General features: G+C 33.9%; 1 protein-coding gene and 1 pseudogene across 1 annotated transcript; one reads left to right on the top strand and one right to left on the bottom strand.

Annotated features, from left to right (window-relative positions):
- Positions 1-4493: 4493 nt before the first annotated feature.
- LOC100260102 (aminopeptidase P2-like) lies at positions 4494-5746 on the bottom strand (annotated as a pseudogene).
- A 23504-nt stretch (positions 5747-29250) lies between these two features.
- On the top strand, positions 29251-59650 carry LOC100241269 (uncharacterized). The gene is made up of 7 exons (XM_059735123.1): positions 29251-29437; positions 29580-29793; positions 30420-30914; positions 30997-31179; positions 42191-42307; positions 58321-58736; positions 58839-59650. Exons 2-7 carry the CDS (start codon positions 29724-29726, stop codon positions 59439-59441), a joined length of 1884 nt encoding a protein of 627 aa, XP_059591106.1. The 5' UTR covers positions 29251-29437; positions 29580-29723; the 3' UTR covers positions 59442-59650.
- Positions 59651-72089: the final 12439 nt, after the last annotated feature.

The raw sequence follows: 72089 nt of genomic DNA, 5'->3' as shown, positions 1-72089 counted from the left end.
ATCACCAAAGCAAGTCAAGTCTGAGGAGAGCTATGAGGAATCTTGGGCAAAGTTGAGAAGTCATTTGCCAAGAGTAAATCCGGATTGCAAGGAGAAAAAGTAAAGAGAATCTGCCATAAAGCATATTCTTGATGACAGTCGTAGCAGCCACTTTTGGAGCACTTTCTGAAGTCCAAATGATGCATGCTATATACCATTTCAAAGCTCAGGAAGTCAACAATCCAATGCTTCAAACGGTGTGCAATTCGGAGTTGAAACGAAAAAGTTGCAGCCATTACAAGCCAATCACTTCGAGCTGAAGGAAGCATTTTGCAAAGTGTTGCGAAATCACCCTTTTGTTGCGAAGTGATTTCGCAGCATTTTTGTACAGTAAGGTGTTTGTCCTTCTGACGATGCACGATTTATGCCGCGAGAAGGAAGCTAGGAACCTCAAGGTAGAAGCCAACTTCGCAGCCCTGTGAAGATAGCTTGGTGTTGCGAAATAATTTCGCAGCCCTCTTGAGTGTCTGCGAAATCTCGCAGACACCATTTTTCTCCTGCGAAATGGTTCCTGAAGCCTCCCGATATTTGCTACCGACATTGGGAGATATTTTCCATTAGATTTTTGTTGTCTAAATCCCAAAATACTCCTTGTAAACCACCAATTACATGATTCCTTAGTTTTTAAGTTAGTAAAAAGACTAAATATCTATGTAATAATTAGTTTTATATTATGTTCATATATATACCTCTCGAGAGCCTGTTCTCAGAGAGGAGTTCCTTCTGAAAAAGTTTGGGTAAGCAAGTAAAGTCTCTTTTCTTTCTACTGCCTTACCTTCTCACTTTGTATTTTTTACTTATTACTAAGTTATGAACTCTCTGAGGAGTTTTCCCCAGAGAATGAGTAACTAAACCTCTAATTCCTTGGAGCTAAGGTTGCCGGGGGAGGTTCCAAGTGCAAGAATGCAAAGCTTTGTGGTTTTAGCTAGTAATGAAGAGGAAGTGAAATCCTTCAATGATTTCTATGTTTTTAGTTAACTTAAAACACCTTGGAGTCACCTGGGCCAACACTTGGTAAGGCAAGTGATTTCCAACCATGGAAATGCACTAGTTTACCCCTTGCGAGCCTCTGGGAGGTGACTTCAAGGTAGGATTTTCTAGAATAGCCAACACTTGGTAAGCTTTTGGACTCCTAGGAGACATCCATTAGTTATCTCTTGCGAGCTTTTGACGGGTAATCCAAGGTTAAAGATCACCTTGAATGGTTAAGGCTTAGTGAGAGGCTTAAACCATTGCAAGTTGCATCAGTGAGAGAATTAAAGTGAAATCTAATTGAAGGAGTCTCTGTACATCACCGGTTAGAGAATTGACTATATGTTGAATCTCTAATGCGAGGAAATGAACCATCTAACCAAAGCCGTGTCTTTTGCATGAGGAACCACCCTAGTGAACCTAAATCTCTAAGGAATGCTTTTCTTCCTAAATTATTCCAAACTTCTGTTATGTTAGTTAGTTTAAGTCTAAACCTTTACCAATCAAAGTTTGTGTGTTACTTCTTAAGCTAACCTTGAAATGAAACAAGGCCAATTCACTTGGAATTGGTATCATTGATTGCTTGTTAATCATTCCCAGTGAACGATCCTAAAGCCACTATACTATAGTAGCTTTGTCTTTGCTACCCTAGTATATGGTGTTATAGGTTATAAATTTTGTTGATTACTCCCTCAATCAGGAGCACTAGCTGGATGCAAATCAGCTGAGACACCAATTGGGCATGAATCAATTGGCACAATGGATGAGGAAAGTAGGCTTTGATTGTAGGAGACCTTTGGTATGACTAATAAGTTGACCTCGATGATGATAACTGATAGTGTTAACATCTCCAAGCCTCCCTAATGATCCTACAAGCTTCTTTCCTTTAATGTCTAAGGAAGGAATAGTGTTTGTCTATAACACTCTAGCAATACCCTCCTGAACACTAAAAATGAATTGAACCAAATTTAAGAAGTCTTGAAATGGAATACCTACAAGACATCTGGCAAACCTCGGCTGAAGGTTCCAAAGAAGCACATCAATCTAATCTTACTCCTTAAGTCAATCTATCATACCAACCACCTTAGCCCTCCAATGACTAATAAATGAAGAAACAGATTCATTTAGCTTCTACTTAGTAGCCTCTAACTCTCTCCTAGAAACATCAATATTAGCACTAAAGACAACAACTTTTGCTTTTGTCATAGGGATGTTTAAGTAACACTCTCGACATCTTGCTTAGTAAAAAAAATAAAAAAATCAATATTGACACTAAAGGCAAACTGTGTCAAAAACTTATAGGCCACATCCTCCTAAGTGCAGAGTCTCGAAGGCTTAATTAATGCCAACCACCTATATGCTGCTCAACTAAGTGACATGGGGAAGAGAGCAACCAACTACATATCATCTAATTTGTGTGCTCTCATGACTATACTATAGAGCCTCAAATGAATCTTTGACCAACCCACTCCATTCTATCACTCAATGTTTGACATACGGAATTTGGCGAGTAAGCTTGATTGGAGCCAAAATATGTGCTCTAATGGCACATATTCTATATGATTTATACACCAAAGGACATTCAAATCACCCAACTTGACCTAAATCAATACTAAGGCCCTAGCCATGAGTTTAATTTGTACTTTGGAGACTTATCTTAGGTTCAAGGGAAGAAAAGGGTGCAAGTTGAATCATTTTAAATTTTAAAAGACTAAGAAAGGGTTAAATGAGAAAATAAGTGAGTCAAGACTCATGGACCATGAGGAAAGGCAAGACAAGAATATCATGAGTTTGGAAGATGATAAATGACTTGTGGACCCGCATATTTCATGTGTGTCCCCACTCGATCGGTGAGACTCGCTTTTTATTTGTGAAAAAATAATTTTTGGAAAAAGTTGGAGTCGCCACTTATTTTATTTTTATTTTAAAGGGAAAATAAAACAAGAAAGAAAAACCCTAAAATGTGACTCCATAATTTTTGGAAAAAGCATGTCTTTGAAAAACCCAAGTCTAAGTCCGGGGATCAGGTTTACTATTGGGAAGGTACCTTTAAAAGGTAGCACCCCTCTAAGCCCTCTGAAGGTCTCTACTGACAAAGTTAAGGGAAGTGTGGCCATTAATAAGTTAATTATGGATACCTAAGTAGGCTAGGTGATTTCAAATATTGCATGCCTAATAAGAAAACCAACCATAAGAGAGGGTCGAAGTGCAAACCTGAACGGCTTCTCAAGCGCTATCATAAAACATAGGAGATTAGTTTGGAAATATGACGCATTACATGTATTTTATCAAAGATGATCAAACAAGCATCAACACAATCAAATGTGGCATCAAACATGGTCATGGCTCATGATAACGTACACATTCATAGAATTTCAGAGTTGTAGGGTGGGAAGAGCGTACCTGATTTAGCGAGCATCCACACGTCTATGGGAAACAAGGATATCTCAACAATAAATATAAAGCGAATTCAAGTATTTCATCGAGAAGAATAAAAAATCAATCAGATATCAAGCAAACAATATTGAAGATAATATCATGAATGTCGGGCCCCCACCAAAGCCCTAATTAATTTCGCATGAGTTGATTCCATAAATTCCATGATTTGGAATTATGAAGTTTTATTCATGCTTGAGAAAATCGAGAAAACCATGAAAAATAAAAGAAAATAGTGAAAATGCATGCCCGAAGGAAAGTGGCAGCAAAAGATTATTGAAATCTAAATTTTATGCCTAGAAATCCCTAAGGATGGAATTTGAAGAAAATTGAAGTTGTTTTAATGAAAAAAAAAAGATTTTGAAATCCAAATTTAAAATGTATAAGATCACAAAAAGAAGAAAAAGAAACATTGGGAGTATGATGTGTGGCAAGGTGGCCGAGAGGGAGTGGAGCCTCAAAATTCGGGATAGAAGGACCCAATTCGTCGGCAGGATATTCAGTGGTCAAAAGCATTTCCATGTATAAGGTAACTTGGTTCGTGAGCTCAAATGGATTCTCCCCAACATTGATCAAACACGGAACATAAAATTCAAAATCCCCAATTTCTTTGTATTGACAGATTTCCTGCATTCTGTGTTAATTTCCCACCACCAAGATTTGATTCAATGGTTCTACTAGAATATGTACCCTTGTCGTTGCCATCACCAAGCAGACTCCTCATTGTTATTTTTCATCCATGATCTGACCGAATCTGTAAATGAATGATTTCCTTCACTTTGCGAAATTCCTTCACGCTGTCGCTGCTCTGTTCCTGCTGCATCCATGAGTCCTTGTTGGATGTTTCTATTCCGACTATTCTTTCCAATCTCTATAGCCAATGGTGCAATCCACTGGTCGTCAGATATTCCGTTTGAAGCTGGGGATTTTTCTTGTTCAAACCATCAGACTTGAAAACTGGATCACTTAAAAATGCTAGCTAGGTGCCGAGCCATTCCTCCATCTATCATGTTTTTTTTTTTTTTGCCTTTTTTATATAGCAATAAAAAAATGCTCTTCGAGGGATTACACTCCAGGTTCGAAAATGAAGATAATGTTTTAACGAGTTTAGTGATTACTCGCATGTGCCTTTCAGTAGAACAGCTGCATAGAACGGAATTTGAAGAAGTTTATCTGCAACATCTACCTCTGTCAATAGCACACCCTTAAGGATTTCTTCTTCCAGCCAGGACTAAAACTGTGCAAGAGCAGCTGCATCCCTTAGATGAGAATTGCGCATCCCTTCTAATTCAGCCTGATTTTTCACAGCCTTCGCCAGCAAAATAGGTGAAATCTTATAAACTCCAGTGGGCACCCCAGATTGACTATTGGCGACTCCATAGGCCTCAGACTTATTTTTCCTCTTATTATCAAGGCTCCCAGAATACTGGTCACAAGCAGCCTCGTAGGTGTTGACAATAGTAGCATTAACAGAAGACGTATCCAACCAGAGGTGTGCCCCTTTTGCTGCCAAATTCTTTATTTCAGCTAGAATGGATTCATATGGTCTCAACTCTATGCCTGCATTCTTCAAGTGATCCATCACTTCTGGGCTAACTTTAGAATCATCAATAAATAATTTTGCCCCATCAATCTCCACAATTAAGTATGCATACATAACAGGTGAGTTTGGAACATCATTTCCTCTCAAGTTTAACAGCCAAGAAACTTCATCAAGCATAGAAACAACAATAGCAGAACAACCAGCATCAATGAGTTCAGACCTCAAGGAAGACAATTTTGATGAGACATCTAAACCAGCATACGTCAGCTCATGCACTCTAATTGGTTTTCTTAGAGGCTCCGACCTTGATTCTTTCCATATTTCATCCACAAGATTTAAATCATATAGGTAAACCAATTCATGATTCTTCTTAGCAATGGCCTCTTTCAATTCCTCTGCAGCATCAGAAGAAAAAAGAAAAGGATCAATGCCAATTCTACAACCAGGATCCAAGACATCATTAAGCCATTCACTGGTTGTAGGAACTCCATAGTTACCAGCCCGCATAAGAATCCAATTAGAGCTTAACTGCTTCTCTGCCTGGAGAAAATAACGCCCATCTGTCCAAAGAGCTGCTTTATCCTTTGTGACAACAGCAATACCAGCACTGCCAGTAAACCCTGATATGTAGGCCCTCCTCATATAACGTTCAGCAATGAACTCACTCTAGAAGCCAAAATAGAAGTGCTTCAGAATTAAATATCCAGTTGACTCACCGACGACAAGTACTATGTGGTAAATGGAACCAAAGAACATGAATCCAGATAAACCTCCAAGTGGAACTGGAGGCTTAATTTGTTCCCTGGTGGGCGTCCTGGGAAGGGATAATATACGCATCAATTCCAATTCCGGGCTTCGAGAACAGCTCACACAGAGAACGAAGCTTCTCATCCTGCTCGGAATCGGCAGATTTCTTCCGAAACTGAGAAGAGGGTTTTGCGGTAATGGAAGCGCAGTTTCGAACAAGGAAAATAGGGCGGTTCTAGGATTTTGGGCAGAAACTGTGGGGACTCTTGAATTTGTAGAAAATGGGAAGCGAGTGAGAGAGGAAATGGAGACAACGGGGATGCATCTGAGAAGAACGAGGAGAGAAAACCGTTGAGAGGGTGAGAGGAGACATCAGTGATGATGCTGTTCATTGCTGGAAAGCTGGTCTTTTCAGTAGAGGCTATCATACTGTGGGCCACTGCCCGAATTCTTTTCAGCAAAAGCAGTTGCTTTCAAGACAGAAGTTGTTGCCAAAATCATCAAGATCCCCTCTGGGCTTCATGCATTTATTGCTAAGAAATTCGACTCTTCTGGCACAGTCAAGTGTCACATGTGCTTCAGCTGTAGTTCGAAGGCCAGTTTTCTTCTTAATATCCGAAGTCACCCATTCTGTAGTAAACCCTTCTCCATGAAATTTCTTTCTCTGACCGAAGAACACAGATATTAACAAAACATCATTGAGATCAAACAGAAAACATCATTTGCAGAGCACGTAAAACTTCAAGCTCTTCCCTTCTACACTTAGAGCCATTAGAAGAGAAATCAGAAGCAAAAAAAAGTGTACAGAGTTCCATACGCTCTGAAGTTAGAAGAGAACTAAGTTCAGGGAAATAGACAACCTGTTTAGTAACAAGCTTTCAAGCAATAATCTGCCCTAATGACTGATCAAGTGTAGAGAAGTAATTACATTAAGCCGCGCATTCTATGAAACAACGTTTCTTTCTGACATACTCTCAAACAATTGCCTCGCAATACCCATACATCCAAATTTTGAGTACACGTCAACCAAAGTCGTCTTCACAAACACATTACCTTCAAAACCACCCCGAGCCCAAAAGAATAGTGCACTGATTTCGCAATCTGGATCAAGCCTGGAAAAACTGCCTTCCGACAAGAGAATCTCCTCTGGTTTTGTATTCTCTGATTTTTGCCACTAATTTTCCTGCGCTTCCTTCCTCTTTTCACCAAAACGATCCCCACCCCTTTTTTTTCTTTCTTTTCTTTTCAATGTTGCTTTCTCCCACGCTCCCCAATATACTCTCAGTGTAAATACCCTAGAATAATCGAATTCCAAGGAGCCACATCTCTAATCCCCATATGAACTCACAAATTTACGTTATGGTAACCAAACTTAGCAAGTGCAATAAACAGCTGACATACCCTTCGGACAATCTTCTCTAGATCCCATATTGTGATAGCAGTTCCAGAATTTTGAAGCGTTTGACCTCTTTACTGAAACTCATGACTATATGCCCATGCTTTAGAGTCACCCCCATATGAAAAGCTGATGGCCGTGTGATGGGTAGGAAGAAAAGGCAAAACAGATATGGTAGAGAGTAGAGGAAACAATGGGAAAACAGACATGGGAGATTAAAAGAAAATAAAACCACATCTCCTGATTTTTCAATAGGCTCAGGTTAGTGGGAACAGGCATGGAGTTATATGCTTCCGAAGACATTAATGACATCCGAAATCAAAACAAGGCAAACAGGCAAGTAACCAATCTCAACAAAGCAAATTGTGGCCCTTTTCGTCCATACCAAAAATCAACAAAACAATTAAATTTTCAAGAATCGAACACACGGAAAAATCAAATATAGGTAAGAATTCCAAAAGCAACGGGGTGCATACCTGGATAGCTTTGGTTGCAATGGCTTGACTTATGGCTATCTTTTCTCTTCTTTCTGAAGACAATTCCCAAGTAAAAATCCTCTTTTTGCTTGTTCTTTCTTCCTCCTTCTCCCTTTCTAGACTCCAATACGTGCTTCCCGCCAAAAAAAATCTCCTCCCACAAAAAAAAAAAAGCTCTTTTTCTCCTCTCCTTTCTTCCTCTCTCACGTATCTATATATATCACCTCCCAAATCCTAAATCTGTTCCCGAAAGGAAAATCCCCTATTTTCTCTCCTTTTTTCTCCTTATCCTTTTTTAAATCTTCCAATTCAAAAGCAATCTTCCCAATTTCAAATTCCTCTCCAAAACCTTCCAAGGAGAGTCCCACCTTCCTTAAACTCCAATAGTAAGTTTCCTTGCAAAAGCATGAAATTTTAGAAGTTAAACAATTGCATGAATAGATAAATAAGTAAATAAATTAGAAAATGGTAAAAATAATAAATAAATAAATAAGTTAAGGAAAATAATATAAAGAGGAAGATAACCAATAAAAAGTGACTGATAATCATAAAACTAAAACTAAAAATAAAAATAATAATAAAAATAATAAAAATAAAATAAAATAAAATAAAAATAAACAAATTAACAAAAAATGGGCCCACGAGCCATGCAAACATGCAAGTTATATAAGTCACGCTAAAAAAAAAGTCTTAATAGACCCAGTATACCTAAACGGGCCTAAGGTGAGACTAAGTGGGCCTAAGGTGGTGCCTAATGGGCCAAGTGTATCTAAAAGCTATCCTAAAAAAAGCAAGAAAAACCTAAATCTAAATCAAAACTGCCAAGGGTCACAATAAGGGATCAAATAATCCCTCAACCAAAGTCTCCGAGGTGACTCAAAAAAAAGGTAAGTGGTATGAGTAGCTATGGGCCACCAAAGAACTATTGTGGAGCATTGAAAACGAATTTTAAAGACATGTGCTAAAGGGACAAAATTGAGGGCCTACATGACCATTATGGAGTAAGAAAGAAGGCAAGAAAACATAGGAAATGAGGCATGAAGCAAGATTCAGCTACATGGAAATTTAGAACTAAAAAATCTAATGGTAATATATACTTTAACTTTGAGAACAAATTTGGAGCACTTCTTGAAGTCCTTTTTATATATAAAATATATTGTTTCTTGGGAGGTTACGAGTCCAACGCTTCAAACAGTGTGCAAATCGGAGTTGAAATGAAGAAGTTATGGCTATTTGAAAACAACTGCACAAAGTTTAAGGGTCATTTCAAATGATTTCGAAATTTAACTTATGAATTCGAAATCCACATCGAAATGACACCAATTTCAAATTCACCCACTGCCACTTTGATGTTTCACCTCCTTTACCTCGGGAATAGCATTTAGGGCACTCCATCCGCCCTAAATGGACCCCACGTGACTAGAAATCACTATTTTATTATTTTTTTAATCATTTTTAGGTAATTATTTTTGCAATAAGGGGCCAATGAGAGTGTTTCACATGTTAGGTAATTGATGATATTATATAAACTCTCTTAGTTCTAGGTTTTAGGGATCTTGGAATTTTTTTTTTTTTTTTGGAGAGTTTGACATTGAAGGTGGAAGAAGACGAGAACTTTGGTTTGTTTTCTTTCTTTTCTTTATTAAATATATTGTTTTAGGTTCTTTTGATTCAAATTATGGATTTTTACCAAATTATGGATTGTGAATATGACATCACCCCCGTGGAGGAGATTTCATGAATAAAAACCTTGATGAAACATTTCAATTCCTTGATTATGTTGTTGAGGTATCTAGAAGTTAGGAAGAACCAATCGTCAAGGAAACATCTAGAGATAGAACAATGAATAGGGCAAGAGCTAATGGAGTGTATACCTTACCAGAGAGTTTAGATGTCCAAGTCAAGTTTGTAACCATTATGAGAAGGTTGGATGATTTGGAAGCTAAGGGAGGTTAAGAGGTACAAAGAGTCAATGAGGGAATAACTCAACCGTTCTTGATATGTAAGTCTATGGAACATGGTGTGCAATCTTGTTCCACTCTACTTGTAGTGCAAAACATGTTTTCAAAGCAAGCCAATTCCTTAAGGACATACAAGCAATATTTAAGCAATTCTTCATATTCCAACACTTATAATCCGAGTTGGAGGAATTATCCAAATCCATCATGGAGATGAGGTAACAATGGCCAATTTCAGCAGCAAGGAAATCGATTTTAGGGTAATCAAACTAATGGGTAGCAAGGTTTTCAACCACAAGGTATGCCATCCCAAAATTTTCAACAGCAACCCCAGACCTCATCATTTAACTCAAGCCTAGAAGATACGATGAGAGAGTTTATATAAAAGCAAGACAAGCGTAATGAGGATCAAAATAAGATAAATGCTCAAACATCTTAAGAACTAGAAGATATTCAAACGCCAACTTGCTGCAGGCTTACCTCAAGAGAAAAGAAAGTTCACAACTCAACCATAGAAAAATCTAAGATGAGTAAATGAAGTTCCTGAAGTGCAAAAGGAAGATTGCAATGCATTTATCACACTTAGAAATGGGAAAGAATATGAAAGGCCCAAGTTAGCAATAAGTGAAGATATTCCTGCTAGAAATGAACCAACCGCGGAGAAAAATGCTAGAAGTGAGAAAGAGTGAAAAATATCAGAAATTCATTGTGAGCAAAGATGAAAAGAGTGTTTCAATCATTTCTCTTTCCCTTCATCAATGCGCAGACACAAAGTGGGGGATAAGACTTTGGAGATTTTGGAAGTTTTGAAGCAAGTGAAGTTCAACATTCCATTCCTTGATATGATCAAGCAAGTGCTTTCTTATGTAAAGTTCCTTAATGACTTATGCACTATGAAGATAAGGATTAAATTAAGCAAGAAAGCATTCCTCACCGAGCAAGTCAATGCCATCATTGAGAATAAGGCAATGGTGAAGTACAAAGATCCAGGATGTTTTACCATCTCAGTCCAGATTAGAGACTTATTCATGGAAAGGGCTTTGTTAGATTTGGGAGCTAGTGTAAACTTGCTTCCATATTCAATCTATAAGAAATTGGGATTATTGGGAGAGCTTAAGGCTACTACCATTACACTCTCTTTAGCAGACTGTTCAATTTAAGTACTCAAAGGAGTAGTCGAAGATGTCTTGGTGCAAGTTGAAAAGTTCTACTACCCATTGGACTTTGTGGTGTTAGATACAGAACCGTTGAAAAAATGTGTGAATTCTGTTCCAATTATTCTTGGGAGACCCTTCCTTGCAACAACCAATGCTCTCATTAACTATTGGAATGGATTGATGTAATTATCTTTTGGGAACATGACAGTGGAAATGAATGTCTTCAATTTATGCAAGCAACTAATGGACCATGATGATGCGGAGGATGAGGAAGCATGCCTTATAGAGGCCTTGGTGCAAGAAAACACAGAAAAGTTCATGGAAGAAAATATAGATGATTTTTTCTCTACAATCATTAAGGAAGAACGTGTTGAAGTTGTTACAAAGTGGAAAAAAAAATACCATTCAGTCTTTGAACAGTGTTGAAAATAATGAAGAAATAAAAAATGGGAAGGTTGTGATCAACAAACCAGAGTTAAAGCCCCTACCACATGGTTTAAAGTATGTTTATTTAGAGGAAAATGAAGAAAAACCTTTGGTCATTTCAACTACATTAACTGAAGAGCAAGAAATCAAAATTTTAAAAGTGCTTAAAGAGAAGAAAAGAGTGATTGGTTGGTTTATTTTAGATTTGAAAGGGATAAATCCCATGATTTGCATGCATCATATTTATTTGGAAGAGAATGCAAAACCAATAAGGCAACCACAAAGAAGGCCAAATCCCCTAATGCAAGATGGGGCCAGAAATGAGGTATTGAAGCTTTTAGATGCAAGTATTATATATCCTATCTCCGATAGTAGTTTGGCGAGCCCTACTCAAGTAGTACGCAAGAAAAGTGGGATAACTGTAGTGAAGAATGATGAAGGAGAGCTCATTTCTACAAGGTTGACTACAGGTTGGCAAGTATGCATTTATTTTAGGAAGTTGAATGCAGTCACCAAGAAATATCATTTCCCATTACCTTTATTAGATCAGGTTTTGGAGAAAGTAGTTGGTCATTTTTGGAGAAGCTAGTTGGTCATGACTATTATTGCTTATTGGATGGTTATTCGGGCTACTTTCAAATTGCCATTGCATTGGAGGATCAGGAGAAAACCACATTCACATGCCCATTTGGTATCTATGCTTATAAGTGTATGCCTTTTGGTCTTTGTAATGTGCCGACCACCTTTCAAAGGTGTATGCTCAATATCTTCAATGAAATGGTAGAGAGAATCATGGAAGCTTTCATGGATGATTTGATAGTTTATGGGAAGACCTTTGACAATTGTCTCTTAAATTTGAAAAAAGTTTTGAAAAGGTGCATTGAGAAGGACTTGGTCCTAAATTGGGAGAAGTGTCACTTCATGTCAACCTCAGGGATAGTACTTGGTCATATCATCTCTAGAGAAGGCATTCAGGTAGATCCAACTAAAATTGAGCTCATCTCAAAGCTACCTTCCCCCAATACTGATAATGGGGTGAGATAATTTTTGGGGCATGTAGATTTTTATAGAAGGTTCATACACGACTTCTAAAAAATCTCTCAACCTCTTTGTGCTTTATTACTTAAGGATGCAGAATTCATATGGAGTAAAGCATGCCAAGAAGCTTTTGAGAGGCTAAAGTCACTACTCACTACCGCACCAATTATGAGACCTCCCAATTGGTCTCTTCCATTTAAGTTAATGTGTGATGCCAGTGATTATGTAGTGGGAGTCGTACTAGGTCAAATGGAGGATGGAAAACCATATGTGGTGTACTATGCTAGTAAGACCCTTAATGATGCTCAGAAGAACTACACAACTACTATAAAAGAGCTCTTTGTAGTGGTGTTCGCAATTGATAAATTTAGGAACTACCTTTTGGGAACTTCAATAGTAATTTTTACTAATCATTCGGCCTTGAAATATCTACTTAACAAAAAGGACGTCAAAACAAGACTTATTATATGGATCCTTCTTCTTCAAGAATTTAACATTCAAATAAAGGATAAGCAAGGGGTAGAGAATGTGGTTACTGATCATCTCTCCCGAGTTAAAGTAGAGTCACATTTCGAGGAAGCATAGATTAATGATGAGTTTCTTGATGATGCACTTTGTGTAGTGGAGAGGTTGCCTTGGTTCGCAAATATAGTCAACTACTTGGCAACAAGAGAGCTTTTCTCAAAATGGAACATGGAGATGAAAAAGTATTTTCTTTCATGAGCAAAACACTATACTTGAGATGATCCATATTTGTATAAGTTTTGCCCAAATCAAATTATTCAGAGATGTGTTTCAAAGGATGAACAACAAAACATATTATGAATGTGCCATGAGGGAGCTTGTGGAGGTCATTTTGCTCCAATGAAGACTTTAGCAAACATTCTACAAAGTTGATTCTATTGGCCAACTATATTCAAGGATTGTAACACTCACTATAGAAGTTGTCCACAATGTCAACAATTGGGGAAAATCAACACAAGGTATCAAATGCCACAAAATTATATTTGTGTTGTTGAGGTATTTGATTGTTGGGGTCTTAAGTTTATGGGACCATTCCCTCTTTCTTTTGGTAATCTCTATATTTTGGTGAGAATGGGTTATGTTTCTAAATGGGTAGAAGCAGTGGCATGCAAGAGCAATGATTATAAATTGGTACTCAAATTTTTAAAGGAGAATATTTTCTCTAGGTTTGACATTTTGAGAGAAATCATTAATGATGGAGGTTCACACTTTTGTAACAAGCCCTTTTCCACTCTTTTGCAGAAATATGGAGTGAGGCATAAAGTGTCCACCCCATATCACTCTCAAACGTTGGGCAAATTGAGCTAGCAAATCGAGAGATTAAGAGAATCCTCACCAAAGTAGTCAATACTACAAGAAAAGATTGGTCTACCAAGTTGAGTGATGTACTTCAGGCATATATGACAACCTATAAGACTGGATTTGGCATGTCACCGAATCAGATTGTTTATGGTAAATCATGTCATTTGCCTATAGAGCTTGAACATCGTGCATATTGGGCTATAAAGAAGATGAACTTTGATTTGGATCAAACTGGAGCTAAAAGGAAATATGATCTTAATGAACTTGAGGCATATCAAAATTAGAGTTATGAATATTTACGTAATGCAAGGGAAAAAACACAAAATCTACCATGACAAACTTATTTTATGAATGGAGTTCAAGCAAGGTGAAAAGGTGTTGTTGTACGACTCCAAGCTTCACATTTTTCCAGGAAAGCTTAGGTCAAGGTGGAATAGCCCTTATGTGGTAAAGGAAGTCTTCCCTTATGGCACTGTGACTATTCAAAATCTGAAGACTGGTAATGAATTCAAAGTTAATGATCAACGCTTAAAGCATTTCATTGAAAGATTTGTGACACAAGAGGAGAATCTCCATTTTTATTTATGGGAATGTTTAAAAGGGTTGAAGTATTTTTTGAAAATCTAGTAGGTAAAAAATAAATTTAGGTAAAACTTTTATTTATTTAATTTCTCTTTTATTTTGTTTTAGTTTATTTTATTATTTATTTTCCTTTGTTTAGTTTTGCATTTCCAATTAGTCATTAGCAATATGGTTAGCATTTTTTTTAGTTGTTTTTAACTTACTAATGAGTTTATGAGTTGTAGCAACTTAGCTTGCAAACATCCGAGTGATATAGGTAAATGTGAACTTCAAGGGAGTGAAATGGTAAGCCTCACATGTGTTCAAGGTGACAAAGCTTTTATAGGTATGTTGATCTATATTTAAGACAACAGGTCACCCAAAAATTTACTTGTGAGGATCATTGGTGAACTTTGAAAACAAAGGATGAAATACAAAACTGAGTAGCCCTTGGGAGAGAAATCCTAAATTTTTATGATAAAAGGTTAAAGGTATAGTGGATGAATTCAAAATTCCTTTTCTTTTTTTTTTGAATTTGAAATCTCAAATGGAGATGACACTTTTGGAGACCAGTAATGGGTGATTTCAATATTATGATCCTTTCGAATTCAAAATTTTTGTCTTGGAATTGCAATTTTAAATCTATAGAAAGTGTGTTCGAATTGATATTAATTTTGAAATAACTAGTAAATGTCGAAATAGGTGTTTTGAACTCACAAACAATGAGTTCGAAATACAATGAATTTTGAATTTCGAAATAAAAGTTGGAATCAATAGTGAGCCATTTCAAAATGGAGCTATTTTCAAAATCATTAGTGGAATTTTTAAACGGGTTTTTTTACACTGTATTGAGGCTACATTTAGCAAATTCAAAATGGTGGGCTTTTCAAAATTGAAACTTTTGCTTTAGAATTGAGATTTTTTAACTTTAGAAGGTGAATTCAAAATTTGCCCAATTTAGAAATGATTTTTTTTTTTCATTTCTAAATGAGGTGTTTGAAATGTTTTTGTTTTATATAGTGAGCCATTTCGAAATAAGGTAGTTTTCGAATCCAATGGTTACATTTTAAAATGGGCATTTTTTTTACCATTAATTAATGAATATAAAATAAGGTTATTTTCGAATTCAATAGTTAAATTTCGAAATGACTTTTCTTAACCAAAAATCCAATTCAAAATACTTAATTTCTATTTTGAGCTCACTTTGAAATCACCCAAACTCCTTTACAAATAGTCATTTCCACTTCTAGACCATTTCATCTCATTTTCCCCTTATTTCCTCTTCCCTTGTTCATCGTCCTAACTTCCATTGAAGGCGATTTTAGGGTTTCATTGTGGGTTTGTCACTTTCCAGGTACGTATTACACTCATACTCATTTCTTGTTTATTTTTTATGGATTTTCCTTGATCTTTATGGTTTCTTTGTGTAGTGTTGCTCTATATAAAATGCAGTGTTACCCAACTCTCATTAACATTGTTTAGGGTTTCTATTGTTTCAGTTGGATAGATAAATAAAAAATAATAAATGTAATGAAAAAAAAATTATAGAGAGCGCTGCCCCCCGGCTCCCACGAGCTCAACGGGGAGCTCAACCCCCGAAAACCCGAGCGTAGCACAATAAGATTGATTTTGGTTACACACGATTCGTTTATTTTGCTTGGAAATTCAGGGTGTTAGAATTTTTGGTTTATACTTAGAGAAAAATTTTAAAATTTTTTCTACATGATTTTTAGGGCTTGTTGATCATCTTAGAATACTTTGAGAGCAAAGTTCTTATTTTTCCATGAGTTTTGCATAATTGTTGCCTAATTTATGTTTTATAAGCTCTAGAACATTTTAAACTCTCTAATAGATTTTTCTGTTTGTTCTACACATTCTCCTAAGCTAACCAATCACTTTGATTTCCTTGTCAGATGATATTTGAACTTAGGTATTATTTAAATTATATCTAAGGCTTCAAATACTCATGTTTTCATCATTGTTGGACACCTTGAATGTTCTCCCGCAATTTAGGAATGGTTTACCACCTTTTCACATGAATCCATAAATTTCATGAGCATCCAATTTTATTTTATTTTTGGATTGTTTTCTTAATCCTTAATTTTTGTTTTTGTTTTTATTTCCCTTTTTTAAGTTTAGTTTATTTTTTGCCATTTATTTTAGATAAAAGAAAAGTTGTTATTCAAAGTGACAATGAGACTAAGCATTCCCCAAGGTAAAAGCATGCCTAACCTCTCGTCCAAAGTCAAAGTGGTGTAATGATTAGTGAGTCTATCGAGAGGCATATCACTTGTCAAGCCAAGCATGTAAAGGCCAGGACGAAGGCTCGTTTTGACCGCCCAACCACTAAGAGAACTAAAGCCATGCATGTAAAGGCTAGGACAAAGGCTCGTTTTGATCACTCAACCACTGCTAAGACCACCAGGCCTACTACCACTCTTCCACATCCATGGCCAGCTCCCCCTACTCTGAGCCCAACACGTCCTCCATCTCTAAGAGTTTGTGATGATGCCCCTAGGGTGAACCTATCTCAATGGGAGTTTGGTCAAGAGTTCTCTTATGACATAAAGGCATTTAGTACTTATGAGCCCACTACATAGTCCATGTATCTCCTCGACCGATATTATTTTCTCACATTGATGGATCCTCTCCCATATTTTTATACTGCTAGTGTATGAGAGTTATTCTCTACTCTCGAGGATTGGAAAGGGGGTACCGAGAGCTCCATTTTTCTACCAGAGGATAAGCTGATATTATTTCCACTGAGACCATTGTTGCAGCCTTTGGTTTACCATCATCGACTCCTCCTGAAGCCCGATTTGCACCTTAGTCACGACCATCTTTTTCGAGGATTACACGTATACTAGCACCTCGGGGTACTTGTTGTGGACACTCTATAAAGCGTTCTGGTTTAGTCTTATGGGAGTGTTATCACATGTACGTAGGCGAGTGGTGGAGTCCACCTCAACTCATCATGGATACCATCATTTTTTTTTTCAGAAGGTCAAGGAGAAACAGATAGCTTCAGCTCAAAGATATCTCATTCCTTTGCCTCGGTTGCTCTCATATTACTTGCTCCATCGTGGACACTAGTTACTTGAGTCTTATCATCACATGGCTTCTCACACTTATGTTATCAATCAGTGGGCTCGAACAATTCATTCAGGGACACAGTTGACTACCCATGGCATTAGGTGAAAGATAGCTTTGCATGTTGCTCCACTTCCATCTAATACAGAGAGCTCGCTCCCACTTATTCCTATTTTTTACACGAGCTTACCAATGCTTCCACCACCTCTTTCATGTGCCCCAAAGCCTTCTATTCATATTTCTACACCAACAGTACCAATCTTCGATCTTCCTAAACCTTCATATCCTTAGGTTGCTGATGCTACCTCAAGTACCTTATCAATCATGGCTCGTCTAGACACACTTTAGGAGTTATTTGTGTTTGTGGAGTCCTGCATTGATGCTCACCTAAGTAAGATGGAGACTCAGATGGATGACCTCACTTTTTCTGTACAACAACTCACTTCTTTGGTTATTCCATCTAAACAGAGGGGAGATTTGGTTATACCAACTGATACCAACTTAGAGGTTGATGGCAGTACAGAGGTGATTAGTTCTAGCTCAAACACTAGAGCACTGACAGTAGCCCATGAGACCATGCCTATTTTACAAACATCAGGTGATGTCGCAACTAAGATTTTTACCTCAACTATTGATATTCCAAATTCTGTAGGACAGGTCGATGGTGAGATCTTCATTTCTGCTACTGACACTAGTGTGGACATCATTATTAGGGATGACCCCCCATATGGTACAGGCTGCTGGCAAGGCCATTACACCTATTATGGAGATCACTAATCAGGCTACTACACCTATATTGGAGGATATTGACCAAGTAGCCACCCCTATGTTGGAGGAAATAGATGGAGTTGTCGATCCTATCATTGGTGCTTGATGTTCATTTCTATATATACCTTATTCAATATGGTTGTATACACTATCTTATTTTTGGAGCATATTGATACACTTATTCTCTCTTTTAGATTCTCACCATTTATATTTTTCTCTATGCATACTTTTGCCACTAATCTTGTTGCTTTTGTGCAAGACTAGTTTATATGAAGTCCTCATAACAAAATTCTCACTCGATGATCTTGAGGTAACATCTCACTTTTCCTTTATTTTGACCCAATATCCTAGACATTGGGGGCAATGTGTAATTTAGGTTGAGGGGGGAAGCTCTACTAACCCTAATTTTTTTCAAAATTTTGCATGTTATCTTTGGTTAGTTAATGAGATTCTTGATTTGCCTTGGTAACTCATGGTTTATTTTGCATGAGAATGCTTTAAGTAGTATTATTTCTTTAGAATTTTAGAAAAAAATATAGTCAGAGCAAGAGTATTAGTTCACTTACCTTATCTTTATATACCTTTACATGCAAAAATAGTTAGGTTGAATCCTTGGAATACCTTCCATTTTTCTTTTTAATGGTTATTTTCTATTTAAGACTCAAAGCACACACAAAGCACATATACCCTTATGGTATCTTGATTAAGATAATTTCTTTAGCTTAAAAGGAGTTGTTCTTAAGCAATAAAATGAGGAAATAAAAAAAAAAAAAACAAATTGATGAATTTTTTTTTTTGAAAATAACTGATTTAAGCTTGAGTAATTATTTGAGGGGGTAATGGCCTTATGTCTTCAAACCCTGGTGCCTGAAAACCGACTGGTTAGGAGTCATCGGTATCTTGCTCGTAACATAAGCTAAACTCAGTTTTGAAAAAAATAAATAAATAAATAAATAAGTGTTTGGGAAATTCAACATTGTTCTACCTTGAGCTAGGGTGATTCTTGAAAGGTAAGTGGCCTATAAAGGTTCTCAATACCTGGTACCTTGGGTGAAAACTTGGGAGTTGCCGATGGATCCCTATTAAGCCATATAGAAGGAGATTTCCTAAACTAAGAAAGAAAAATCAAAATAAATTTTCCTCCCTCTTTAACTTAAAGAATGATGAAGTTTGAGTTTAAGAAAAGTCTTAAGAAAAATACTATGAGGGGACACCAAAATTAAGCACATGAGGTTTAGGTGGAAAGAACCAATCATGGGAAAATCAAGAGACACTAAGGGGAATGTTAAACATGGATGCACATTTAAGTATATGAAGATAAGGTGAGAAAACTAAGAAATTGCATATCTTGTTTCATTTTGCTTAATTCTAGGAAATTTGACTACTTGGGTATCTTTTGTGTGAAACATGCTACGTTGAGTCAATATGGTTTCATGAATCTCATTACATATTTTTAACTTTTTTCTTTACTCTTTTCATTTGCTAGGGATTAGCAAAGTTTAGTTGAGGGGGATGATTGGAACCAAAATGTGTGCTCTAATGGCACATATTCGATATGATTTGTGCACCAAAGGACATTCAAAGCACCCTACTTGACCTAAATCAATGCTAAGGCTCTAGCCATGAGTTTAATTTGTACTTTGGAGACTTATCTCAAGTTCAAGGGAAGAAAAGGGTGCCAGTTGAATTACTTTAGATTTTGAAAGATTAAGAAAGGGTTAAATGAGGAAATAAGTGAGTCGGGACTCATGGATCATGAGGAAAGGCAAGATGAGGATATCATGAGTTTAGAAGATGAGAAATGACCATAATGGAGTAAGAAAAGGGGCAAGAAAACATAGGAAATGAGGCATGAAGCAAGATTCAGTTGCATGGAAATTTAGAACTCAAAATCTAATAGTAATATATAGTTTGACTTTGAGGACAAATTTGGAGCATTTCTCAGAGTCCATTTTATACATACACATATTTTTCAAAGCTTGGGAGGTCAAGAGTCCAACACTTCAAACAATGTGCAAATCAAAGCTAAAATGAAGAAGTTATGGCCATTTGAAAACAAATGCACAAAGCTTAAGGGTCATTTCAAAATGATTTCGAAATTCAACTTATGAATTTGAAATCCACATCGAAATGACACCAATTTCAAATTCACCCACTGCCACTTTGATGTTTCACCTCCTCTACCTAGGGAATTGCATCTAAGGCACTCCATCAACCTTAAATGGACCCCACACGACTAGAAATCACCATTTTATTATTATTTTTAATTATTTTTAGGTAATTATTTTTGTAATAAGTGGCCAATGAGAGTGTGCCACAGATTAGGTAATTGATGTTATTATCTAAACTCTCTTACTTCTAGGCTTTAGAGATCTTGGATTTATTTTTTTTCCAGAAAGTTTGACATTGAAGGTGGAAGAAGACGGGAACTTTGGTTTGATTTCTTTTTCTTCCTTATTAAACATATTGTTTTATGCTCTTTTGATTCAAATTATGGATTTTTACCCTATTATGGATTGTGAATGTGACATCACCCCCATGAGAGGTTAAGAGCCAACTTGGGGCTTAAAGCATGAAAACCTAATGGTTAGGAAACCTATAGGGACAATGGGTAAAATTATTATAACAATGAGATTAATTATTGGTTGGGTGAAAATTTATCATTTTTTTATCCTATTCTTGTGAGTTAGTTTAGGGAATGATACGGTAGGTTATTACCCAATACTAGTGATTCTTGGTAAATTTTCATCATTAGTTATCCTCGTCTTCTCTATCGTTATTTACCCCAAAACAAAGCTATAAGGAGTAGGAAGGGTTAAAAAGCCAAATCTTAAACTAGTAATCAATATCATTCATTTGATGGTTTTAGGAATTTGTTTTAAAAAGGAAAAATTAAGTTTCGGATGCAATTTTGTGTTATAGAACTCAACTTGATCATGAGCGGCCAAGGATCCCAAAACCCTAAGATCATATTACTTAAAAGACCCTTGTTTTCTCTAATTTCTATTTCTATACCCTATGTTGGATTGTGGAAAACCCCAAACTTGAATCAATCGAATTTAAAATAAATATCCATTTTTTTATTAATTTATTTTCTTTTACTTAGTTTGACATTATTCTCATAGTGTTTTTCACTTTAGGATTTAAACGAAAGCAATTCATTTATTTTAGTATTGACAATTTCCATAAGCTAGTCCATGAGGACGATACCCGGAGTACTACAAAAGTCGTAGTGTGGACTCGTATTTTTCACATGCGCTCCCACTCAATCAACGAGACTCGCTTTTATTGGTGAAAAAAATTAATTTTGGAAAAGTCGAAGTCACCACTTATTTTATTTTATTTTAAAAAGGAAAATAAAATAAGAAACAAAACCCTAAAGAAGTGACTCCATAGTTTTTGGAAAAGCATACCTTTGAAAAACCTGAGTCTAGGTTCGGGGATCAGGTTACCTATTGGGAAGATACCTCTAAGAGGTAGCACCCATCTAAGCCCTAAAAAGGTCTCTACTAGCTAAGTTGAGGGGATTGGGAAAATTAATTGGTTGATTGAGGGTACCTAGGTTGACTAAGGTGATTTTAAAAAATAGCATGCTAAACAAAAGAACCAATCACAAATTTTTTAAAGAAGATTTAGGGTGCATACCTAGATTGCTTCTTAAGCACTATCACAAGACATCAAAGTTAGTTGAAATAGCATATCATCTAGCATGCGGTTTATAAAAAATAATTGAACAATGAAACAATATAGCAAGACACCCATGCACTATCAAACATAGGTGCGGTTCATAGTGACAAGCATGTTCACAAAATTTAGAAGGTAGGTGATAGGGGGCATACCTGGATAGCATAGATAACTTGTAAAGTGCTTCTGCAAGACATGAAGGGTTAGATAATAAATAATAAAATAAATATGTTTGGGAAATACTACCTAAGGCTATCAATTCAAATTTGGTTTTACCTAAATTCAAACCAATGTTCAAACAAGAATGTGGAAAAAAAATAAAAATAAAAAATATTTTTTATAATTTATAAAGGGTTTGCAAATGATATTGAAGTGTTGCTTTCTAATAAGTTTGAATGGGTAAAATGATGGATTTCAAATATAAGATACCAAAATGTAAAACATGCAAAAGGTTGAAGGTATGTATCAAGTATATTTTACTCACTACTTTTTAAAAAGGTGGTTACCCTTTTTCTTAAGAGGTATATCAGTTTATAGGATATATAAGAGCATTTTTGGGTTACTACCTTTATAGTTAGGATCATTAAAAGATATTTGCTAACACAAATATCAAATTTTTTTATGAAAACTATATGATAAGGAATAAGATAAAGAATGATATAGATTGAAGGATAAATTAGAAGATAGTCCCACATTGCATAGGATTCTTAGGATCTAGAGGGCTAAAGGCATACCGTTTCTATGATTTCTAGTACACCAACGCCTCATCGTAATGGAAGTTTATATATCATAGATTATGATGAAGCATTGAGCAGTGTTTATGCTCACTTAAGGTAATGAGCTATAAAGAGGTAGTTGGAATCTTTGTATTCTAAAATAGTTTGGGTTCCTATAGAAGCACCTAAAGGGATAAAACTCATAGGTGTAAGTTGGTCCATAAGAGGAACATAGAAGTAGATGGAAAGCTTGAGTTTTATGTGGCTAAGACTATAGCTAAAGGTTATAGTTTGAGACTTTGTTTCAACTATGGAAAACCTTTTCAACAGTGATCATACTCAAATCTATTAGATTACGCTTATCTATTGCAGTGTGTCTCGTTTATGAGATATAACAACCAAACATTTTCATAACAATGGGCCTTGTGTGTATATGAAAGCACAGGAAAGTGTAGTAATGCTCTAAGATCTTATAGGTGGATGATAATCTACTCATTGGATATGATGTAAGGATATTGTCATCTGTCAAGATCTAGTTGTTTACTCAGTTCTAGATAAAAATTTAGAGGAATGCACAATATATTCTTAGGGTTAAGGTCTTTTAGTATTGTAGGAATAGGAAAAATTATGCCATGTCATCTACATTGATGAGCATTTGGTTAAGTATATGATGTAAAACTCCAAGAAGGGATTGTTACTCTTTAGATTTGGAGCTATCTTTCTTAGGATCAATGTCCTTGGACATTTTTGGAGAGAGATCATATTAAGGTGGTATCCAAGGCCTCTACAATGGATAGCCTTAAGCATACAATGCTATGTGTTAAACCAAATATTTGCTTTGTCTTAAGAATAATGAGTGAATATTAGTTCACTTCTTGATTAAAGCTTTGAGCGAATGTCAAACATATACTCTAGTATCCTTAGAGAATGAAGGATTATATGTTTGTGAGTCCTTGTACTGGGAAATTGGACTTTCAGTCTAATGAGGACTCTCGCAAGTCTACCTCTGGGAATGTGTACACTCTAAGTGGTTTTTGTTACTTCTTTAGCAACAAAGGAAGCCTTTTAGCTTATGGGTATTTCCATTGGCTATATCGCCTAAGATATTGTTATATAGGACGGTGGCATAGTCCAAATAACTAAAGTACCACTATAAGAGAGAACATATAGAAAACAAGTGATACCTTGTTGTGGGATAGTATAGAAAGGTGACGTGACTGTAGAATAGATTTTTTCTATAGTACCCAGTATACTTTTGGGGCTAGTAGGAGTTTGTTTGGATTGAGCCCTAAAAGCAAGACATGATGTAATAAAGTTAGATTTAACTAAGCAAGACATGATGTAACAAAGTTAGACTTAACTAAGCAAGACATGATATAACGAAGTTAGACTTAACTATCCCCTTGTTATCCCTCAAGTGTATTGACATTGATTTAAGCATTCAACCCATGTTTCTTACATTGTACATGATTGGGTGTATTAGGAGTTGCATAGAAGTATAAGTCATGGATTCCTTGTAAGTAGATAAGTTGTCCACAGTTGGTTCATGGATTTAGGCAATCTAGTATAAACTATAGTGCACCACCTCCTAATTAGAGGGATGATTGGTCTTGACCATTGGGATGAGTTTCCAATGAAGAGTACTAGTGTATGTGATGCATACTAAATAGAACCTGCGGTGAATCATGATGCAAGGCTATCAATTGTCATGATTCACTAAACTACTATACTGTATAGACTCTCAACCTTAGAGGATATTGAGTCTATGCCAAAATTAATAGATACTTCAACCTATGAGTGACTAAAATGGTCATATATCCCTATGAATTGGGTCACTGTTGATGGAAGCTGACGACAATAGGTATTCTTAATAGAGGCACCATGATATCTCATAGGATTGAGACAATATGTCCCATTAGGTGATCCAGAGGGCATGTGATCATGAAATCAGTGGCTGATTACTACCAAAAAGTGCTATTTTGTAGACCTAATTATAATGGTTTTAAGCACCTTTGAGTAGTAATCATATTCATTTAACCCAATTAATTCATTAAGGTCCTTAGTAATTGGTTTTAACCATTTTGTGGCAAGTTTACATGTTTATATCAGCTTATGAATCAATTCAAGCATGCCAAATGATAGAGGAGCTACTTGGACAAGTTATGGCAAAGCTTTTGGAAGCTCAAATTCATGAAGAACCAAGCTTTGGAGCTCCATAGCCCTTTGCCAAATTCGTTCAAAGTATGCAAGGAAAGAACAATGGAGAGAAGCAAAGAGAAGCAAAAAGAAGCAAGGAGGAAAACAGAGGACAGCAGCTGCAGTCTTCTTTGGCACTTTTGGAGCACTTCCCGAAGTCCATTTTTTACATTCTATATACCGTTTCAAAGCTCAGGAAGTCAAGAATCCAACGCTTCAAACCGTGTACAATTTGGAGCTGAAATGAGGAAGATATGGCCTTTGGAAGACAACTGCTCCAGGGGTGTGCGAAATTTTCGCACAACACCTTCCAAATTCGCACACCCCCTTGCATGGTGCGAATTTTCCCCTGTTTCTGCCGACTCCACACGAGATCTTTTCTTTTGGATATTTTTGTATAAATTTCCATTCTTCTCCTTGTAATCCACCACTCATGTAATTTCTTAGTTAGGAAGGTTGGAAAAACTTCTCTATATATATTCCCTTGCATCCATTGTAATAGATATCGATCAATATATAGAATATACAGAGCCTTGCTCTGTTTTTCTCTCTTCTCCTGTTCTTCCCCATTTCTATTTTCTTAGTAGCCAAACAGCCTCTGAGGGCTTTTCCTCAAAGGATGATTGGCTAAAACTTTTAGTTTCTCAAAGTATGGATGTTATGTGATGGCTTGGATGCAATCCCATGGAAATTTCTCGCACCCGGAAGGTAAGGTAGATGGTTTTTCATTAATGGTTCATTAATGCAAAGTTTGGTTTTTATTTCCTTTTGACAACTTCCAACGGCCAATACTTGATAAGCTTTTGGATTTCTATCCATTAGTTATCTCCTACGAGCTATTGGAAGGTGAGGTTTTCAATTCCAAGTTTTGCATTAATCAGTTAGAACCAATTTCAATGGCCATTGAAAGGTGAGTTTATCACCTGGAATGACTTTGAGTTGCCAATATTTGGTAAGCTTTTGGCTTTAGACCATTAGTTATCTCTTACGAGCCATTCAAAGGAAGTCTAAGGTGAATAACCATTTATGAAATTCACTACCATCTGTTTTGCTATTTTAAAGGATTAAAACTTGATTTGCTAAATCCATACCGGTTCGGGAAGCAAGCATCACCATAGTTGCAACCCCAACGCGAGGAGCCTATCCTGAGATTTCCAATTTGCATAAGAGCCAGAGCATAGCTATCCTATCTTTGAGAAACTTGTTTTTACACCCTTTCATTTTAGTCTTTAATGTTAGCTTAGATTAGTTTAAATCTTTCTAAAACATTTACATTCTCTTTTAAAGCTAACATCCATAAGAAAATCACCTATTTTCCTAATTTGAATATCAATTGTGTTTGCGAAAACCCTTCCCAGTGAACGATCCTAGAACCACTATGCTATAGTAGCTTGGCTACTTTAGTAATAGTATTTAAGGTATAAATTTTGTTGATACGCCTTTAAAGCTAAGCTACCATGAGTCGCATCAGTGGCCATAGTAATTCCTTCAGTGGAATTTGACATATGCTTCTTAGAGGTAGAGTATGTCATTTGATCACATAAAAAGTGTGATCTGTAACTAAAGGATTTGAGGGGTAATCTTGATAGGTGACAACACTACCTTATTAGATTATGAACATCGGTTCATGGGGAGTTTGCATGCAATAGATAGTAGATCATAAACCCAAGTACTTGGTGTCTTGTTGTAATATACATAGGATATTAAAGTATAGTTGACTCTCTATAGTGGGATGTTGAATCAATTTAAGAATTTGATTCTAAGGGAGCCAATACTCCTATGGATCCCAATGGTCCTTACTTTGAGCTCATATTCCTTAATGACATGATTTATAAGGGCTAGATGAGTTAAAATTAAAAGATTAAAATATTCAAAAGTTGGTGAAGGTACAAAGAATATGAGGAGGGGATGAGAATTTTGTTTTTTCATTTCTTATACCCTCACATTTCATGCACCCTCTTCACATTCTTTATACCCTTCTCACATTTTTTGTACCCTTTAATTTTTTTGAAAATTTTAATTTTATGTTTTTCTTTTTCATATCACTCGACAATAATATTGTGCATGTAAAAAGACTAAATACACTTGAAATTGAAACAAATAATGTTAAAAATATTAAAATATTACAAAATTGGTGGGGTACAAAAAATATGAGAATTTTGTTGAAATTGAAGCAAATAATATTTGAAAAAAATTTAAAATATTAAAAAATTGGTGAAAATACAAAGAATGTGAGGAGAGTACAAGAAATGTGAAGAGGGTATGAGAAATTATTTTTTTTCATTTCTTGTACCCTTATATTTCTCATACCCTATTCACATTTCTCACACCCTCCTCACATTTGTTGTACCCTCTAAATTGTTTTAATTTTTTTTAATTGACTTGACAATAATATATTGTAAAAAGACTAATTACACTTGAAATTGAAGCAAATAATGTTCAAAAAATTTAAAAGATTAAAATATTAAAAAATTTGTAGAGGTACGAAGAAAGTGAGAAGGGTATGAGATTTTTTTTTTCTTTCTTTTTTTTCATTTCTTGTACCCTCACATTTCTCATATCCTTTTTACATTTCTCACACCCTCCTCTCTCATATTTTTTGTACCCTCTAAAATTTTTTAATTTTAAGTTTTTCTTCACATCACTTGATGATAATATTGGGTAAAAATATTAATTACACTTGAAATTGATGCAAATAATGTTTGAAAAAATTGAAAGATTAAAAAATTTAAAAATTACAATAGGTACGAAGAATGTGAGGATGGTACGAGAAATGTGAGGCTCTTCACATTCTTCGTAGCCTCTTCACATTTTTGTACCCTGTAAATTTTTTGAAAATTTAAATTTTGAATTTCTTTTTTACTTCATTTGACAATGTATTGTGTAAAAACGCTAATTACACTTGCAATTGAAGTAAATAATGTTTGGAAAAATTAAAAGATTAAAATATTCAAATGGTTTGGGGCATGAAGAATGTGAGGAGGGTACAAAAAATATGATAATCCTCACATTCTTCGTATCCTTGTATTCTTTGTAATCTCTAATTTTTTTGAAATTTTTTTTTATAATTTTTTTCCCACTTTAAATAACAATAATATTGTGTAAAGGTTATCATTGTTTTTGGAATGTGGAATTTATGGAAATAATCTCCAAAAACATTCAAAGATTGAAATACTAAAAGGTTATCATACAATTATGAATTAATAGCCTTGTATCCTTTTCTATATTTTACAAAAATTTATCATTTTTGTAAAATTTTATCTTTTTACAAAAATATTTTTCCTAAATTTTCTTTATTTTACTACTTGATAAAAAAAATTCCAAAAAGTTAATTATATAAAATATTTCAACAGATTTTATATAATTGGTTATTGCAAACGATCATAGCAATGTGTGGTGCAAAAGATTAATTCCCTCGGCAACCATGCTAAACCTGGAGAATTGTTTTTTTTTTTTTTCAAATTTCCTTGCCATGGTTCTTAATTTTATTGGCCTAAAAGGTGGGTATGATAGCTTAGAGTAATTTTCGGTAACCAATGGCTCAATAATATTATGTCCAAGAGTGCGGATTTACATTTTGGCTCCATGAATGTTTATCATTCTAAGTGAAATTTAAGTCTATGTTCAACTTGCCCGTAGAAATAATATAAATCTTTTTTACGAACAACTATTAACCCAAAATTTTATTTATCAATTAAAATTTTAGCTAAAAATAAAGTTTTAATTATCGATTAGTGCTTTATTTTTTAATCGAAATCTTAATTAATAATTATAATTTTATTTTAAAATTAAAATTTTAATTATTAATTAAAATTTTATTTTTATGGGAGGATGACAGGACACTCACGTGATGGGAAAGAGGATACTAAATATAGGTTTTAAAAGGACCTAAAAGATATATTTTTATGGGAGGCGCCTTGGTGACCCAAAATTCCTTTCACTTTCATGCTATAGGCACCCACATTAATCATTTTTGTAAAATTTTATCATTTTACAAAAATATTTTTTCCTAAATTTTCTTTATTTTACAACTTGATAAAAAAATTCCAAAAAGTTAATTATATAAAATATTTCAATAGATTTTATATAATTGGTTATTGCAAACGATCATAGCAATGTGTGGTGCACAGGATTAATTCCTTCCGCTTTCATGCTACAGGCACCCACATTAATCCTTAACCTACCCCATAGAATCTGGTCCCTTTCAAGAAGGACACGTACAGATTGATCGATCAATCACCCTTCTCGCATTCAAGTTAATGGTACCTTCTCTTTTGTTGCACTGCATTCACTTCAGAAAGGATTGCCAACCTACATCGTCCTCTCCACTTTATTTTCATTTATTGTCATAATTTAATAAATATATAAATGTATTATATCAAATACTTAAAAATAATAACTTTTTTATATCACATATAAATTTTAAAATATAATTTATTTTTATATATAAAAAATAAAAAATAAATCCAAACAAAACTTAAAGTAGAAATAATACATCATATCGTATATATTATACATATTATTGAAGAAAAAAAATGTTAATTGCAGCACTTGTGAGAATTTTTTTATATTCGATACATGTTTTTACTATTGAAGAATGTTAAATATTTCGTTATCTTTTATTTTATAAACAAGTGATAAAAATTGTAATATCTGATAGAAATAAAGGGATATAAAACATCGTTTTCTCCGCAACAAAAATTATCAAAACTTTTCAACGCTATCTACTCCTTACCCAATACTCAACTAAATAAAGTTGACTTGGAAGACTTTATCATTGCACCTCTTATGCTTCAATGGTTCCTGTATCTTTTGAAGACAGTGGGAAAAAGGGCTGCTGTTGTTTCTCTTTGGATGAGAGTATCTTCTCTGCCTTGATATAGTTAAATATAATCTTCCATCTGCGAGGTAAGTTAATTTTGACCTTTGTCAACTGCAGATTTTGTTTAGGTTTTCTGTTACACATTAGAATAACTTCGCTAAACATGGCAATACTATAGAACGATAAGGAATTTGTTGTAATGGCTTCTTCTTCTCCACTACGTCCTAGAAATGACAACAGCGCAAACAGTCCTAAAAACAGTAACATCGACATTGCTGAGCATGATGAGGAGTTTACTGCAGTGGCTTCCTCTTCATTACCATCTCGGTAATTGATGACAGCCCAAACAATCCTAACCGTAGTAGCATCAATATGGCGCAGAATGCTGATGAATATGCTCCAGTCTCTTCCCCTTCATCTTTGCAAAGGATTAGCAGCTCCGGTAAGATGCTAAAAACTATGTTCATGTCCATTTCCGCTTGAGGTCCTTCTGCAACTTTTGGGCATAATTAGCATACAAGTAGAAGTGTTTTACAACCTGCTGTTAAAAAAACAAATGAAACTAAATTAAATTTTATTGAAATTAGTTTATTGGAGGTTCAAACTATTATTGAAAGATATAAAGATGTTGATTAGAGGTAAACAAAGAAGTCCAAGAAAATAATTAGCAAAGAAACGATATTAAGGAAAATGATTTTATCATATTTGGTTGTATCCACAAAAATATTTAAGAAAATCAAATATAATTAAATTAGTTATAAATTTATGAAATTTTAAATTATTTAATTTTTATATTGAATAGTTAAAATAAGTGAAATGAGTAGCATATAAAAATAATTAATTTATTGATTTTAGATGTATTTTATTTCACTTTTTCTTACCTTCAATTTTTTCAATTTACTTTCTTTTCCTTGTAATTTTTGTCAAATTTTCTAAGAACCAAATATAACTTAAATGATTTATTTTTAAAAAAATAATTTTAGTATTAGGATGTTGTGAACGTTGAAGAAATATACATATCAGGGAAATCTAGGCTGACCTATACATCTTTTGGCTTTGTGACTGCAGAATTCTATGAAGCAGGTTTAATCTATTACTTGGAACTGTACCAAGCTGTGCTCAATGGTGACTGGGAAAGTGCTTCAAAAATATTGGAGGATGATCCACAATCATTGTCCGCCCCGATCGGAACAGATGATTCCCCAGTGCTTCACATAGCAGTTGGGTTAGGAGAGGCCAGAATGGGTTTCGTGAAGAAGTTGGTTGAGTTTATGCCAAGTGATAAACTGGCTCTGCAGGATTCTGATGGCGCCACTGCCCTTTTCAACGCTGTAAGTGCTGGCAATATAAAAGCAGTCAAGTTGTTAGTGAACAAAAACCCAAGCTTGCCCAATATCTGCCAACTACAACTTTTAGTGCCTCTTCACAGCGCTCTTAGGTGTGCTCATAAAGAGCTGACTTTATATTTATTAACCGTCACCAGAGATGATGTAGATCCAAGTCCTTTCGCAGACAAGCCTGGATTCGAACTTTTGCGCAGAGCTCTAATGGTGGGGTTTCATGGTAAGCTATATTTACTATCCCCTATCTACTTTCTTGATATGAATTACTGTCGTCTTCCCATGTACAATTTTATAATATGCAGATGTAGCACTGTATCTGGTTAAACGTTATCCTGACCTTGCCACATGCCATTTCGATTCCGCCCGCCACGATGATGCAAATGATTCTGATGAGGATTTTTCCCTTTTGACTGTATTGGCTAAAAGGCCTTGGGCTTTCCGAAGTGGAAGTTGCTTCAAATTATGGCAACTCATGATATATCACTGTTAGTTTCTTTACTCGCTTGCCCCTTCTAAATTGCTTTGTGTTTGCCATTGCATCTCCCTTGCTTTTGTTTATAAGTCAAGTTATTTTCTTTTATGTTAATCCTGTTTAGCTCTGTCCAATAAATAAAAAAGAAAAAAAAAACTTGAAAGGACTAATTAATTTTCTGTCTTTGGATAATATAAAAATGTAAGAAAAATACATGAGGAATTTAAAAAAAAAAAAAAAAAATCTCCATTTTCCCCAGAAAAGTTGCTGATATCGTCCATTGTTAGCTTCAAATGCTCTTTATATGGTGATATCATCCCAAAGATAAAGTAATAATAATTGAAGATGTGGTCAATGCTTTTAAATTTAATGTGATCCCTTTCTGTCCAAATGCTCATTCCACTGAATGCTTTGTTGTATTATTTTAGTATTGTGGCTATTGCAGTGACTACTTTAGTCACCTTGACTTCAACAAATTTTCCCCACTTGGTGAGTTATAAGCCCAAGAACATTGTAGTTGAGCAAAACCAATGTCGCATATTGGTGGCTTGATTGGCTATTAATATCAAAAGAAAAAAAATTGGAGTTGTCTACTGATATATGTGGTAATGGAACACTCTTCTTGGTCCATTGTGCGAGTTAGTTGAGTGGGACTTTCACTGGTTTTCCCCACTGCCACTGCAACCTCATCTTCGTTGACTTGTAATGTCTCTGAGGAAGCAGTAGTGGTGGCTTTCCTAAAGAAGTTGGCAAACACAACCATCATCATAAATGAATATTTTTTCTCCCACTTCCATGATGTAATAAACAAGCCTGTTCATTCGATTCTTCTGGCCACATAGAAAAGCAGGCATCTCATTCTCACCCACCCACCCACCCACGTGGATTCCCCTTTTCATTTCATAATCTATTGTCTTTTTAGTTTTTCGATAATGGTGATATCCATTTCCAATTTGTACAGATTAATTTATCTGTATTGAATAGGAAGGTGAGAGACGCCTACAAGGCCATATAAGCTTGTCTCTATGTATTGAATAGGAATATCTGTATTGCAGTGACTACTTTAGTTACCTTGACTTCAACAAATTGGCTCGGTTGTTCATTTTTATCTCACTTCCTTATCTTATTTAGGATCAGTGTTTTGGTTTTACCATTCTTTAGAGTTTTCATGTTGCGTTATTGTGTGTGTTCTTGTTTGAGTGCATGCAAAAGTAGTGAAAATTACTTCTTTTATATAAAACTTAGAAGACTTCTCGGTTACCTACCCACACCTCAATTGATACGATGGTGGGGTGGACAAAAGTCTCTAAGCAATAATGGTTTTATTTGGGAAGACATTTTTCTTCCAAAAAGTTTACATAAGAGAATAAAGATTTTTATTATGGATGGCGTGCTTGCACAATGATACAAAAGAATAAGTAGGCATCCCATGGGAAATGATTGCTATATGTCCTACACTTAGTGCACCTTCCTGGTGCTAACAATTTACACCTACTCTGAAGCATGATAAAACCAATAGAGTATAGAGAAATTTATACTTGAGTTCTTATGAGAAGATAAAGGTTACCCAAATGCGTTGAGTGGACTGAGAACATAATATTATAGGCTTCACAATGATGGTGCTCCTACACACTAAATTGGCCAAAGCAATAGAAACAAAAATAATAAAGAAAATAAAAAATGAAAGCTATTTACAAGTTTTTGGCTAGCTTCTAGCTAGCCAATGGCTCTTCGGGTTGTAAAGAGAAGGGAATTGAGAGACAAATAAAGTTGGTGTGATCATGCAATACATTGCTCCATTCCTCCTCTGTTTCTTGCTCTTTACGGGTTTCTTTTTCTATCTTTGTTTTATTTTTGTTTTATTTTTATTTTTTTGGGAAAGAAGAAAAAATGCAGCTTATAACCTTATTTGCAACCTGTTGGAAGTTCTCTTCTTCAACTGATTCTTTTTCAACAAATTCTTTCAACTGCTATGTACACAGTTTCCTTTTCCTTAACTTCAGTGGCTTCGTCCTCTTACAGCATCCAAAAATCATCTTCGTCAAAACTCTTGTTCTAAGGGGAAATGATAAATTGAGAGATGAGATGAGAGATTATATGTTGTTGGGGTTGGCTTTCACGTTCTAGAAGATGCACTTGAGGACTAAGGGGTCCCAAACCCTTGATTTTTCAGCAAGCAATTTTAAATGCTTAAGTGCTTCTTTTGGTTTCTCCTGTATAAAGTACCCACCAGTCATGTTTTCGACAAATTATTTCATTTAGGGGGATGGTCCCCTTTAAAAAGAAGAAGCAATCCTTGAGGTTTCAAAACTATGGTAAGGAAGTTAAATTTATCATAACAATGATGAAAAGTTTCATTCTCTATAAAACAAAAAATTTTAATTTGCCTTTCAAAGGAAACAATTTTATATACCAAAATAAATTTGTGAAAAAAATATTTTATAAACTATCCTTAGAACTTATTCTATAAAGTCTCATGCTATATCACCAATGCTTATCCTCTTTCTTTGATGAAAAAAGAAAACCTTGAGTTTCGAATGATCCAGATTTCACGTAGGTTCTGCCAAAATAGACCATACCTCTTCAAATTCTTTTAAATAAGAAAAAGGATTTTCATCCTCCCTTCCATAAAATAGAGATAGCAATTGGATCATTTCAAGCTCAATGTTTATTTGAAAAGCGTAAAAAAAGAAATATCAAGCAAGAAGGAGCATTGACCGAACTAGGCTGTAGGTTATCCCTCATGGTCTTAGGTGGCTAGTTATTGGGGGTTAAAACCCTCATTCATCACACTTCTATTAGTACCACCAATAGTTGAATTTGGAAAATAGATACGAGACAGTGATGGTCTGGTGTGTTGAGCAAAAGGATAACTAGGGGTTGGTTGATTACTTAGTGTCCTTCCTCTAAAATTGTTTCTTCTAATTGATTACTTAGAACCTATTTGATAGTGATTCTAGGAAACACTTTTAATATTCATAATACTTGAAATTTTTTATCACTCAAGTGTTAGAAATGTTAGAAATGCTTTGTAGAATCACTCCCAAATGCACTCTTAGTTCCCTTCCTTTAAAATCATTTCCCTAATACATCATATCACTTTAAAGAAAATGCTTGAAATGTTGGATTTAACAACTGAAAATGAAAACTGAGCAGAAAAAGAAAATCCAAAGAAAACAAATTATGTAAAAAAAGAAAAAAAATCCAACTAAAAGATAGGTGGGGAATGGGTGAAACATACTTGTTAAGCTTCTAAAACAACAAGCATAACACAAAAATACCTTTAGAGTCATCAATATTGAAAGTTCCCTAGTGATGACACTAATTTTTGGTTTGTCATTCTCTAATTCATTTCTTTTATCAAAACTAGGAAATTTATTTAACTGTTAAGTTTTACAAAGAGAAATTAAACTAGATCATTCATTGAAACTTTGAACTCCTTAACCAAAAATAAAAAATAAAAATAATAGTTTTATAATTGTTAGGTTGCCTCCACGAGGAACTTTAAATTGGTAGCAACAAAGGTAATAGCTTTAGAGGTGTGAATGTTAGCTAAAAGATTAGAAAAATGATTTTATAAATAAAAAAGACATACACACAAAGTTTAAAAGATAGAAAATTAAAGGAAGGAAAACCTCAAAGCTAAAGATTCACTAGGATCACCACTTTTAGATGTAACTCACCAACAAGGCTTTGAACTTATGCTTTCCGATTTAGGGTCAAAGCAAGGATTTATACCAAAAAGGTTTCCTACTTCAAATGAACAAGAACCACCTTAATAAGGTTCATCTCCCTCTAATTGCTTTTTTCTTTTCTTTTTTTAATATCCTTATAACCAAATGATTTAGATAAATTCTTTTCATGTCAATAGGCCTGTACTTAGTTGAAAGAATCATTAAAACAATGCCTAAGTATGCTTCCAAGGTTGCTTGACTTACAACGCTCACAACCAATGCAACATAGACTTTCTCTCCATGGTTTCTTCTTTTGGTCATTATAACTACTAATAGAGATCATATTGCTTGTAACTAATGCACAGATAAACCAATAGAGAGCTAAACTAAGATATGGGAGACTTGAGCTCCTCTCACCCCTTAGAGTGTTAAAGGTTATCTAAGCATGTTAAAAATTAAGTAAAGAACTAAAAATGGAAATTTGTAAGTTGAAATTGAAAAACTGAAATGTAATATTAATTAAAAAGACTAGAAAATTCATTAAACTAGAAATTAGGGAACATTTATAATGAAAAGAAAAGATTACAGTGGAAAATTAAAAACTAAAATTACATTAAGTTACTCTTATTCCTACTTCTGTTCCTACAAGAAGAAAAAACTTATCTACAATTTCACTTTCTATAATTTGCTTCCACTTGTATATTCACAATCCTCCATTTATAGGCAAAAAACGTTACCCCCTCCTCGGGACTTGTCTCTTCTTATACTAAGGGTCAAGTCCTTTGTCATTGCAATCAACCCACCATCATTCTTGATGTGTTAGCTTATGGTCGGTAGTTGCACCTTTTTTCTCTATGTAATTCAGCTTAGGTACATTTTGGTAGTATAATTGAAGACTTTGAGGTATGAACAACATACTACTTTGGTGTGTGAGCCAATCATTAGAAGAATTATTAAGTACTTAGCTATTATAGAGGTAAGAATGGTTTGTAATTTAGATGACATCAAAGGGTTACACTACTACACATCCTATTGACTTAAGTGAGGGGGTGCACAACATCTTGGCTTAAAGCATTTAAGAGGTTTGCAGATTGGGTTGCTTGAATAGGGTGTGAAATTTGGTCCAATGCATTAGAGAGATCTTGTGTGTTTGGTCTTTAAGGTATACATGGGAGGTGCACTATGTGGCTTTACACTAAGAAATAAGTGCATGATTAAGTCTTGCACACCTTTTAGGTGTGCAATCTGTGTTTCCTCCTTACTTGGGCATTTTTGTCTCTATGAGTTCCTAACAAGGTTCTATTGCACCAAAAATGATGGGAAAAACCCAAATCTCTCTCTGTTTCCCAAGTCTGGATCAAGTTAGGAACATGCATAACTATCATAGGCTTTTTCTAAATCCTATGCACAACGGAAAAATAGCATTTTTATACTTTAAAAGGATTCAGAAAATGCTACCAAAAACCATACATTAGATTCAAGTGTTCTCGAATCCAATCCACATGGTGAAGATGAAAATTGAAATCATAGAAGTCTCAAAAACCCAAAGTCTTCTGCCCAATGACTTGGACCTTGATCTTGGCACACTTTTGATAAGGAGGAAAAGATGGTGGAGGCTATGGGTCTCTATCTTTCTGGATGATGGAAGACAAAAGTTATGGAAACCCTAACCCCTAGGGGGTATTGATAGGGTTTCTAAGTGAGCTTAAGTGACTTGAGCCCACATGGGTTTGGGTCACTTAATCTAACCTAAAATGAGTTCTAATTGATTAATTAACCTAATAAGGCCTACTAATTAATCGATTAGCCCAATCCAGAGACCTTGATCACTTAATCCTATACAACCTTGCATAATTACCAAAACGCCCTATTGCACAAAAGTGAACCTAGAGTCAATCCAACCCTCATTACCCATGTAACAAGGTATATGAGCTCATAATGGGGACCACTAGGACCTATAGGAATACTGGCTCCCTCATAGTCCTATTTTAAAGTTGATTCCACATCCCACTATAGAGAATCAACTGAACTCCGGTATCTTATGTAAATAACAACAAAGACACTAAGTGCTCGGGTCCATGACCTACTGTCCATTGTGTTTAGTCTCCCTATGAATTGGTGTCTGTAGTCTAACAAGGTGAAAGCTATCAGCCTTTCAAGACTACCTCAACCATCCTTGAGTTACAGATCTTCCTATTGTGTGTTCAATTAACATATCTTAGCTCTCAAAGAGTCTATGTCAAATTCCACTTAATGAACTACTATAGCCAAAGTTTCCATGAACACACCTCCTTAAGATCACCCAGGGGACACACTGTTTCAATCCCAAGAGATATCATGGTGCTTTTATTAAGAATACCTATTGCAATCGGCTTCCATCAATAGTGACCCAATCCATAGGCAATATATGATCAGTTTACGACCTCACTTGTAAGTCAAAGCCACTATTAAATTCAGCACAAACTCAATATTCTCTCAAGGTTGAGAGATAATACAATGAAGCAGCTCAGTGGAGTCATGACTACTTGATAGGCTTAAGTCATAAATCACCATAGGTCTCGTTCAATGTGCAACCATACACACTAGTGCACTTACCATGGAAAACTCATCCCAATAGCCAAGACCAACCATCCCTCCAATTAGAAGGTGGCGTATTGCAACCTCTAATGGTTTGCCTAGGCCCATGAACCAACTGTGAACAAGTAATCTATTTTCAAGAAACCCGTGGCTTAGATCTTCTGTGCAACTCCTAATGCACCTAAGTTATGTACAATGCAAAAGATGTAGACAAGAATGCTCATAAAGTACAATACATGGAATAAGGATAGATAAAAGTGAAACTAGAACATTATTAAATAAATAATGAATTCCAAATTTATTACATCATATCATGCTTTTAAGGACTCTATCCTAACAAAAAAAAAAATACATCTTAAAGCATGTAGAATGGTCATAGAATGCATCAAACATAATTTTTTAAGGTATTATAAAAAAAACAGAACCTTGGGCTAATTTTTTAGTACCTCAAACACACTAAAGTGGGCTCTTTAAAGCCATTAAAGTATTAAGGTTGAGTTCTCATCACTTAGTCCTTACCTTAATAACATGCGCTTGGAAGTAACATTGAAGTTTCAATGTGGCGATCTAAAGGGCAAGCACCTGTTTTTCACTATTTATATATATCTTAGGTTTCCACATCTAAGAGAGCCTTTTAGACATAGTACATTGGTTGCTCCTTTTTTTTTTGAGATAACACTCTACTTACTACTACTAATGAGACCTTGTAAGACCTCCTTATCCTAAGGTTTATCCAGAATGAGGGTTAGCATCATGTAATGCTTTAGTGATTCATAGGCTTAGTTGCATTTTTTGGTTCCTTTAGTCCATTTTCCCTTCTTGCTAATGTCGAAGAAAGGATGGCATATATTTTTTGTCCAATATTTAAATCTATTTCAAGAACCAATCTTGTTAGTGAGCTTTTGGACTTCTCTAGCCCTTTTGGTCATTGGTATCTCCAAAGTTGATTTTATTTGGTCTGGGTTAGCTTCAATTCCTTTGTATGTAACCAAGTACCTAAGGAACTTTCCATACCCTACATTAAAGGTGCACTTCACTGATTTAGCTTCATTTAGTACTTTCTAAGAGTTTGAAATGTTCTTAGGAGGTCAATCAAGTACTCATTCCTCTTCTTACTTGTTACTAACATGTTATTAATGTAAACTAGCATACTGACTTCTATTTGTTGTTAAAAGACCTAAATGACCAAATATAGCATCTAAGAGCCTAGATACCTTTTCTTTCACAACCTAATGTTTTTAAGGAGCTAACCACGAGGGTTTATGTTGAGTCGATGACATGTAACTTGGGGATCAATGCCCACAATGTCCTATAGTTTCCTAGAAAAGATGTGTTTTTCTTTCTAGTAGCCATCTTAAATCATTTTTTTTACATGGACTAGAAGGAACCTCCTAGGTTTAGGGGCTCTAGAATAATGAATCCCTAGGTTCTCTAATTGTTTTCTCGGGCCACCTACTAATTTGTAGTTGATTTTTGATTTATAAACTTCCTAAAGGTCCCAATTGATGCACTTGTTGACCGCTTTAAGGGGTATGGTGTAGCATACTCATGCTGCCACCTAGTCCCGATATATTTCCCATATTCCTTATAGTGTTAGGAATTTAATGGTGTGATGGTATGTGAATAGTGTTCCTCTTAGGTTGTATATCCATGGTCATCCCATAATGGCATTGTCGGGAAAAGGATATCCATAATAAAGAATTGTGTCATTATATGGCAACAACCAATTGGAACCATTAGAGCAGCTTCCCCAATTGAGCCACATAGGACTTTGTCTAGTCCCATTAATGACCCAAGACTTGACACTAGTTTTCCTTTGTCCATATTCATTTGTTCATATATGGGCTTATATATTTAGCAAGTTAACTAAACTTGTTAGGTCAACTAAGAATAGGTGCATGTTGTATTCAATAATTCTTAAAGTAATAACCAATGGATCTTCAGTAAGGTTTGGACTCCTCTTAAGTCTTTATTAGAGAAGCATATGACAAATGGGCAAGTGGTAGTTGCTTCATGCAAGGATGTGAGGACTTTTACTTCAATTGCCATATGCTTCTGTAACATCTTGATACCTTGTCTAGTTGCTCAAATCTAGTAGATGATCCACCATGGATGGTAGCTATAACTACCTTGGGTTATTTTCGGCTTTTCTTTTGTCTTGTTAAGTGCATGATCTAGGAGGTAGACATCGCCCTTAGGGTCTCAATATCAGGAACAAACTCTAAGGTAAGTTGATAAAAACAATACAAAGTTAGTCATTGGAGGATGAAGGAGAAGATTTTGCATAAAAGTTGATCGCTTCCCTTCTCTAAGATCATCATATGCATATAAATGCATGAGTTGTCTAGAGTGCCTTTAGTTTCATTGAAAGAAATTAAAATTAAGGAGGAAAAACCCTCATGTGGCCTCCTCCTCCTCCTAAAGGGACTTAGGCTCAATCGCCTTATTCACTAAGATTATGCATTTTGTGGTAGCTCTAGTGGTAAGAAGCCCTTAGAGCATTGGGACCTCTGGCAAGGTGGTTTGTTTGGTTAGTTTAATTAAGGTTTCCTTCACCCTTCTCTCCCAATTTAATCTATATGTTGGTCTAATTAACTATTATTCATTAACTTGCATCTTATTGGTGCTTGCCAATGAGAGTTCCTGGTCAAAATCACATTGGTATTTGTTTACCCTTACCCTGAAGACAACATTTTCTTGAATGTGTCAATCACTTCTTTTAGTGAGGTCTTCCATCTATTGAATGGTTTGCTCTCACTCATTGCTCCACTTCATTTTTATCATGATTACCTTTTCCTACCAAGACTCTATTGTATAGTCTTTTATTGCCTAACCATTGCTATAGATCTAAACAATGTCTTCAAGGCTTTTAATGCATTCCCATATGAAGAAGCTAAAACTCTTCATATAGGATTGAAAATTTTTATTCCACCAATTTTTGGATACAAAGGAAGGTTTCTTGATAATAAAAAAAAAAATATAAGTTTCTGCATTCAAAGAAAGATTTTTCAAATGAGGGAAGAACTTCTTTTTCTTTGTTATTTATGATTACCTTTTATAGGTCTTCTTCCTTTTTAGGTTCAGCTTATTCTTATAAAGAGGCAAGCTTTCTATAGGTTTTTATGCAGGCTTTCAACCTTATCATGCATGGAACTAAGTTTAGTTGACTTCATTTCTTCAATGTCAAGTCTTCGATTTGGGTAGACCTCAAGGAGTACTCAAATGAAGGTCCTTGTCTGGGGGTGCGGTGTTTTTTAGTAGCTTTACTATGATTTTTTGGTGAGCTGAATTTTTGTATCTTCACCATAGATGACACCATTTTTCCAAGTATTAGTTCACTTTCTTACTTCAATGGATGGTTAGGACCTTACAATAATAAGGAATCTAAAGTGAGCACTCTAGTCATAGAGCCTTCAAAGGTCAATTTATTAAGAAGAATGAGGAAACTACCTAACAAATAAGCATCAACTCAAAGGTTAACTTTCTTAGTTTTTGGAATACTAACCTGGCATAGAGGATATGACCACTTTTAAACTTTCCTTTTAAGGTAGCAATTAAGGTCTCCCCACATGGAGGCATGGGCCTTCAACATTTAGTTCTCATTAATGTGCTTGGGCAAGAAATTGATCATTTAACACTTGTGTAAGCTTTCTAGTTACTTATTCTTTGGTTAACATGTGGTCTTCTCCTATGGAGCAACCACACACTCACCTTTTTATTCTATCAAATAAACATAGTTAGAGGATTTTATTTCTTATGATCTACTATATTCACCTCAAACAACCATGTACCAAAGCAATAGTTTTAAGTCACCTATTTCGCTTTCAACTAATTACTTGATTAATTATTTTATTTACTCTTTTTATTTGACAATGGCTTTAGCATTCATAGGAAAAAAGAATGATATAAAACATTAATTTATAGATTTCGAATTTCTCTTAATTTCCATTATATATGTTCTTTTAAAATTACAACTTTAGTAATATTAACCTAAAGAAATTCCTACAATGAAGGAACTATATAGAGAAAAACTCTTATAAAATAATACTCTTGGGACTAAGAAAAGTTATGATCTTAACGAGGTTATTGATTTATAGATAAATGAATATTTATTAGTACATGTATAACTTATAAATTTAAAAATAATACACATGGTAAAAAGTTAATACACAGAAACCTAAGAGACTGAAGAAAAAAAAATAGTTATTGATTGTAAAAGATAAAAAGACTCCTAAAAAAAGATGTGGCATCAAAACTTAATGTTGTAAAAGATAAAGCTATTTCAAATATGTGATAATTCTAAAAGAAGTGAATTTAGAAAAATAAAAGTTATAAAAAATTACTTAATATTATATTATGAAGTTCTATTTTCTATACTACGAATTTTTGTTTCTACTTCATCAATTATTAGTTTATATTTCTTGAGCCCTTAAAGATTTTTGAAAATATTTTTATCTTGTGTATTTAACGAGATTGCTAATTTAGTACATTGGTCTAAGTTAAGACTAGAAGATTTTGTTTTATAAGATTATTAATTTATCAAACATTCATTTATTGAGCTTTTACTATATGGACCATTATTTTGTATTAGTAGAGCTTACAAAGTTTCATTGAAAGGGGTTTTATGATTATTGGGAAGAACATGAAAAATTTTCTTTTTATTATATTCATTATAATAACTATTATATTATTATGTTTTTTTGTTTAAGTCTTGCAGTCAAATTAGACGAAACATAATTTTCCTTCTCTTTTCTTGACATTTTTATTCTTAAGGTGTTCCTGTGAAATTGAACCATTTTGTTAGTCAACCTAATAGAGGAGGCATGGAGAATCAAGTTGGTAGCCATGAACTATCCACACAAATGTGCTATTGTACTCGATTGTTCAAAGGTAAGCATTTTTAGTTTGTCAAATTCTACAAAATATAACAATACAACTCATAATTACTCAAAAACTTGAGCATATAGGTACACAAAATGAATTATATATATATATATATATATATTTAAAAAAACTAATTAAATTGCAAAGAGTGGAAACAACCAAGGCTGAAAATGAGAGATTTAGTATGTAAACTTATTAGGTTCAATCGAAAGATTTAGCTTGCAAACTTATTCAAAAATTAATTTTATTAAATACTTTTCCTAACTTTGAAAACCCTGATCCTTATTTTGGTAAAAATCTTTGAACTCCACAATCAAATTGGAAGATTATTAACCAAGGAGAATACAATAGGAATTAAGATATCTAATAAGCATGTAATAAATCTAAACCTAAATAGTAAGCTTTAAAAAATTATAATTGCTAAAAATTAAAGTAGAAGTATTTAACAACTGCCACAAACTAAATTCAAAACATGCAAAAGGACTAGAATTGGAATTGAAAAAGACAAAAAACTCTTATAGATTCTCACAAAATCTAAATGTGAACCTCCTCCCATGAGAGGAATCTTAACTAAACTTTTCTCCCATGAGGAATCTTAACTGATAAGTATGCAACTTACTCTCAAGCTTTTAGCTAATGAAGCCCTACTAAGAGTATCTCATGAAATAGAAACTCCATTGTCTCCCACTCATGCATAGTAGGCAAAATAACGTCATGCATTTTTCTCAACTATATCATTGTCATCCATGTTCATATTGACTAATGGATTATGCAACTGTCGAACACATTGATAAGAAAGGTGCAAGAGTATCAAACTAAACTTCATCTTAACCAGTGTAATTCATCCCTAGAAGGTGTCTCGTTATATCTTAAACACTTTTATTCACATTGAGTTAAACATGGTGAATCCCCCTAGAAAAATATTTCAAACTACACCATACTTGTAACTTATGACTGAAAATCACAAGGGCATAAAAGTTATACTATATAATCACCAATAAGATTAATGCACATGATGAGGGAGTAGCTAGGAATATATTCATTCATTCTTGTTTGATTGCCAAGAAGATATAGTATGAAAATATATGCTAACATGGAGATCTTCATTATGAGTGTACCTTAGATCTTCTATATTGTACAAATCTTAGTTTAATTGCATCGAGCAAAGAACTCAAGTTTTGCACATGCTTACTTAATCAAGCACTACATTAACAAGATTTGGCAATTGACTCCATTACAAATGTGGACTATAAGACTATCTATACTTGGTCGCTACTAACATGCAAGTTTTATTGGATACAAAAAGGAGTCTTATAAATATCAATGACCTAACACACTATCTAAGTGGTTTGGACTCATTATGTTTCAGTTGTGCAAAGTAATGAAAGTGTATGTCAATAAAGTAAAACAAATAATTAAATGTCACCATCAAACAAGATTGGACAATGAATAAATCATAGGTATAATGGTTAATTGAAATACACAATATGTAATCATAATCTACATGATCCAATGCTCTCAACTTAACTTCCACATAATCATGATCTACATAATCCAATACTCTCAACTTGACCCTAATAAACATCTTTACGTATTAGCTTAGTCAACAAGGGGGGTGAGGGTAGGATTTTTAACCATGTCTCATATAAACTAACATTTAAGATTGATGTGTTTGGTTCAACTATGATACTTGGGGGGGGGGGGGGGGGGGGGGGGTCTTTGACATAGGCTAAAGTTTCCATGCTATCACAATAAATAGTAGTATGCTCAAAAGAACAAGCAATGTTGTGAAAAATATGTATGAACATCATAAACTAGTCACTTTCCTAAACAACAAGTAAGGTACTCCCAACTCCACGCATGGTAGACAATGTTATACATGATTGTTTTCTATTTCACCAATATATGCTAACATCATAGAGCACATATAAAATTATAACCATATGTGGATTTAGTTTCATTTAGGATGCTACCCCAATTATCACTGTTATAGCTAATCATGTCCAAATTCAATCCTCAATAGAAAATTATATAGCCTATGGTGACTTTGAGGTAGAAAAGCATCCAATCCATTGCTTTTTTGTAAGCAAGGTTTAGATCTAATTGGAAGCTACAAACCTAATTATATAACAAATATTAGTTCATGTACACATCATTGGATACTTTAAGCTACTAACAATGCTAGCATATAGGAACCTTGAGTGATCTTTTCCTATTCATCTAAAGTCTTACGACACATGTTAAAGCTTAAGGTCTTATCTTTCTGTATATGTATGCTAATAGATTTTCAATTTTACATATAGAATTTTTTCAAGAATATTCATTGTTTATGATTTGTAAAACAAACCAAAAAGTCTCCTTGATTGATTGATTAGGATCATAACTTTGAAAACATAGTTTGCTTTAAGCATGTTGTTCATTTTAAAAGTTGACGACCACCACACTTTAGAGGTAACCATCTCATTATCATCCCTAACCAACATTTCATTTGTATACAAAAAAAAAAAAAAAAGGATAAAAAATCTACCCTTACACCGTTTAACAAACATGCAATAGTGTTCTTAGACCATCATAAACCCATTAGTGTAATATACCATTGTTGAGATGATTATTGTAGGCTATAAATGGACCTTTGTAGTTGTTAACTTTGACTTTCTATTTAGTTGCCATAAAACCAGTCAATTGATCTATATAGATCTTCTTATTTAGTTCTCTATTGAGAAAAATGATTTGAATGTTTATTTGATATAATTTCAAATCCAAAGATGTGATAATGGTTTGAATAAGGAGAGTTGAGGCAAACCTCACTTCTCATGAGATTTTTTTTTATTTATTTTTATTTTTATACTCTACACACTTATTCTGGTTGTATCCTTTCTTCATGAGTTAAGTTTAACAACTTGCATCATTTGCCTAAAGTTTGACCTTAAAAACCTACTTATTCCTTAAGGTCTTATGTCTTAACAATAGTTCAATTAATTCTCAAATAGAGTTCTTGATAATAAACTTTATCTGTTATTTCACTGTAGCTTTCCATATTTCACAAGTATGGATAAGAGAGCATTATTAAAAAATTTATACTTCTCATGTGTTGGAACATCTAGATTACCTAACTTCAAGCCCTAGATCATTAGGTGCATGACACTATCTTCGTAGAAATGCTAGAACTATGTCATGGGAGAATTCAGAACAATGAATATTAGATTTAAGTGCTCAAGGAATTAAATCTAATTGGTGAAGAGGTCAATTAAGATCTCAAATACCTCATGATATTTTGCCTGATAACTCTCTTTCTTGTATCCTAACACATAAGGGTGTTAGAATCCTCTTTGTGGGGATAGATATTAAGGTAGAAGATTGAATGGCTGACAAGTACTAAGCCTTAAACCCTTTAAGGAGTTTATATAGGCTTACCTCTTAGCTCGAGTGACTTGAGCTCATCTTACGTTTAGGTTACTTAATCTGACTCATTGGGTCCTAATTAACTAATTTGCTCTATTGAGTTTCAATTAATTAATTATCTAAATTTAAAAGATTATTTATATGTACTTGTGCAACCTTCCATATTTACCAAAATGCTCTTATACACACATATAAATAAATAATCCAACTATTCCTCAAATATTTTTTGACCAAGGAATATGAGTTTGAGTGGGAACCACTAGGATCCATAGGGAAGTACTGGCTCCCTTAAAATCCAATCTTAAAGTTGACTCAAAATCTAACTATAGAGAGTAAACTACAATTTAGTATCTTTATGATATTAAATCGAGATAGAAAACTTCAGTCTGTGACCTACTAACAATTGCATGCAAGCTCCTCATGAATTGGTATCCATAATTTAACAAAATGAATGTTATCAACCTCTCAAGATTACTTCTACAATCCTTGAGTCTTAGATCCTCCTATTATGTGATCAATTGACATACTATATCCCTCCAAGAGCATATGTTAAATTCCACTTAAGGAATCATTATGGCCATAATTTTCACGATCACATGTCCTTAGGATCACCTAAGGGGACATAATGTCTCAAACCCTTAAGATATCATGGTGCTTATCTTGAGAATACCCATTATCACATGCCTCAATCATAGTAATCCTATCTATAGAGAATATATGACCACTTTAGGGTCTCACTCATGGGTCAAAGCCTTTGAAGACCTTAGCACTAGATCAATATTCTCTCAAGGTTGAGAGCTTATGCAACATAGTAGCTTGGTGAAGTTAAGGCTACCTAATGACCAATCTCTGACTCACCATAAATCTTATCTAATGTGTAACATATTAGGATTGAGCCCTAAAAAGCATGACATGATGTAACAGATAGAAATTTATTTATATTTTTTGTTTTCTCTTTATTATCTCATTGACATGAATTGGTTAATTAGATGATCATGTATGGTTAATTAATCAATTAAGACCCATTTTAGATAAGATTAAGTGGCCCAAGCCTTAGTGGGCTCAAGTCATTTAAGCCTAGTAGGGAAATGCTATAAATACCCTTTAAAGCTTAGGGTTCCAATCACTTTTTGAGAGACAATCATCTTCTATGTCTAAAGAGAGAGAGCCTAGGATTCCTCTATTCCAAAGCCCACATTTTGGAGTGCCAAGATTATGGATCAAGTCATCAAGCAAAAGATTTTTGGTGTGTGAGACATCTGAACTCTTTAGGATTCACCTTCACTAAGCAAAATTGATTTAAGAACCATTTAAATCAAATCTAAAGTTTGTTAGCCCAAGGGTTCTCCTAATCATGTTTTGATGATAACAAACCATGGTTAAGTTGTTACTTGGTTTGAATTATAAAGAATTTCAAGTATTAGTTTGGAAATTCATCAAAGGACCCAATGGATGCAAGATCAAGACAATTGGAAGACCCTTTAATAATAGGAAACATATGTAAGATGAATGCATGGTGCACTTAGGATTTTCATATCTTTTCATGCACTTTAAAAACTCAGTTTAGGCATTAAAGTTACATTTTCGTCAAAACATGAGTTTTATCATATGAACCTTAGGCAAATTGTTTCAAAATTGGCATATTAATTTACCTAAATACCTTGTTTAAGTGTTAGAAGAGAAAAGAACAAAAAAAAAAAAAAAAGGTTTTCAGGCAAAAAATGGTGAACTGGTCAAGGCACTAGCCAACTGGCTCAACCGGCTAGGGCACTGGTTAACTGATTACACCTTCTTGATCGAGGTCTAGTCCAGAAATGCAAAAATCTTCTCTCTCTTCTTATAGCTTTGCATTCCCGATCAAGGGATATGCCTTCTCGGTTGAGATCTAATCAAGATTTGGTCAAGGACCAGTCGAGGTGTAACGATCACCTATCATGCATTTATTGTCCAATGGCTAGTAACCCCAACTCGACTGGTCAAGGCCGTTTTTCGGCATTTTTGACTCCTGAGGCTAGAAACCTACAAATTGAGAACTCCACTTCATTTATGAGGTAGAGAACACCTGCATTTATTTGTCTGCCTACTTATTCTTGCCTCAAAAGCTCTCATTCTTTCCTTAGTGCATTAAATATCCATTTGCATATTCCTTAGTGCCCCCTTGTGATTCTTCCTAACATTTAAGTTGTATTTGAGCCCTTGTTGAGCTAGGTTGAGAGATTCAAACTTGTTATTTTGAATGCTAAAAGCTTCAAGTGAGTTAAGACTTGAAGGGATTATGTAATAGTCCATTGGAGCTAGAATCCAAGTGTAAAGGTGATTAAAAGCTTAGTTGAAGCTTCAAGTATAGTGGAACCTTCACTCAGTTAAGAGGTTGAGGAGAGTGGATGTAGGCAAGGAAGTGCTGAACCACTATAAAATCTAATTTTACTCTTTTTAACCTTATCTCTTTATATTTGTGTTTCCTTTTCTTGAATTTGTGGTGTTTGAAAATGATTTTTTAAAAACTCAATTCAAACCCCCCCCCCCCCCCCCCCCCCCCCCCCTCCCTTCCCTCCTCTCTTGGGTGTTTTCTCTATTAAGATTAACCTTTAATTTTCTCAAAGTTTTTGGTGACTTTTCTCTAGATTATAGAATGTTAAAATTTTGATTTTTGCTTTTGTTGCATAGGATTTAGAGGCCTAGGGTATTTTGCATGCACCTATACAATCCAGGGTTATGGGAATGGAGAGATCTAGGTTTCCCAACATAACTAAACACACTAGTACGTACACTCACCATGGGAAACCCATCCTAATGACTAGGGCAAGTTATCCCTCCAATTAGGAGGTAGTGCACTATAGCCTCAAATGGTTTATTGAAGTCCATGAACCAGTTGTGAATGAGTCATTAACTTGCAAGGAATCTATGACTTAGATTTTTCATGTAACTCCTAATTCACTCAAGTCATGTACATGCAAGTGATGTAGGTTTGAAGGCTTAACATACATAATTCATAAATAGGATAGTGAATAGAAATTCAAAGTCATAATATAAGTATTAATGAATTCCATTTATGGTTACATCATATCATGCTTTTAAAGAATCTATCCTAACATCATGATCTTATGATGCAAACATGAAAGCTTCACCTTAATGCCCATAATTACAATGATGAGATAAACTCTCATATCATGACTGGGGATACACTTTGATACCATTTGTAATGACTCACTTCCAACTGTGTAAATATATACTATCCACTTTGGGCTCAAAGAGCCCTCTGTGGACCCGCATTTTTCACGTGCGTCCCCACTCGATCGGCGAGACTCGCTTTTTATTATTTTGTGAAAAATTGATTTTTGGAAAAAAAGTTGGAGTCGCCACTTATTTTATTTTTTTTTAAAGGGGAAAATAAAACAAGAAATAAAACCCTAAAAAATGACTCCATAATTTTTGGAAAAAGCGTCTTTGAAAAACCCGAGTCTAAGTCCGGGGATTAGGTTACCTATTGGGAAGGTACCTTTGAAAGGCAGCACCCCTCTAAGCCCTATAAAGGTCTCTACTAACTAAGTTAAGGGGAATATGACAATTAATCGGTTAATTATGGATACCTAAGTAGGCTAGGTGATTTCAAAAAATTGCATGTTAAACAAGATCAAATCACAATAAAGGAGAGTTAGGGTGCGTACCTGAACCGCTCTTCAAGCGCTATCATAAAACATAAAAGTTAGTGTAGGAATGTAGCACACAACATTTGTTTTATTCAAGCAAGTCAGGCATATATCAAGTCATCCAAGAATCACGTCAAATATGGATATGGTTATCAATGGCATACAAGTCTATAGAGTTCTAAAAAAAAATAGATGAGAAGAGAGCGTACCTGAATAGCAAGCTAGTACTCCTCTATGGGGATCAAGAGCATCTCAACAATAAATACGAAACACATTCATGTATATCATCAAGAAGAATCAAAAATCAACATATCAAGCAAACAATATTGAATAAGGTATCATGAATGTCGGGCCCCCACCAAAGCCCTAATTAATTTCGCATGAGTTGATTCCATAAATTCCATGATTTGGAATTATGAAGTTTGTTCATGCTTAGGAAAATCAAGAAAAACACGAAAATAGTTAAAATCAAAGAAAACAGTGAAAGTGCATACCCGAAGTAAAGTGGCAGCAAATTGCATGTTAAAATCTGGATTTTGTACCTAGGAGCTTCTAAAGAAGTTTAAAGAAAATTGGAGTTATTTTGACGTAGAATGGTTTTGAAATCTAGATTTAAGATGTATAAAATCACAAAAGAAGAAAAAGAAACAATAGAAGGAGTATGATGCGTGGTGAGGTGGCCAAGCTGGATTAGTGTCTAGGCTACTTTTGAGACTGAATTACTTGGGTTGCCTGAAGATGTTTCTGTAGATTGCTGAAATGGAATTCTGCGTTCTTACATCAGTGGTCGCTGTCTGCAAACTCGATTCGCTCATACAATTGTGGAGAAAGAAATTTCACTACCATCTCTTCCTAAAGTTCCTGTTTTCATGCTACTGGCATCACAACCCAAACCAGATTGGTGCACTCCAGCTGATATCTTCCAATATTTCTTCTAATTCAGGTTCAGAGAATGACAAGAAGTCATTTGGATTCACCACATTGGAGAAAGTAGAACCATTGTCATCATCCTAAAGGTGCTTCGCCATGGCAGAAAAGAGGAAACGCTGGCAGAAAAGCAATTTCTACTTATCATCTGATCTGGAAATGTGTATCAGCAATTTCCCTTATATTAACATCAGGGTTCTGTTTCTGTCGTCAACCTGCTAAACATTAACTGAATGCTTATGTCTTTATTGATCTTCAGATGTTCAGTTTCCCGAATAACTTCCCATTCTTTAGGCATATCAAATTGCCCAGAATCAGAAACTATCTCTCAGTCAATAGGATTCAGCAACTTCTTCGCGTGTGTGAAGGCAAAGGGGCAGTAACTTAGAGCTTACTGATGGATCCTACATTTCTGGACTTTCGAGAGTGACCTCCTAGAAGACACCGTACTCCACCATTCTCTTATTTCTCCTTTGCTATTTAGATTTGGTAAGGTACACAAGCTCTTTGAAGATGGTTAACCCAGACCTTCTCGTCCCCATGCTGATCTGTACTCATCATAATCTGATTCTCCCTTTGCTTTGTGTCAGCACATATGCTGTAAGCTCATTGCAGAGGATACGAATTCCATGGTTCCATGCACAGGATCAGAGAGGGTAAGTTACTGATGAAGTCTTGATTAAGGGGAACACCATTATTCACTATCATCAATGTTTGTTTCCTTTTCGTAAAAAAGGATCTCACTCTAGACTTCAATTTCAATTTCTCGCTCTGAATTTGCATCAACAACAGAAGGCTGAGTGGCTTCCATTAAAAGGTAAAATAAAAAAAAAGAAGACCAGTTGTGACAGCCATTTGATCAATTAAATCATCAACTCCTGGAATTGGAGCTATCTTTAGATGCTTTTGTACAGAAGTTGGGGGTTCTGCTGTGGGCTGTCTTCTAGCTCTGCATGAGATGCTGACAGCGGTGAGGATGTTGAAGGGTTGTTTCTTGATAATACATGCAGTGTAGGGAATTCAGACTCAAAAGATTGTGATGGTTCAATATATCGGGGATGGTGGCGATCTCATAATGGATTCATCATAGTTTTAAGAGGCAAAGGATGGCTTGATTGGCTGTTGCAATGTTTGTATCAATCGTATTTTGGTCTTTCTCTGTCCATCTCTTTACCAACAAGATGTTCTCTTCTATCTTGCCACTCTGTATCCAAGGAGACTGAGTAACATAGGCCTTTGTTCCACACAGTTTAAAGATACCAGATATCTTAGACACCTCTCAGAACATACAGGATAGTAAGCTTGACTTGTCTGAGCTTACAGTACCACAAACAGCAACCCTCATGCCACGGCACACCCGCAAATTAATATTCTTCATTGCTCCCAAAGCTTAATCAATAACAGAGAGTTTATCTTCGCATTCCTTCATGTTTGTCAAGGCCAACTACTTGTTCGCAATTATATCTGAATTTCATCTTTGCAAGAGGTTCCAGGTACGGTCTAGTTAAGTATCCACTATTATCAAGCGGTTCCTTATCCACTTTATCCTCACTATCTTTCCCCTCCTCAATTTTTCTTAGAAGAAGACTGCCTTGGAGATCCTGTGTCAGATATCCCATGAATGCTCTGACATTAGGACAGTGGCTGCACTAAACTTGACACCAAATTCAAAGCAGAGTGAAGACTTGCTTTATTTATGATGCTAGCTCGGTCACCATTCCATCCACTCCTTGCGGAAGCAACATCTTTAATATCATCTGATTCTTTAAAGAATGATTCATCAAAATATTTGTCATCAATCTGTTTGACACCACTGTCTAAAAGAGGGAGATATGACTCAGAATCAGTATCAGATGCTTCGAAAAACCTATCTCATTTTTCTCTCCGGACAGCTCTATTTCCACTGATTCACACTGTCCATCTAGAACATTTTGGATGGTATCGATTTTTAATTTGCATCTTTCAAGCTTCTGGCACGTCCTATATGGACTTTCAATGGGACAAAGCTGCTATTCAGGACCTTCAATCAGACTTGTTTTGTGCATTGGAAGTATTCCTCGCTCATGTACGAGTCGTTGGAGATAGGTTCGCCGCTCACTTTCAGCATGGAGGACCCAGCCATACTTATCTTGATGAACAATTCGCAGCTCAGTATACATTGCTTCACAAACCAATTCAAATGCACACTGCCACTCATTGATTTTTCTGAAGCAACAGACGCAGGGAAGCACTCACAAAGAGGCAGTAGCTGTTCTTTAGTAGAAAACATGGATGCCAAATTTAGAGTGCTTGTCAGTAAGTTCAAGTCTGGACGGTGTCCTAGTAAACAGATACCTTCCCTGATCTCTATCAGTATGCATCCTCTGATTAGGATTGATTTCTGGACTGATCTGATCAAAGATCCTCAAACTGTTCAGAGTCCCATGATTCTTTTGGCTTTGAGAGTCTTCTCTGGTTTTCCTTCAATTACTACTTTTGGCCTCTGGAAACTACTGTAATCTTCATCACTATACTCTTCTGGATCAGCATAGCTATTTTTCACCATCAGCATTGAGACTATAAGCTGAATCCAATTGATTCGTGTATTTGCTGCAATGTTTCTTTTGAAAACTCTGATAATTCGGACAAAAGCAGGTTAGGACTTTTAACTAAGCTTCCTTTTGATTCATTTGCACTAGCACTTTGGAGAAAATTTGATAATGCAATAGCTGAAGATGAGGAAGGATGGTTAACTTATGGAGGAATTGGCTGTTCTGCATGTGGCATCTGCTGAGTGGGAGATACTGTCATTTCTGGTTGAGCGAGGGACTGCCAGTCATCCAAATTAAATGAGATCTTCTCATACGCAATGGCAGCATCCAGAGAGTATATGCAGAGGGCAAGGGAAGAAACGATAGAAGTCTTGGCAACAGCAGAGAGTGATGACCAATGCCACCATCCGTTCATCAAGTATTCAATCTTAATCATGCCCTCGAGCATGATTGTTGCTTTAACCATCTCAAAGATTGTCTCTGCAGATTTAATCAAAAGCATGCCATGCCAATTTCTTTTCTAAGTCAGGCCTTGATGGCCTTGGAGCCTCCTCAGGGAGAGCAGCATCCATATCAAGTAAATTAGTCTTGAATTGCCTCAAAATCTGGTGAACTTTGCCAACTAATAGTCTTAGTGAAGACTAAAGGACTACACAACAGCGACTAATCTCCACTTCTGGACCATTATTATTTGAAGAGTACTTTTTATCTCTTCGCTCCAAAGCTGGTTTGTCAGTTCTAGATGCTGCACTGGTTTCATTTGCAACAGAATCTCTGGAAGAATTATCAGAAAGGCTCCCACTACCTCCAGCAGAAATCCTATTCCCCTCCAAGCACAAACCAGAAGACCAAACCTTCAGTTCTCTCCTTAACATCGCTTTCAGTTCCGCGAGATGGTGTCTTGAATCAAATGCTTTCATGTGAATCATCAACGAACTGTGTAAAAACAGGTCTGTTTGCTCATTTACCACAAGAATTTTCCTTATGTTCTTATCTTCTAGATGTGAGTGACCGGGAGCCATGGTGACAGCATGCATGTATGCCTTAGGTTCAGATTTTAGTGAGGGAAAAATGAGATGGCAAAGGTCTTTAGTTGCTGTCAACCTTCCAGCTCATAGCGATTGGATTGATTCAGATAATGGAAACTTCCTGCTTTTCCCAATCTGGACCTTTGAACATTCTCCGCTGATGCATCACAAAGCATGTAGAAGCGATGATAATTTCTCAGGATTAGGCACTTGACAAACACAGGATCTTTCCGGAAAATAAGTCCTGATAGTTGCTCTTGAAATCCTTCTCCTCTGATCAAATTGAATCTCCACAAACTTACCAAACCGACTTGAATTATTGTTTCTGACAGTCTTTGCATCACCGAATGCTTCTAGAACTAGATTGGACTCTAGAATTTGTTGCTCAATAGTCCTTCCCTTAGCTACAGATCTCCCTTCCATGTAGGCGAGATAACGCATAAGCATCCCACTTTCACCACTAACCAGAATTGACTGACTGGTTTTCTCATTCACCGTAAGTTTCTATGCAACATCAACAAGGACGAAAGGGTGCGGATTCGGCTCGCCAAAAACTGCCCCTTTATATTGTACCCTCATTGCTTTCATGTTTCAATTGATTCGGCTTCTGTTGGACTGATTTGGGGATAGGTCTTTTTGATAAATAGTAGATCTCAATAGCAAGGAACTAGAGTGTTTGGCCTTGACTGTGGCTCACCCGTGCCATATTTAGAAACCGGGCCAGTTGGCTCAATTTGATCTTCAAGACTAGCACCATTCATATCAACATCAGCGCTGGCATGCAGAGCATTAGCATGACCAGCATTTGCATTAGGAACTTCTAAATTAGAATTCACCTCGCGGTTATTGGACTCGTCATCCATTCCTGAAGATCTGTCAGAATTCCCGGACTCAATTGGTGAACCATGCAGATTTGCAAGCATTTCAGGACTACCTGAGCGTAGCTAATCACCATGCAAATCTGTACATAAGGTAAGCACCCCTGGAGATTCTCCTTGTGCGCAGACAGTCTCAAGGATGCGGCTGCTTCTTCAATAGCGACACGTCTCTCACAAAGGTGCAGACTTGTATGGGAATATCATTTAGTCTCATAGCCACGTGGGATACCCATTTATGCTTGCAGGCTGTCTTCATCATGGACTATGCGTGGAACTCTTTTAATCCCAATATGCCACGTAGAGAAAATTCAAAGTGGTAGCCTTCTTCTGTAATTCAACCAAATTCACATGATTTGAATCTCCATCACTACCCTTCATTCTCCGCACTCCACCAGGAATACACTGAGCACACTGCGTGTGCTACACACCTTATCTTTCACATCAGTACTTCTATCGGTCTCAGATACACACCCAAATATACAGACAAGGACTGGAATGCAGTATGGAAAGGGGAACAGAGGACATGGATAGACACATAGTAGACCGGAGAAGGAATAAGCAGAGGATGCCAATAAACATGTCCCCATTTCAAATGTTAATCCATGGGCTTGGATTAGTGGGAGGAGTAAAAGAGAAACAGGGCAACCAATATCATCAAATAATATTCCATAAAACAGAGTCTCACTGAGTTCATATGATAGAAAATAATAATAAAAAAAAAGAAAAAGAATAGCGAGGAATGAAACCATATCAGTAAGCATAAACAAGAACCAGAAATCAATAAAGTTCGCATGAAGTTTCTTACATCTTCAACCCACCAAGCAAACAGTGTCCCAAATCATAAAATGAGAGAATGAAGAACATAGATTAGGGATATAAGCCAGAAAAATAAAAATAAAAAGAATCCTCCGAAAACTTACCTTAGAACTTCTCTTAAAGAGGCAAAGATTGCTTCTCTTTTCCAATTCCCCTCCGTTCTCAATGCGTGCTGAAAGTTTTCTTAAAAAATCTCTTTTTTTGCTATCTTCCTTCTTCTTCTCTAAAACCAATCTCCTCCAATGCGTGCTGCCCCCTCTTTCTCTTCTTTTCCTTTTTTCTCTTTATATATCACTCCTCAAGACCTAAATTTGTTTCCAAAAAGGAGAATTCTCCTATTTCCTTTCTTCTTCTCTTCTCTTTTTTTAAATCTTCCAATCAAAAGCAATCTTCCCAATTTCAAATTCCCCTCCAAAACCTTCCAAGGAGGGTCCCGCCTTCCTTAAACTCCAATGGTAAGTTTCCTTGCAAAAACATGAAATTTTTTAAGTTAAATAATTGCATGAATAGATAAATAAGTAAATAAATTAGAAAATGGTAAAAATAATAAATAAATAAATAAGTTAAGGAAAATAATATAAAGAGGAAGATAACCAATAAAAAGTGAATGATAATCATAAAATTAAAACTAAAACAAAATAAATAAATAAATAAATAAAATAAAATAAAAGTCTTCGTAGGCCTAGTGTGCCTAAACGGGCCTAAGGTGAGACTAAGTGGGCCTAGGGTGGTGCCTAATGGGCCAAGTGTATCTAAAAGCTATCCTAAAAAAAAAACAAGAAAAGCCTAAGTCTAAGTTAGGGTTGCCAAGGGTCACAATAAGGGATCAAATAATCCCTCAACCAAAGTCTCCAAGGTGACTCAAAAAAAAGGTAAGTGGTATGAGTAGCTATGGGCCACCAAGGAACTATTACGGAGCATTGAAAACGGATTTAAAGACATGTGTTAAAGGGACAAAATTGAGGGTCTACACCCTCACAACATTAAAATGTGTCTAAATAATTAAGAGAAGCTAATATATATATATATATATATATATATATATATATATAATGTCAAGAACTTTTTCCCCTGTTCGATATGAGATATCATAGTATTTTCCTTTGGTTTAATTGCCTCAAATAAATTGAGACTCCTGTTCAATGCTCCTCTGCTCAAAATATCATCCTATAAGAAAGTGATTTCATCTGACTTTATTTCAATTATACTCCCATTGAGTTGTTCACTAAGCATCACACAACCTTTGATTTCTTAGAATATCTAATGAATGAAAGTGCACTTGTTTCCTTTATAGCACAATATCTATGAGAATTTACATGAACTAAACCTACTAACCCTTAGGATCACAAGTGAGTTAGGTTTGACTTCTTAACTATATGGATTTGAAGTAATTGATTTTGAGGGCACTTCACTCAAGATTTAAGTTGCAATCAAAATAGTAACCCTCCTTTCCCACCTTGAAAGATGTTAGATAGTTGGCTTGTGCCTTTTTGAGTGAACCATATCCAAAAGTTTATGGTTACTATTTTCAGTTCAACCATTTTACTGTGGAGTCCTTGAAGCTATTGATTGTTCTTTGGATTTGCTTTTCATCATAGAGATTTTTAAAACTCTTCAATGGATACTCATGTCCATGATTTATCCTTAATGTTGTAATAGTTTTTTCTTTTCATTTTTTTACAATATTCATATAACATCTAAATCAAAGCAATTATTTGGACTTGTAGATATAACCATCCGTAAATGTGATGAAGTAGTAGGCACCATGCTTTGCTCTCATGTTCATTAGGCCCTGTACTATGGAATGCATAGGCTACAGAGGACCAAATACCTTTCTGGCTTGCTTAAGAGGCTTCCTAATTAATTTTCCTTCCAAATAGTGTTCACAAGGGGGTAGGCAAATTTCTGAGAGTTGGCTTAATATATTTTGATGGTTTTTCCCTTAAAATTATTTTAGAAAAAAAAATTGATATTATTATATAGTAATATATTCTATAAATATTATAAAATATTAATGGAGTTTAATTCAACTTAGATTGTTGAAGCATTGGTTTGAACTCAGCCCAAAATTGAGCTCAACCCAAATTAACTTTTGGTTGAGAAGCTTGACCAAATTCTAACTTGAGTACTAAAAATGGTTTCTCAACTTCTCCGATATTCAAGTTAGGTCAAACCAATTTGCCAAATTGCACCTGGTAGAGAAATGCTAACTTGTTGAATTTGAGATCCTCACAATTTTAATTTGTCCTCACAAAATTGTGTTCATTTTTTTCCTTTTAAGTTCAAGTAATGGATTTGAAATCAGCTCTACAATCAAATTCCAATGGATAATACTCTACTACTCAAAGAATTATGTAGGATACACAATTTTCATTGCTCTGATAGATTTTATGAATATCTTGTCACCTGATGCTCCTGGTTAATTAATAAGAAGTCGAGTAATTGAGCTTGTACCAAGTTTCATTAGGCTTCTTGATTCTAGCCTTTAAATTCAAGTGCGACGGTTTAAGGGAAGTATATGAAACCTATTGAATCCCAAAAAGCTCTGATAGATTAGTGTTTAATTGGTACTTGATTCAGGGTTGCTTTTTTGTTTTTTCTTCTGTTAGTCCTGCTTTTGCATCTGAACTGCTTCAATTTTCATTGCACACAACTTGCCGAAAGGTGAATGCAATGTTCTGGGAACTGGTTGGATGGTTAGGTAAGGAACACAACAAAACTACCACTAAAGCATGCAAAAGTTTTGAATGCAATGTTATGTTGTCCTTAATATAATTTTAATTGCAGTACCACCCATCAAGCACATCCAAGAAACAAAAACAATGCATTCTCTGACTCTTCAATTGCTTAACCACCTATGTACTGAAGTTTTGAAAGCATCAAGAGCACAGGAAATATTTAAACTAGCCTTCATTACTGGGGCAAAATATGGGATTCCCGAGATTCTGCAAGAGATTATGAAGTCATATCCTTTTGCCCTCGAGTATCTGGATGAGGATGTATTCAAATTGGCAGTATTAAATCGTTATGAAAAGATTTTCAACCTCATCTGTGGAACCGATATGCATAGAGAACTTATAATACGAGCCAAAGATGATTTAAATAACATCTTGCATTTGGTTGGAAAATTGGCCCCTCCGCACCGGCTCAGTCTCGTTTCTGGTGCAGCTCTACAAATGCAACGCGAGTTACATTGGTTTAAGGTAATAATTTTTGTTTTGAAGGGGAATTAATTTTCTTATACATATCCACTCTTTTTCTGTATCTTAGAAACATTTTGATTTTTACAAAGGAAATTGAAAAATATGCCCCGAGAGCCTTCAGTGAATCTGAGAAATGAAAAAAAAGATAAACCGAAAATGGCATTTATAAAGGAACATGAAAAATTGATAAAAGAAAGGGAGAAATGGATGAAAGGCACAGCAAAATGTTACACATTAGCAGCAGCGCTTATTGCTACTGTAGTGTTTGCAGCAGCAATTACCATCCCGGGTGGCAACCATGATGATACTGGCATACCAAATTTCACCAAAGAAAAGGCCTTCAAAGTTTTTGCAGCTTCCGATGCTCTTTCCCTCTTACTATCCATTGCTTCGGTGCTGATATGCCTATCCATTCTCACGGCACGATATGCAGAAGATGATTTTCTTTTTGCCCTTCCCAGGAGGTTGATATTTGGCCTTGTTACTCTATTCCTCTCCGTAACATTCATGATGATAGCCTACAGTAGCGCAATCTATCTTCTCTTTGGTGAAAAGAAGGCATGGATTCTTATTACCTTGGCAGCATTAGTCTGTTTGCCAGTGACCTTGTACGGAATTTTGCAGTTTCCCTTCCTTGTGGAATTGATTTATTCCACATACGGCCCAGGCATTTTTGGCAAACATAGTAATCGTCTGATCCGATAGATCGACAATCATGGTGAGAGTATTCGATACAATTATGTACGTTGGGATTTGCATCAAATTCATGACTGAATGTATTGCCTTCACTCTCTCTCTCTCTGCTCCTGCGGACATTTTCTCCTAGATATTTCATTGTAATTCTAACTTCTGTCAACTATGATGAACAGGCTTAAAGCAAACTTTTTAAACTTGGCAAAATTGACTTTTTGGTACATGGCTAGATTGGTCAAGATGATAGTGATTCCTAGAAGGAAAAGAAAGGTACTAATTGCAAAATCTAAATCTAGTCTACGGCTAAGGTGACTTATCAGGATGGCCACCGGCCAAGAACACCCCTCTAGATTGGTCAGACTTTTAGTTGCTTTTTATTAGTGGGTTTGGGGAAATTCGGTTTTCAAATAATCAAACATTTCATCAAAATTGTAAACATTACAAATAAGCAACAAAATACATGGTGGAATGAATAAATATATGCAAATATGAACATCTAAATTGATAATCAGGCAAGAAGTTATAGACAATGAATGAATAGATGATCAGGCAATCTAGGCAGATATATATAAAGAGAGATTTTTATAGATGGATTTTAAAATGAAAGTCAAAATGTGGATTGTTGAACAAAAATAATGTATCATCCCTTTTGTTTTAAAATAATTTTGCATATAAATTTGAGAAAATGAATTATTTCACCTATTTAAGGAGTTATTTTGTTTGTCATTACCATCAAAATGATTCTAATAAATTAAATATCTAATTTGTATATAAAAAAATACAAAATTGTTATTATTCTTAATAAATAAATTTTTCATGGGCTTTATTTTTGAAATTTTTTAAAAAATGGTCACCTAGCTCGAAGTGATGATAAGCTCTCCCTTAAGGGTCACCAAGTCTCAAAGTCTTGTCAAATTCACAAGTTATAGTTTGATAACTTGATCATTCCATAATTCCAATTACATCATTTTGTCTTTTCCTCCTACTCCCATATAACTTTACTTTTCTACTTTTCTTTTCTACCTTTTGTGCTTTATTTACTATATGTTAAGACTAACTATACTATTTATTAAAAAAAATTATAATTATATATTTATTATTATCATCATTATTAATATTATTATTTATGATATTAGTTTTACATTATTAATATTTCATATGTGTCATTATTCATATTTTTTATTATTATAATGTCATTGATTATAAACCAATCTTAGAATATGATCTTTCTTTCACCTAATTCTTAAAACTTATAGGCTTTATTATAAAAATCATGCATAATAATGATTCATTAAATGTATAATGCTAGTACACCGATATTATGTATTAATATAAAAGCCAACGTATTCGTACCACAAAAATATAATGATCTTACAACATGAATACTTTAAATGTCTTATACATTACTGCATAACCTAACTTTATTTTAAAATTTTTCCTTTTAAACAAGCATTGATAAATGATTGTCATATATTTTGTATATTTTTTAACATTTCATCTACTATAAATTAACCTTATAAGACATTTTTTTTATAAGGTGTATGAGTTTCATTATAAGAATTATTGCTAATAAGAATGCATCTAGTATATGATGCTAATTCATTGGGATGCCTTAATAATATAGAAATCAATATACTAGGATAAGACAATGCTTCTAACACTATTAAGTTTGTGACAAAATGTATGTGTCATAGTTATGCATTGAAATTAAAATATAAGTACACTAAAAGTACGATAACACATGCTTTAATTTTGTTTTTTCATAATTATCAATACTAATTTTTTATTGTAATATTTTCTTAATAATCATATTGTAAAAAACAATTGAAAATTTATGAAAGTTTATATAAGAAAACTTTGTCTTCAAAACATGAATGAAACAATATTTGTAAAATTATTTTATTATTATTCATATTGTATAAGTTATATATGATATTTAAAAAAAATTGAAATAATAATAACAATAATAATAATAACAAATGAAACAATAATTTGTAAATTAATTATTATATTATTTATAAATATGTTATTATTATTATTTTTTGATAGGTTATATTATGTTTATAAAATAACAATAATAATTATTATTATAATTATAATAACTAGAAGAGAAAAAAATAAAATAAAATAGAGAAAAGAAAAAACTAAGTGTTGTAAAACAAGGATAAATGCAACGTAAATAAAAGTATATAACAACTTTATATTATTTTAATAATAATATATAATGGGAATGAAAGAATCAGAAAAGAGAATTAACAGAGTTGAAAGAATGAAAGACATAGAGAATAAGAGCGAGAGAATTTATTTCTTTCCTTAGGATGCATCTTACAGGGGATGGGAAGTTGTTTTATAGGCTTTCCAAATGGCTTCCATTAATGAATATTAATGGAAGTCATAAATAATATTAATGAATATTTAATATAATAAATGTGGTGGTATTCATTACTTTGTTTAAACACTTTTCCTTGAATGTCAACCACATTAGAAGAATATGTCTCATTAAAACCTTGCTAGTAAAAAACCCTATAGGAAAACCTAGCGAAGGAAAAACAGTACAATATTGTGATAATTCTTTAAGTTGCTCTTGATATGTTAGGACTGTCTCATTAAAAACCTTGCTAGTAAAACCCAAAAGGACAAAATCTGGACAAAGGGAAAAAAAGTACAGTACACTAACACCCTTTTACAAGCAAACTCTCCCTCATGTTGATATGAGTTGATGCATTCCAATCTTGTGTATTGACTTCTTTAATGTTGAGGTTGGCAATGACTTTGTGAATAAATTTGCTAGATTATCACTTGAGCATATTTGTTGCACACCAATTTCACCACTTTTCTGGTGTTCATGTGTATAAAATAATTTTGATGAAATGTGTTTAGTTCTATCTCTTTTAATATGACCCCCTGTTATTTGTGCAATGTATGCAACATCATCTTCAAATAATATTGTCGTGCCACTTTTGATAGAGAAAAGTCCATATGGTTATCGAATATGTTGAATCATAGATCTTAGTCAAACACATTCATAACTTGCTTCATGAATTGCAAGTATTTTTGAATGATTTGATAATGTGACATCATTGTTTGTTTAACAAATCTCCATGAAATAGCAGTACCATTGCAATTAAACATATACCCTGTTTATGACCTATCTTTATGTGGATATGAAAGGTATCCTGCATCTACATATCCAAGCAATTGTTGCTTGATTCCTTTGAGTAAAATAGACTCACATCAGTAGCTCCGCAAAGATAGTGCAATATATGTTTGATACCATTTCAATGTCTTTGAGTTGGAGTGGAACTTTATCTTGCTGATAAATTGATAGAAAAAACAATGTTTAGACATGTACAATTGGAAAGATATATAAGTGCACCCAGCACTAATATATGGTACTTTAGAACCAACTAATTCTTCACATTTTTTGCAAGACTGAAATGGGTTCTTTTTCACATCAAGTGATCAAACAACTATTGGAAAGGCTAAAAGATGCGCTTTACCCATATAAAAATGCTTCAAAATTTTCTTAATGTATGTTGATTGATGTACTAAACTCCATTTGGAAAATGCTTGATTTGTAAACCAATAGAAAATTTTGTTTTTCCAAGATCCTTCATCTCAAATTCCTTTTTTAAGTAATTTTTTGTTCTTATGAGCTCTTCAGGAGTTCCAACAAGATTTATGTCATCAACATACACTGCAATAATTGCATATCCAGTTTTTGATTTCTTAATGAAGATGCATGGACATATAGGGTTATTCACATACCCTTCTTTTAGGAAGTATTTTCTAAGGCGATTGTACCACATGTATCCCGCTTACTTTAATCCATACAAGGATCATTGTAACTTGATTGAGTAAATGTTACAAGTCTTTGTATTATTTGTTTGAGGCAGTTTAAATTCTTCAGGGATTTTCATGTATATATCATTATCTATGGATCTATATAAATATGTTGTAATAACATCCATGAGGATCATATCCAATCCTTATGAGATTACCAAACTAATTAAGAAACGAAATGTGATTATGTCCATGTCAGGAGAGTATGTTTCCTCGTAGTCAATACTTGGTCTCTAAAAGAAACCTTGTGCTACTAATCACGCTTTATATCTTATGATTTCATTATTCTCATTTCACTTTTGTACAAATACCCATTTTTACCCAACAAACTTTGCATCTTCAAGTGTTTAGAGTACAGGTCCAAAAACTTCTCATTTTGTTAATAAGTTTAACTTTGCTTACATAGCTTCTTTCCATTTTGGCCAATCATTTCTATGTCGGCATTCTTCCATATTTTGTTATTCGGGATCTTATTAATTTCTTATGATATCATAGGCCACTTGAAAAGTAAAAGTATTGTTGATAGCAATATTATTTGGATCCCATTTTTTTCCCATGTGTACATAACTTACTAATATTTCACAATTTTCAGGTAGATGTGCCTTTTCAGGGGCTTCTTGTTCAATATGTGCCTCTTCAAGGGCTTCTTGTTCAATAAGTGCCTCTTCATGGGCTTTTTGCATTATTTGTGCCTCTTTTGGGGCTATAGATTTATCAATTTTAGACTGATTAGTCATTTTAACGACTCTTCTAAAGTGCCAAGTTTTTCTTGTGTTCTCCTCTTCTAGGGAGTTACATCATTTGAGTCGACAGGTTTACTACGCTTCAAGCATATCTTAGGTTCATTTGTTAACTGTCCTACAGGGACATCAATCCATGTTGGAGTATTTGTAGCCAAGATATGTGACTTTGTCACTTTCTTTGTATCAATGAATGCATCTAGTAATATGTTTGCAAGATTTTGCAAATAAATGTTCCTTTGAACTTCTAGTTCATATTCATTTGTATAAGGATCAAGATAAGATCTTTATATGCATCTATCTTTATATTGTTTTATTATATATTTGCATATAATTGTCTCTTGTATTCATATAATTTAATTTTTTTTTAAAAAAAAATACCATCACTCTATTCATCCTCTCCTTTTCCTTCTAGGGTAATTACCTTAGGTTGGATTAGCCTAATTTTTCTAACAATATCTTATGATAGATGGAGAATTAAAACCTAAATAAATCCCGAGTCTTCATTGGGGACCCATTTTAGTCCATTGCATAGGTGCAATTGGTACATATACTGCACAACCAAAGATTCATAAGTGAGAGATATTTAGTTGTTTTCCAAGTATGAGTTGTGGAGGGAATTATTCATGGCAAGCTATATGTTGAATACAATCTAAAGTTGCAGCATGCATAATAACATGTCCCCAGGTAGAAATAGGTAATTTGGTTTTCATTTGTAATGGTCGAGCTATTAATTAGAGACATTTGATGAAGAATTCTACTAAACCATTTTGGGTATGAGTATGAGCAATAGGATGCTCAATATTTATCCCTACCAATAGACAGTAGTCAATGAATGTTTGAGAAGTAAATTCGCCAACATTATTAAGATGTATTATCTTAATTAGATAATCTTGGAATTGTGCTCATAATTTGATCATTTGTGAAAGGAGTTAGCAAAGGCAACATTACTTGTAAAAATGAGACAAACATGTAACCAGCTAGTAGAAGTATCTATTAAGATCATAAAATAACGAATTGGTTCACATGGTGGATGGATAGGCCCACATATGTTCTCATGTATTCTTTTTAAAAACTCGTGACTCAAATATGACTTTAGTAAAAAATGGTTTGACTATCAATTTACCTTGTGAGCAAGTAGCACATGAGTATTCATTTTGCAAAAGAATTTTCTGGTTTTTTAGTGGATGCCCATGTGAGTGTTCGATTATTTGACGCATCATTGAAAACCTGGGTGACCTAGTCTCACATGCCAAAGGACAAAAAATTTTGGGCCGTTGAACTTCTGGTTCATGACAAAATATGATTCAATATGCTTTATAGTTGTATGATACAACCTAGAGGAAAAAGTCGAGAGTTTTTCTATCATAAGCTTTTGGCCAGATATAATGGAAGTCATTCAAAATTTCAATATGATATACATTTTTGTGGATATCTTTAAAACTGAGCAAATTTCTTCTAGATTTGTTAGAATATAAAGCATCATTTATATGAAATCTAGTTCCATTTAGTAGCATTATGTTTCCTCTTCCAAAGCCTTCAACTAAGCTTGTAGTACTAAATATGGTACTTACATTAGCTTTTATCAATGTCAATTCAATGAAATATCTTTTATCTCGAAGAATTGTGTGCGTGGTTTCACAATTTGTGAAACATACATCATCTTCATTCATCTTGAGACCAAATAACACGTGGATTTTAGATACAACTAATATTAAAAAAACAAGGCATAATAAAATAACAATATAAAAGAAAATGTAATAATCAGATATAAATATAACACATAATAATATATTATTTGATATATAAAGTAACACCCATCAATGTTAGCATTCTCATCATTTATTAAATGGTCTATTTTTTCACTAGGACCTCCAAAGAAATCGATGTCATAGTAGGTTAGGTTCAATCCATCACCATTGGTAAAATTCATCTCTATCTCTTTTCCTTTTACTTATATTGATGCTTGGTAAAGGTTGACCAAATGTATGAGTGTATGATAGGTACACAACCAATGGCCCTTCATACCACATTTATAACAATTATTCTCATGGTTATTTGGAGGTTAATCTTGTAAACACTTCCCATTTTCTTGTTTTGCCTCAGTATTATTCCATTTCTAGTGGTGCAATAAAGCTTTCATTTTATGAGAATTTGAGGAATTATTACCATAATAACCATTATATCGGAGATTCCTTCCGTGACCACAACCATTTCCTTGTCCTCACCCATGTCCACGAGTTTGGGACAATATTGCATTCACTTCAGGGAATGGTTCAGATCCAATTGGATGAGACTAGTGATTTCTCATCAAAAGCTCATTATTTTGTTCAGCAACAAGAAGACATGATATTAATTCAGAGTATTTTGTAAATCTACACTCTTGGTATTATTGTTGTAAGAGCACATTCGAGGCATGAAATGTAGTAAAGTTTTTTCTAATAGTCATCTTCTATGATTTTTTTCTCCACATAGCTTTAATTGAGAGTTGATTTTGAAAAGTGCAGAGTTATATTCACTAATAGTTTTAAAATCCTACAACCTTAAATGCATCCAATCATATCAAGCTTTTGGGATAATCACAATTTTTTAGTGGTCATATCTTTCCTTCAAATTACTCAATAGCGTAAAAGTGTCCTTTACTATAAGATACTCATTTTTAAAACCTTTATAGAGATGATGGTGAAGGAAAATCAACGCTTTTGCATGATCCTACAAGGAAGCCTGATTTCCTTCTTTAATTGTAGCTCCAAGATTCATTGCATCAAGATGTATTTCAGCATTAAGGATCCAAGATATATAGTTCTTTCCTAAAATGTCAAGTGCCACAAATTTGAGTTTTGTGAGATTTGACATTGTTAAATAACTTTAGATATATGACAAAACAATATTACTAGAATTAGTTATAAATTAATAGCATTGGTATAACTTTTGATTATAATCAAAATCAAATAATTTGCTTATAGATTTTAATAATATATAACACAAATTAAATGAATTTAACAATACCAATATAAATATGTAAAATTTTATTCTATATAAATAACTTCAAATTTAAGATATGAGAATTACCTTTAGAGCAATTCATGCTAATTATGTGTTGTAAAAAGAGGATAAATGCAACACAAATAAAAGTAAAGAACAACTATATATTATTTTGATAATAATATATAATGGAGAGGAAGGAATCATAAAAGATAATTAGGACAATTGAAAGAATGAAAGATATGGAGAATAAAAATAAAAAAATAAAAAAGAATAAGAGAGAAAGAAAATTTATTTCTTTGCTTGGGATGCATTTTACAGGGGATAGGAAACATTTTTATAGGCTTTTAATGAACATTTCATATAATAAATGTGGTGGCATTCATTACTTCATTTATAACAATAAAAATATATTTAACTTAAAAGTGAAAAAAAAAATGACGACATACATAGACATTTTATACTCTTTAACTTTTAATATTTATCCAAAGGAAAGTGGCTTATCACCCATGGTTCACCCTTCTCAATGATTTTTCCCCTCATTTTGAATCCTTATTTATAGTTATATATACATCTTACATGCATTCATAGCTCACTTGGTTTAAGAGGTGTGCATGGAGAGATTCCATGACGCTGTCAATTAAAATAGGTTTTTTTATTATTTATAATTTTAATTTTATTATATGAATGGACATGACAAAAATTCTGATTTAGAAACGAAAGATAAATTTTATAATGAAGAAAATTATTTCATAATAATTTTTTATCTTTAAATATGAAATAAAAAAATGTAAAAAATTCTAAAAGAATTAGTTAAAAGAATCTCCTAGATGAATTAAATTTTTTTAATAATAAATGGTTTTAATTTAAAAGAAGTTACATTTTATTATTAAAAATTCATCAATAGAAGTCTTCATTTTATTAACAAAAAAATGATAGTAATGGAAGAAAATATTATAAAAATTATAAATCATTGTGTTTGATCTTAGTGATTAATTAAGTCCTTGTTGCTAAATGAATAAAGTGGTTTAAATAAATGATTTTAAATTTAAAGAAGTTTATAATTATGTTATTGAAAATACTTAAAAAATGGGACCCATAATTTTTTCCATTTTTTAATCATTGTTATTATTATTTTAATAAAATACCTCCTAAGATATTGTCCTATATGTGCAAATGAAGGCTTTTATTTTAGAGTTTTAATTTATCTTTAATATTTTTTTTCTCTTTTGACATACTCTTTAATTTCAATTATCCTTGCTTAGTACGTAAATATTTTTTATTTCCTTAATTATCAGGTATAGATGATTATATTATATTAATGAGAGAATTATGTAAACATGCACTATTTATAAAATATAAATGAAAGAAAACCTACATAAATCATTTTCATGGGAAGTACATTTTTGGGAAAATAATTCTTATTTAATGTATTATAGTAGTATTTACCTCACATTACCTTAAAATGTCCTTACATGTATTTTGATATTAAAGTAATATTGTTTTGATTATAATGTACCACTGTTTTGAGCTTAAAGTACCTTTATTGGTTGAATGATGTACCATCCTCATGTGAATTGGGTTACTATGGATGATGACCCATGTACACATATAACGACATTTTTGGGTAATGTGAGGTAGACACTTTTCCAATGTATCAAATGAGAATTATTTTTTCCAAAATACACTTCCCATGAAAATATTTTTTTTATATTCTATTTTCATCCATATTTTATAAATAATAGATGCTCAAAGTTCATGGGAGTATAAGGGTCATAGATGCAAGTTATCTCTTGAAATGAATAGATAATTCTAACCATTTCTGTATGTCTTCAAATGGAAGACACTACTGAATCAACTCTCCATGAACAATGAAGTTATAAATAATTTATATCAATCTCAAAGAGAATTTGATCCTCAGTCACAGTGAAGATGCACACTGTTGTCTTCTCTTTCATATTTTGCACTAACATAACAGATGAATAATTATTTTCATCTATTGTTGTCTTTCTTTGTGTTTTTTTTTTCTTTTAAATAGATTTGTATGGAGGGAAACATCTTTCTACCCAACAGTTTCTTTGATTTTAATTCTTATAAAATTAAAATTAAAAGAAATTATACTTCAATCACAATCATCTCCAAAACTATATCACAGCTAGATATGGAATTGGAGACATTTATAAACACACAAAAGAAAACAAAAAAAGTCGGCTCCAATTTTATGAGAGGTATGGAAGTGGACGCATTTATATATATAAGTTTCAATTTTATGACACATACCCTATTACAAAATAATTAAGTTTTAAATTTAAAAATAAAATTTAAATGTAAATTTCAAATAATTATTTGAATTTTGAAATGAATCTATACCTATATATAATTCTATATGAATAGAGATAATTTAAATTTTGTGTACAAATTTTATTATGTCACATCGAACTTTCTTGTTTAAAATGAAAATAATAGTTTAGATTATAAAAAGTTTATATCTCAATCTTAATCTTATATATGTGATAAATATTAATTTCATAATTATTAATATTTGCATTTGATAAATATTAATTTTTACTTTTATTTTTAAAATAAGTGAAAAAGAGAATATGAACGAAATTTTCTATTTTTCGAAAATATATTATTTTTATGAAAATAAGTTTAATTATCTTATATTCTATAATTTCTCTATTTTCTTTTTTGTTAGTCATTTTCTTTATCTCCAATTTGTTTCTTTGTACATGTTGTTTTATTTCTCCACATTATTTTCTTTCTCCAACTTGTTACCAACTATATGCATTAGTGCCTTGTGTTGTTCTAGAAAAGTTGTTTCATTTTTTATATAAAAAATACTTACTTTATTTTCAAAATATAATAAATAATTAAGTATTCATGTTTGACATTGGAGCTATATTAAGCCTAGAATAGATTAATTATTTATACTCTAACATGAGTCCTTTATTATTTCTCACTTTTTTAACAAGTTATCTTGGGTTTATAACTTTTTCCATTTATAACTTAAGTAAAAAAATGCTAATGTAGAATTTGAGACTGAAAAAGCCAAGTCTAGTAGGGTAACACCCAAAGAGAGGACGGAGGTGAATGGGTGTAATTAAAAGAATTCTAAAAAAAAGATTATATGTTATACTCAATTTTTACCCTGTGAGATAATATCAGAGATAAACAAAATCCCCACAATCATGATAATCACAAGATATAACAATGGACACAATGACTTTTACATGGAAAATCCCCACACTACTGTGGAGATAAAAAAAACCACAAGGTCTAAGACTACTAATCAAAATCCACTATACAAGATCAAGTTACACAAATTTACCTGGTCGTTTTATCCTAAAAACTTACCCTCTAATACCTACAACTTCATTGACGTATGTGATGCAATAATCTCTAATTACTCCATGTGGACCCGCATTTTTCACGTGCGCCCCCACTCAATCGGCGAGACTCGCTTTTTATTTGTGAAAAATTGATTTTTGAAAAAAAGTTGGAGTCGCCACTTATTATTTTTTTTTAAAAGGGAAAATAAAACAAGAAATAAAACCCTAAAAAATGACTCCATAATTTTTGGAAAAGTGTGTCTTTGAAAAACCTAAGTCTAAGTCCGGGGATCAGGTTACTTATTGGGAAGGCACCTTTAAAAGGTAGCACCCCTCTAAGCCCTACAAAGGTCTCTACTGACAAAGTTAAGGGAAGTGTGGCAATTAATCAATTAATTATAGATACCTAAGTAGGCTAGGTGATTTCAAAAAACTTACATGCTAAACAAGATTAAATCACAATAAAGGAGAGTTAGGGTGTGTACCCGGACTGCTTCTCAAGCGCTATCATAAAACATCAATGGTTAATTTAAACAATATATCATCCAACATGTGTTTTATTAGAAATAATCAAACAATGAAACATGTATATCGGAACACCCAAGTATTCTCAAGCATAAGCATAGTTCTCAGTGACAATCATGTTTACAAAACTTAGAAAGTAGGTGATAGGGGATGTACCTGGATAGCATAGATAACTTACAATGCACTTCCATAAGACATGAGGGATTAGATAATAATAAAATAAAGAAACCCTAGCATGCTTGTTATCTAATTAGCATAACAAAAATTATCAAAGTATATGAAAACATTAATTATCACACACATCTTGTATACAATTCCTAAAAAAGATAGACATAATTTCAACAAGTGACAAATATGGCAACAAAAATAATTTTTGAAAAGATTTTCTTATGTAGGGGTTTCACCAATTCCCCAAATTAATATACACAAATTTAGCCAAGAATTATCCCATTTATTTGGGACCACAAGCTTTGATTCGTGTTTTTGTTCAAAACCAAACTTTTTGTTGAAAACCGAGAAGGATGCAAACAGAACAAGATATGGTTGCACATTATTTTTAAATATAAAAAAAAAAAAATTGATCCTGAGGACTCTAAATGAGTTTTTGAAATAGATTTTTAAAATGATTTTTTGAGAAAAGTATTTTATTTTAAAATAAAAGGAATTAATTTGGAAAAAATAAAATATATAAAATACCAAACAAAAAAAAAAAAAAAAATGAAACCTCAAAGTAAAATTTTTTTAGTAATTAACAAAAATGATAAAGGTGATGGTAGATGCCAATCTTCATGATTTTCCAATGGCCTTCAAAAAAAAAGATTTTACCAACAATTACTAAAGCAACAAACTAATGGTTTCCTAATCAAACAAACTAACACAAATATTATCCAAGACTAACATCTAGATTTCAAGAAACACATGAATTAAAATAAAAATAACCAACCAAAGATTAAAGTCAACAAGCTTAGCATATAAAGATAATAACAGGGAATCAATTAAGGTAAATTAACATTCTAGCAAAGTATGATAAATCAAAAACCAAAGTTTAGCAAACTTGAAAATATTGACTAAAAGAGTAACATGTAATTAACTAAAATTCCAAAAAACTCATACTAAATATTGACGAATCAAAGCTGAAATTTCCATACTTAGAATGTGAGTATAATATCATGTGATTGACTAAATTAATTAACTAAAATTATGATCAACTACAAAATTGGATATAAATGGATTAC

Source organism: Vitis vinifera, chromosome 19 (assembly GCF_030704535.1).
Source record: "Vitis vinifera cultivar Pinot Noir 40024 chromosome 19, ASM3070453v1".
In the NCBI taxonomy this organism is placed as follows: domain Eukaryota; kingdom Viridiplantae; phylum Streptophyta; class Magnoliopsida; order Vitales; family Vitaceae; genus Vitis; species Vitis vinifera.
The sequence above is the reverse complement of the archived record's forward strand: the minus strand, read 5'-3'. Positions and strand labels throughout refer to the sequence as shown.

Bases quoted from the DNA above. Each gene is read 5' to 3' on its own strand.
- LOC100241269 (XM_059735123.1), top strand. From the start codon at position 29,724: ATGGCGCAGAATGCTGATGAATATGCTCCAGTCTCTTCCCCTTCATCT. The intron at 30,915-30,996 runs GTAAGCTATATT...TATAATATGCAG, and splicing joins TCTAATGGTGGGGTTTCATG to ATGTAGCACTGTATCTGGTT. The intron at 58,737-58,838 runs GTAATAATTTTT...AAATTGAAAAAT, and splicing joins GCGAGTTACATTGGTTTAAG to ATGCCCCGAGAGCCTTCAGT.